The sequence below is a fragment of the Nicotiana attenuata genome, chromosome 5 (assembly GCF_001879085.1).
Source record: "Nicotiana attenuata strain UT chromosome 5, NIATTr2, whole genome shotgun sequence".
NCBI lineage: Eukaryota > Viridiplantae > Streptophyta > Magnoliopsida > Solanales > Solanaceae > Nicotiana > Nicotiana attenuata.
Genome location: NC_031993.1, coordinates 15,100,849 through 15,172,937, shown reverse-complemented (window position 1 = coordinate 15,172,937; position 72,089 = coordinate 15,100,849). Strand labels below are relative to the sequence as shown.

The window sequence follows — 72,089 nt, the reverse complement described above, 5'->3', positions numbered from 1 at the left end:
GGTTTTCCTATTACAAGCTCTAAACCCAGGGCCAAGGACTTCCAATTTGTCCTCGATAATATCATTTCAAGATTAACTACTTGGAAATCCAATTGCCTTAACATGGCAGGTAGATGTACTTTGGCCACCTCTTGTTTAAACTCCCTTCCTAATCACATAATGCAGTACACTCTTCTACCAGCTAAGATCCTTAGTAAAATAGATAAGACTCAACGGGATTTTATATGGGGTACTAACGACACCTCAAAAAAAACTTCACCTCATAAAGTGGGATATTATCACCCAAAACAAGAAGGAAGGTGGGCTAGGTTTACAAGCTGCCAAAAAGAAAAACCTAGTGAACCTTGCTAGTCTCTCTTGGAGACTCCTTAATAACACTCAATCATCTTGGGCTAAAACGATCTTAGGCCTCTATAGTTATAGGAAAGCGTCCAAAAATTCCTCCTTCATCTGGAATAGTATAGTGCTAGGCTGGGAAGCCTGTAGCAAAGGGATTATTTGGTTGCCTCACAAGTCTTCAAACTTGAGCGTGTGGAACAGTCGTTGGATCTCTCAAACTCCTCCACTTCGTCATTGTATTCATGGTCCTCTTACCCTAAAGGATGACACCCTAACCATAAAGGATATCTGGAAGAATAACACTTGGAAGTTACCAAAGCTTTCAATGGTGCTTGAACCAGGACTTATTAATAAAATAAAGGCTACAAATCCTACTACGAAAACCTATGATACACATGTTTGCTCATTAAACGCTAACGGTCTCTTCACTAGCAAATCATGTTACTCCCTCTTAGGCAACCAAACAGAGTATTACAAGGATTTTACGTGGATTTGGGAGGTGAACTGCCCTAACAAGTTAAAATTTTTATTATGAAAATGCTACCATGATAGACTTCCAACAAGAAGCTTATTACACCATATTGGCATAAACATTGATCCAATCTGTTCCTATTGCAAAACTCATAGGGAACCTATTAGGCATGTCTTTTTGGAATGCATGGCAGTAAAATAGTTGTGGTCCCTCTTAGGAATCGATGCTAACAGTTGGAATAGTGTCGATAGTTGGTTGACACATATACGTGACCATAACACTACTTTTAAAAATGGCACTATCACTTGGCAAGATTTATTTCCCTTTGTTATGTGGGCCATTTGGATTAACAGGAATAACAATTTATACAACAACTATACACACATGGCTAGCCTCAAAAGCGCTATTAATCTAATAGTAGAATATAAGCTTCTAACGGAAAAGGAAAATGTTACAAAGGTAAAAATTCCAATAAACATTAAGTGGAGTAACCTCCTAGCGGCCATATTAAGCTCAATATTGATAGTTCCTTCAAAGAAGCCCTATCTCTTTGTGGATTTGGCGGAGTCTTCAGAGATAACAAAGGCCAATGGATAGTTGGCTTCCATGGGAACCTTCCAGGAACAACACCTCTTCAGGTAGAATTAATGGCCTTGAAAACTGGCCAACAGATTGTCAAAAGACAAGGGTTCACAAAATTAGAAGTGAAAACAGACTCAACCGATGTTATTACTTGTTTGGATAATGGAATGATAATGCTAAATGACATTATTCATGAGTGCAGGTTGTTAATGAGGCAGGTGAAGGTTCAGGGAATACAGCACACCTTCAGGGAGGCCAACAAGCCGGCACACATGCTGGCTAAGGAGGCACTGAGTGGAAACAATGACAGGGATCTTAATATTATCTATTATGCTCCTCACTTTGTAACCAATGTCTTAAAAGCAGACTATGAAGGCTTGACTAATGTAGTTAAGTACGTTAACAAAGATGTTTGCTCTAGACTAGTAGCTTTTGGAAACAAAAATGTCCTCAGAGACATGTTGTTGGCCTGTAATAGCCAAGTAGGTAATGCCCTATCAGGCACTATGAACAGTGTTAACTCTACTATTATGTGATATATATAATATGATCCCTGTTAGTCAAAAAAAAAAGGAAATGGTATTCAATTGCTAAAGTTACGTGAGCTTTGTTCTAGAAAACTACTAAGTGGGTTCTTTATTACTCATTCACTCTAGATTAAATGAGAGAAATGAAGTGGAAGACTAAAAAAATGAATATTGAAAGGGATTGGAGTTATTGAGACTTTTAAAAGTATAAGTTATGAAGATAAAGAGTTGTGAGTTATGAAAATAATTTTTTTATTTTTTATTATAAAATAAATTGAAAGAATGATGAAAAATCCCCCAAAAAAGGAGAAAAAAGATAAATATTTTTTGGCCTAAGAGAGGTGCCACCTCACTTTCTTATTGCCCACTTTTATCACTTATATATATATATATATTATATACTATATATATATAATATATATATAATATATATATATATATATATATATATATATAATATATATAGTATAATATATATATATATAAAAGTGATAAAAGTGGGCAATAAGAAAGTGAGGTGGCACCTTGCATATTCTTTCACAATTTTCAGTTGTCCCTCATCTTTCTTCCTTTATATAAGAAACCTCTTAGCTTCCCCTTCTTCCCAGTATATTACCTAGCAACTAGATCATTCAACTCTTGATTTAACATCAAGCTTAGCCATAAAAAAAAGACACATAATTGTTCGCTGTTAAAGGCATTCAACAAGGCAGTGACTTCATATTTTCAGAAGCACCCTTTTGATTTTCAATGGAGAAATAAAAGAATGAAGAGACAAGAATATGCAGCAAGATGCTAGAAGATGACTGTCGGAAATAAAACAAAGATGGACGGCAGCCTTAAAAATTATAACGTCAGTTAGAATGAATTTACTATCTTTTTCTGATTTATTTTTTTATTTATTAAAAATACAAATCCTAGTAGACCTTAGTTTGTCTTAGGCAGAATGGTCTAAATGGCACCTATATTTGTGCCACTTTGTCATGCCGGTCCTTCTACTTTACTTTTTTTCATCCAGACACTTCAACTTGTTCAAAATCTATATTTTAAACCCCTCTGACCATTGACCAAGCACATGTGGCAAAATAATGGTTGAGCTGGACAAAGTGAGTGTAATTCACGCGGATAATGAGCGTGAATATGAACATTTGAACAAGAAATTATTAAAATAAGAAGAAAAGTCATTAAAATAAGTAAAAAAGAAAAGAAAAAAACAAAAGATATATGTCTCTTTTTGTTCCTCCCTCCCCCTCCCCCCTCCCCCCAACGCTTCTTCTTCTTCTTCCACACTGTACTCCCCCCCCCCTCCCAACAACACTCCCACTGTACTCCCCCCCCCCCCCAACAACACTCCCCTCCCCTTTTGTTCCCCAGTACGCTTCTTCGTCACCCCCCCCCCACCCCAACAACACCTCCTCCCTTTTCGTTCCCCCCGTACGCTTCTCCCCTCATACTTTTCATCGCTGATACGCTCNACCCCCCCCCCCACAACACTCCCCTCCCCTTTTGTTCCCCAGTACGCTTCTTCGTCACCGCCCCCCCCCCTCCCCACACACGCACACCCAACAACACCTCCTCCCTTTTCGTTCCCCCGTACGCTTCTCCCCTCCTAGTTTTCATCGTTGATATGCTCTGGAATGTATACTTGCTTCTTCTTTTTCAAAGAAGTTGCATTTGGCATAGGGATGCAACAATGGTTGCAGTGGATGATCCAGTAACTGAAGGTCCAGATCCAAAGTCCAAAGAGATTGGTAGAGCGCAAGGCATGTACATAAATTTACAGTTAGATGATAAGGGACTGCACTTGATGTTTTCTGTTATTTTCACTGATGGGGAATTCAAAGGGAGTACTTTGGAGATTCAAGGTGCTGATCTTTTTGCAATGAAGGAGAGGGAAATCTCAATTGTTTCAGGGACTGGTTTTTTTAGATTTGTTAAAGGTTATGGCATTATGACAACTCACTTTATTGATATTCCTAATCTCAGAGCCATTCTTAAGCTTCATGTTACTGTCAAGCACTATTGACGTTTACTAGTTCTATTTATTGGTAGTTTTGTGGGTCCTATCCTACGCTAAAGTTGCTTCATGATTCAATTTACAATTCGAATTGTAATGTCTAGGTTGATAGATTTCATGAAGAATTTATGATGTTGGAAGGTTTTTTTTAGGCAACTATTTTCTTAAAACTATTTGGTGATGTACGCTTCTCCCTTCCACAGCTTCTTCTTTCTCCCCTCCACCTTCTGGTTGTGAATGGAGAACGGATATGAGATGGACAAGGAAGAAGAACTCTGTGAATTTGAGGGAAGAGAGATGAGGTTGAGGTATTGATTTTCTTTTTCTTTTTCTTTAAGGAAATAGTATATAATAAGTGTTTTTAGTAGATAAAATATAAAAAATGATATGGAATATGATGTGTCATCCACGTCAAGCAAGTGAGATACACACACGGTCAGAGGGGTTTAAAATATAGATTTTGAACAAGTTGAAGTGTCTGGATAAAAAAAAGTAAAGTAGGAGGACCGGCATGACAAAGTGACACAAGTATAGGTGCCACTTAGACCATTCTGCCTTTGCCTTATGGTTAACTTAACTAAACATGTTATAAATACCCGGTGTGGGTAAGTTTTTACCGAAATAAAATGGTTATCTCAGTTCATTTAATTTGAGATTCAACTCCGTAAAAGAATTTTTCTTTCCCTAATTATATTTTTTATTTTGAACGAGTGTAAAACTTTCACCGTTGATCTAATTACCTTGAGCAGACAGCTGTAGCACAGACTTAGTTAGGGTTTATTTTTCTTTGATTACAAGAGGGGAGTCCCCTCTAACATAGGTTTAATAGGGAGTAAGGTTTAAGTCCTTTCACACTAATGTTGAAAGTTTCTATTTATTTTTTAATTAAATGCGAACTTTGAATTTTATAAATCACAACCTATATTAGCAGAAGCACTTAAGTTGTCAATTTCCATGTTGAGGCTGGCTTTCGTGCAATTTGGTTAAAACATAGTATATCAAGTATTTCTATTCACATCAAGAGTTCATCTATCCCATCTCCTTCGTCTTGTTCTATTCACAAGAAAAAAGTTTGCAGAAAGATGACAAGATGTTAATACGCTTTAAACAAATAAATTATTTTTTGTCTCAAGCACTTTTTGAGTTATAATTCTCGCTATTGAAAGACGTAATTTAGGGTTAAGAAAGTTACTTCTTTTAACTTCTGAGTAAGAATGAAAGGAAATATAGATTAGAAAGTACAAAATTATATATTTAATAAAATCTCAAAACTTAAACACTACTCTACTATATTTTACTACAAGAACAGAAGAGAAGTCATATTATTAAACTTAGAACCTAAATTAGTACATAATCAAAAGAGCCATACCCTCTGGATGAGGACCAAAACGTCAAGTCGAGCAAAAATCTTCCAAATGGCACGATAAAGGCAGTACCTTCTGCTACCTCGATCGTGACTGCTAATTTTGCCGTTAGTTTACCTCATTCCTGACGTTTTTCATTCTATGATTACCTTATTTTATTTCGGTACGAGGTAAATAACAAAATCATGGCGACGAAAATGCTTATTTAAATTACTAAACTCGTATGCTCGTGCAAAGCACGGCCCCAACACGTGACTAATTGTTCTTTTCGTATGTTTACCTCAAGACAAATTAAGATCAGGCTACTAGTTGTAGACATGTGTTTTTTACTCTCCTCGAAACTTCACCCATTTTAGCGTAAAATATTTAATTTAGGCCTAATATCGCTATTTCAGTTAATTTTAACTCTTTTTATTTAATTTTATTACAAGAAAATAAAAATACAAAAAAAATAGTTTCATTAATGTTTTGTAGTCATTTTAAATCTTGAAAAATACCAAAAATAGTTTTGTTTTAACGGTCAGTCTTATTTTAATAGTTATTTTACTTAAGTAGGATTATTAATAAATAAGATCGTATTTTATTCTCGTTCGCGGGAAGAGAATAACATTTGGGCTCAAACGACCCATTTTTTAAGCCTAATTTTTGGACCTAGCCCATAATTCCCAAACTCATCTCCCTTAACCTAGAAAAACCCTTCCTAAAAACCTAGGACCTAATACACAAAAGACCTAGGGACTAATTGACAAAATACACCGCAGAACACCTGGAGGACCCCTCTCTTCAGCATTCTAACCTAAGAATCCCAGCCCTCAGCCATGGCTTCACCATCTTCAATNTTGGTCTTCTCGACAGATACACAAGAGAATCCGCCGCTTTTGAACCAAAAAAGAGACCTTGAAGCTGTCTTCTTCTTCAAAGCAGCGCCATTACAGGAGACCCCCCCCCCCCCCNGCCCACCTGGAGAACAAAGGGAAAGCAGTTCAAGTTTTGGAAATCAGGCGCCCACCTGGAGAACAAAGGGAGAGCAGTTCAAGTTTTGGAGATTGAGAGGGAGTGACGAAAATAGAACAGGGGATTCGGGGTTGTTGGCTTTTACTTCTGATTTTCACTTTTCTGATTTCATCGTAGTTCATCAATATTAAGGAAAAGATTTCAGTTGGTCTTAACTCCAGATCTGATTTCAAACTCGAAAACATAATGAAATTCTAGATGTTCTTTGGGCCATGGCTTCCGAAATGGGTAGGATCTGAATTGGGTGTTCGATCGCAGAGTTTGTTATCCGAGAGGCGAGGCAGTCCGGTCAGGGACTCTATGAGGTTCCGTCGAGGTTCGATTTGAGATTGTTGCTCTTTGTTTCCGGTTTGAGGTTTGAGTTGCAATTTGATCAAAGGTCCGTTCCCTTTTTGTTAGTATCAGTGATGTTTATGGCCATGATTCAGTTGCATTTCTTTAAATTGTATATTTCTTGTTAGATTTGTTGAGTATGAATTTTATTGTAATACTTTGTGCCTAATTGTTTTGGAGGATTTGCTGTTGGTTTAATTTCCATTATTAATTAGTTGGATTGTTTAAAATTTTGAACTTGTAGTAATTCTGTGTGGAGATCTTGTATCTAGCTGCTATTGTGAGTTTGTGGAAGAGAAATGGACGTGAGCTCCATAGTTATTCTCCGAGGAATTCAAAGCTGCGATTGGCATTTAAAAAAATGAGTTGATTTTTTGAGCTTATTTGATCCTGTTGATGTTATTTTAGTATATCAATTTTATGGGTTCATAAAATCTCTGTTGGTATGTCTTTAATCCTATAATTTAGATATAATACTTGAATTTCGTAGTTTGCTTTACGCCCGTAATTAAACCATCGCGACTTCGGGTACGGTTCCCGTGGCGTAGTTGCGATAGTTAACTTCGGATTAGATTTAAATATGAATATCCATAGTTCATTTAGTTGAATAGTTTTGAGGTGTGCCATTCATATATTTGAATCATATAATCTATGGCCCTCATATTTTTGCAACTTACTTACTAAAATGAATCTCGTAGTTTGCTTTAGGCGCGCAATTGAATTATTACAACTACGGGTACGGTTCTCGTGATGTGGTTGTGATAAAATATACAAATCCTTTCTTTTAAAATAATTTGAGGTGCACCATACGCAAATAAAATCCATAATGTATGGCCCTCACATAAATACAAAAATTAGTATAAAAAATGCCTTGTACTTCCGTAGGTTGCTTTAGGCGCGTTAATTAAATAATTGTCATAGCTACGGGTTCAGTTCCCGTGACGTGGTTGTCACATCTAATTTCTAAAATCCGGGGGTACATTTATGTGACCCGGCCCCAATTTAATCTTTTTAAATAAAAATAAACACGGCGTGAATTGTGGGTACGATTTCCGTGACATGATTCGCAAACGTGTGATAAAGTAATTAGTTGTATAATAATTGGATTATTAAAAGCGGTTTAAAAAAGGAATAAAAATACACATAGGATTCAAAGAAGTTTTAAAATCAAATAAATAGGCCAATAATAACACTTGAGCGACCGTGCTAAAACCACGTAACCCGGGAATGCCTAACACCTTCTCCCGGGTTAACAGAATTTCTTACCCGGATTTCTGTGTTCGCGGACTGTAAAACAGAGTCAATCTTTTCCTCGATTCGTGATTCTAAACTGGTGACTTGGGACACCATAAATTATCCCAAGTGGTGACTCTGAATTTTAAATGAAATAATCTCGTTTCGATTGTCACTTGAATTGGAAAAACTCCCTTAATACCCTTTTCGGGGTGTAGGATAAAGGAGGTGTGACAGCTCTGGCGACTCTGCTGGGGATAAAAACCCAGAATCTCTGGTTCAGGGTTCAAGAATTCAAGCTTTGAATAACTGTTATATTTGGCTTTTATTTATTATCTGGTTTAATTACATGTTTGGGCCTAATGTGCTAAATGTTGCTTTTTACCGCTTTGATATTATCTGAACTGTATATAAACTGCTGCGAAACCCCTCTCTTCTCATCTTCGAGGATGTCCACGCTGGCGTGACTCCTCTTTTGTTAGTGTCATACCTTAAATTAGGAAGAGGCTCGGACAAGTTACAAAGCCGGATGGCCTTTTGGTTCCCGGTACGTAGCCCCCCCTCGGCTCGAGTTGTCCGCTCGGGTACACCAAGTCTAGAACAATACACCCATGTTTTAAAACCTAGAATAACTCAGCCTCATGCCGAATCCCTAGTAGGAACGCTTGTTTGCATCATGTGTATTTGACTTAGGGAACTCAACACACGGGTAGGGTCCGTCTAGGACAGGTGTACCCAAAAATAAAAGACCATCCTGATGCATCCTATGTGCTACATGTTGCAATCTTCAAGGGTAGAAGGGTCATTTGGCGGACCAATAATAGCTGAGGGCAAATGAAAAAAAAAAGAGGGTGAAGTGTGAAAATGAAGCAAGTGGGGCCCGGTTATAATTTCCTTTCACACTTTTTTTCATAAAAAAAAACCAAAAACATGAAAATGAAAAATCCAAAAAAAAAGGTTTCACTTTCCCCGTTATTTTTTTTAAAAAAAATTTAAAAAAAGAGAAAAAGAAAATCCAAAAAGAGTTTACATGTTTCATCATTTTTCAGAAAAGACAAAAAACATATTTTCTCTAAATTAGTTTTTTTTTTAATTCACGTCCGTATCCAATCTGCCCGAACTACGCATACCTGATTCTCGTCTCTCGGGGCGTGATACGTAGGCAACCCACATAGGGTCAGGTCTTCCTAGTAAATCTTAGGTTCTTGGCTTTGCGAGGTCTTAGCCAAATTTTGCATTTCTAGCCACCTTTTGGCTAAATAAGTCATTTTACAAAAATAGCCTCAATCATGTCTTGCATGTGTCCAACAAGAAGGGCTATTGTCTCACGTAGTGTTCTAGGTCTTTAACTTTATTTGGTCTTATTTTTTTTTTTTTCATACAGGTGTGGATCTACTTACCAGAGTTTGGGCATGACAGACGCCTTAGGACCATCCAGTCAAGATCGCTCGTTCAGGAGTTGCTTTAGGAGATTTTTTTTATTATTTATTTTTTATGTTTTGGATAGGTTTTTTTGTCGTCTTTTACTTTCTAGTTTTGTACAATAACGTCGAGTTTTTTGTTATTGTACATTCTATTTTGTATTGATGTGGTGTACCAAAACAAAAAAAAGAATTCTTTCTTTATGTACCTCTTTAAAAGTTTTCTTTTACGATATTAATTCCAAAATTCAAAAAAGATTTTCTTTTGAGGTTCTTCTTTGGGAAATTAATGAAAAATGAAAAAAAATTAAATTCTTCTTATTTTCACTAGAACTTTAGGACATTGTACATAAAAAAGAAAAAGCAACATACTTTATCTTTGGGTTATTTTCAGAGTTTCTCCCTTAGGTAATCAAACTGAAATCCAAAAACATTTTTTAGTTCGAAATCTTTCTTTCAGGATATCACACGAAAATTCAAAATAATTTTCTTTGGTTCAATCTTTAGATTTCCTTTCTAAAAAAAAACTCAAAAATATTTTTCTCTCTTAGGGGTTTTTCCTTAATAATTTCTCACAGAGTATTCTTCTCATCAGAGTAGTCATTAAGGTAAAACGAAAAAGAAAAGAAAAAGAGAACGTTAGTGGTATTAAAAGAAAAAAAGAAAAAAATAAGGAAAAAAAAGGATGAAATTATGGGATGTGAGAAATGAGAGGAAAGGAAAGAGCGATAATCAGAAAGAAAAAAAGGAAGGAAAATGAGCAAGCCAAGAAGTGCTAGAAAAGCAAAGAAAAGAGAGAATTGAAATGAACAAATTGGGATGATGCCAACTGACCTTCGTGACCCTAGAAGTCATTCTAGAACCGTTAATTGTTGCTAGGTGCATTGCACGCAATGTGATATTATTACCTGATAAATGCCCTAACGCTAACATGTTGGCTCTGTTTTGCTCCTCCTTGTTATCCTTGGTATTAATCACAGGAAGGTGGTTAGTTTGTGGTATTTGGGCGAGTCATCCATACAAGCTAGGTCAAACAGCAAGACAGCCATGACTAGTAAGGAATTGGACATAGGTGTTGTGGAATCGAAATTTGAGTTGAAAGAAGAGGCCCGAAGGTTGAAACGCCCGATAATAGAGATATACCAGGCTTGGATTAGTAGGCATCCTCTACCCTCATTCCCCACCAACTACATTGAAAATCTTGCTTCCGTGCCACTACCATCACAATCCCAGATTCCCAATGCCGCTGATCTCTCCCCACAACATGCCCCAGGCTTTACCCCTTGCCACAACTACCCTAGCACCTTATCCCAGCCTATTCATGCTCCACCCGCTAATACAGCTTCATATCGCGCGTCATTAACTACTCCCATTTGTGCAGCTCTTCCCCATGCCACCATCCCTCTATCTTCTAGTGAAACCTTGTTCAAAGTTCCTAATGCCCAATACTATGCTACAAAACCAACTTTCAAGACCTCGGATCCATACTGTTGCACTCCTCATTTCGGGCCTCCCATTGATATTGAAAAACCCATTAAAATTGTGGAGCAAGATGAGGTATCTAGAAAACGTGTGATGTTTGCAAAAGGGTCTTCGAACGGTGTCGGGGCAAGTCGGAAAAAGCCAAAGTTGGTGGCACCAGGGATGCCAAGCAAGCCTATTGTAGTTGTGAAAGGGTCTCCCATTACCCCTGTTGCTATTAAATCAGTGACTCAGTTGCCAGTGGTTGAGACAAAGGATGTCCCGTGGAACTACAAATGAGCAATAATGACACACAAGGGAAAAGAAGTGGAGAAAGAATTTGTTGAGATCGGAGGACTAACTCATTTCGGGGGATGTCTTACCTCTGAAGAATTAAGGCCAAATTCTCCAAGGATAGCCAAATGCCAGTGAAGAAACCGGTTACCGAGGAAGAGGCTGAAGAGTTCTTGAGAAAGATGAAAGTGCAAGACTATTCCATTGTTGAATAATTAAGGAAAACTCCGGCTAATATTTCTCTGTTATCTTTGTTGATACATTCAGATGAGCATCGTCGGGCCCTGATGAAAATTCTTAATGAAGCTTATGTCCCCGACAAAATTTCAGTGAACCATCTGGAGAAGATCGCCAACAAAATATTTGAGGTGAACAGGGTCACTTTCTCTGATGATGAGTTGCCTATGGAAGGTACTGAACACAACAGAGCTCTCCATCTTACGATAAAATGCGAAGATTCTGTGGTTACCAGGGTGTTAGTCGACAATGGTTCCAGTGCAAACATCTGCCCTCTTTCCACTTTGCACAAGTTGAAGATTGATACTGAAAAAGTCCATATGAACAGTATATGTGTCTGAGGTTTTGACCATGGAGGAAAAGATTCGGTTGGTGATATAGTGCTTGAACTAACAATAGGGTCGGTTGAATTCATCATGGAGTTCCAGGTATTGGATGTGTCCGTCTCGTGCAATATGTTATTGGGTAGGCCCTGGATGCATGCAGCCAAAGCAGTCCCGTCCTCTCTGCACCAGATGGTCAAGTTTGAGTGGGACATACAGGAGATTGTCGTGCACGGTGATGAAAGCTCGGCTACTTACAATGATTCCTCCGTCCCGTTTATTGAGGCCGAAGATGATCAAGGGCTTTGGGTCTACCAAGTTTCTGAAGCAGTGCCGTTTGAGAAGGTTCCAGAAGGGAAATGTATTCCAACTCCAAAGTTAGCCTCCGCATCTGTCATGGCGACAGCAGTTCCAAATCCAGGGGTTGACGTTGATGAAGAGTTATTTGAAAGGTTCCAGAGGTGGTTCGATGATGTGAACAAGGTGGAAATTGGAGAAGGTTCCAGCAAAGCGGATGTGCAGTTTGCCGGGCCGAAAGTAAAGCTTAACAATTGAAGGGCTACTCCTCTCCCTACTCGGAGGGAGTTTTGGTAGTTTGCTTTGTTTTCCTTTCTATCTGGGTCACTCCAGGGTTGTGACCCAGATTTTTACTTTCCGTTTGCTATCCTTTATTTTCAATGAAATGCAATTTCCTTTTCCATCACTCCTGATAGTTTTTATTTTGTTTTCTTTTCTTCTTTGTACAGTTCTTCTATGCTGGTTTCAATGACATGACATGCATAAGGAATCTTTGGCCAAGTTTAAAAGCCAATCTAATTCTGAAATAATAATCCAAGAAATAGAGTGTGATGATGAAGCCGAAATTGATGATGATGAGTGGTCAAAACTCGTCTGGAGCAATTGAGTTTGATTGATGAAAAAAGATTGGCAGTAGTGTGTCATGGCCAATTGTGTCAAAAGAGAATGGCAAGAGCATACAACAAGAAGGTGTGTCCCCGGAAATTTGAAACGGGTCAGTTGGTATCGAAGCGCATCCTCCCACATCAGGCGGAAGCAAAAGGCAAGTTTGCCCCAGATTGGCAGGGGCCGTTCGTGGTAACGAGAGTGTTGTCCAATGTTGCTTTGTATTTAACAGATATAGAAGGCAAGTGTGTAGACATGGCTATCAATTCCGATGCGGTCAAAAGATATTATGTATGATTTCTTTTGAAGGTTGAAATGACAAAGGCATTTTATTCTGCTATCTAAATACTTTATCCATTGTTACCCTTTTGAGCCTTATTTGTTTGCTTTCATACCCCTCTTTTGGAATCAGTAGCAAAGTTCATAAACACGGATACAAAAGGTAAATAAAGAAGGAAAAGAGGAAAAGATAAGAGAAAAGGAGAAAGAAAAGAACGAAAAAAGAAAAAAAAGAAAAAAAAAAGAGAAAAGAGAATAGTAACAACAACAAAGCAATTCCTATGTCATGAGCTACGTTCGACCTGATTCCTTTTAAGGATACGTAGGCAACCTCACGATTCGGTCCCATCAAAATAAAAATCCAAAAGTCCCCAAGCAAAGAAACTGGGACAGGAAGTTGTGGTTGTTGTAAGAAATCTGATTCCAAGAGTTGTAATTTTGAACCCATTTGAGTTGTTTTGAGCCTTTTGATATCCTTTCTTTCTAACATTATCCAAAATCCCACATTACGGTCCAAAGAAAGACCTTCCATCAGTCTTCGAGAGATGCCAAGTCAAGCAAGTAGAGGAGATTCATATCAGGGGCAACACTCCGGTTTAAGTAGGAAAAATGAAAAAATGAGAGAGTCTTATTGGTGAAAACCCTCACGGGCACCGTAAGGCGACAGAAAGCTGAGAGAAATCAAAAAATGAGAGAGTCTTATTGGTGAAAACCCTGACGGGAGCCGTAAGGCGACGGTGAGTTGAGAGATGAACAAATAAGAGAGGTCTGTCGGTGAAAACCCTTCAGGGCACCGCAGGCCGAACAAGGTCAGTGATTGGGCAAAGAAATTGGGTTATGGAGATCCTGGGGCACAAAGTATGACAGCCGAAAGGTGATTGGTTGAATAGATTGGGCTGATTAATCCGAAATACATGTCATGATCATTGGTACCAGCTGCTCCACTCAGATAAGTCTCTTTTCTTTTTTCCCTCAAACAGTCATCCAGTTTTGGATTTTCTTCTTTATTCCTAACTCTCAAAGTCATTGCATTTCATTTCTTTTGGGTTTGTTCTCTAAGTCTTGTCTAATGTCAGCTTTGTCTAAGCAAGTAAGAAGGGATTTCAAAGCTTACTACCAACTTCCCAATTGCACGAAGCAAAGTACGACTAGAATGTACCAAAGATAACATGATGTAGAGTGGGAAATAAGGTGTCAATGAAAGTTCCATTGGTTGAATGGCTTGGTTCAGATAAAAGGGTCAGGAATGTAAAAACAACGTTTTGGGTGTAGAACACTTGGGTCATTCAGGGTCCTGCGGTTGAGAGTCGGTTAGAAAGTCAAACAATTCTTGGCCAGTTCAAGGCAGCCAGTCAAAGCAAAGCACAGCAGCGGAAGGGCCACCCCCAGCAAGAATGCCGCAAGCTAACCACCACATTCTTAAACTGACAAGATTTTTCTTTGATTAAAACAGGGGCAGAAAATCTCGTTCGTTTCGGAGAAACCCTCGTAAGGAAAGCAAGTTCCAGACAGACTCGGCAGTAAGCTCCAGTACCCCCTTGGATAATAGGATTTAGTTTAGTTTTGAGGCCCTCGCAAATGACAAGGTCTGACGAGAGGTCTACTATTGAGAAATGTAATTTGGCATTTAAGTTGCCACTTTCGGAATGGGGTTTGGTTTGAAATTTTCAGGATAAAGGAATTTAATTTAGAATTTATTTTGACAACAAGAATTGATTAACACTCACAGATGTTCCCAATATCACATTGGGGTAGAAATTTCTTTGGTTTGAATCAGGCGCCTACCTGGAGAACAAAGGGAAAGCAGTTCAAGTTTTGGAAATCAGGCGCCCACCTGGAGAACAAAGGGAAAGCAGTTCAAGTTTTGGAAATCAGGCGCCCACCTGGAGAACAAAGGGAGAGCAGTGCAAATGTTGGAAATTAGGCGCCCACCTGGAGAACAAAGGGAAAGCGGCAGTGTCCAAAGGAAGACAGCAATAAGGAGCCCACCTGGAGAACAAAGGGAAGTAGTTCAAGTTTCGAGGAAAAGCAGTGCAAGTGTTGGAAATCAGGCGCCCACCTGGAGAACAAAGGGAAAGCAACAATGTTCAAAGGAAGACAGCAATCAGGAGCCCACCTGGAGAAAAAAGGGAAACAGTTCAAGTCTCAAGGAAAAACAGTGCAAATGCTGGTAATCAGGCACCCACTTGGAGAACAAAGGAATACAGTTCAAATGTTGGCAATCAGGCACCATCTGGAAAACAAGGGAATTCACTTCAGAATGCAATTCAAGTCAACAACAAAATAAGCTCGCGGCAAGAATGCGAGTCAACAGTCCGAGGTGATCAACAGAAGTTAGTCACAATCCAGGGGGAAAAAAAAGAAAGGCAAGAAGTGAATCCAAATGCAGAAGTTGATGAAAGATGTGAGCTGCTCAAGACATAATTGAAGTCACAAGCATGGTATGTCCGATTTTGATCCGAAAAGCTGAAGAAGAATGAACTAGCACCTGCAACTAGCAAGCGTCAAGGTTCAAATCCAAAGTCTGCATGAAGAACCATTCAAGACTCAAGATCAAGCTTCAGAAGACTTATAGATAGGAATCTTGTAACTCATAGTTGACAGGCTTAGTTAGTCTTTTTCATTTTTTTTATTTTGATGTAATGTTAGGACCGCGGATCGGAACCTCGACGGAACGGCACCTCGATCGACTCACTACCTCGGTATACTCCATCATCTCACTCACCTCTGAACTACACGTGGCCTGATTCCTTTATAGCCAAGGATATGTAGGCAGCTCAGATACCAAGGCTCGGTCACATTCCTCTTTCTCTTAGTTTTAGTCTCTCCAAATAAGGGTCGGGTCAAAAAACCCGTCTAGTCATTCTTTGTCTGAAGATACTTCGTATTTCCAGTCAAAGAGGGGCAACTGTAGACATGTGTTTTTGACCCTCCCCGAAATTTCACCCATTTTAGCGTAAAATATTTAATTTAGGCCTAATATCGCTATTTCAGCTAGCTTTGACTCTTTTACTTTATTTTATTACAAGAAAATGAAAATTACAAAAAAGTAGTTTCATTAGTGTTTTGTAGTCATTTTTAATCTTGAAAAATACCAAAAATAGTTTTGTTTTAACGGCCAGNAAAGAGACCTTGAAGCTGTCTTCTCTTCAAAGCAGCGCCATTACACGGAGACCCCCCCCCCCCCCCCCGGATTTTTAGTCTTCTTCAACAAAAACCAACAACCATCTCCAACCTGCTTCCGCTTCAGTCGTTTCCTTTACCACACTCCCCATCGTCGAGACACCAAAGCAACCATCCTTAATCATCAAAATCATATCTGCCGCTGCTCACTTCCGCGAGATTGGGAGGGAGTGACGAAAATAGAACAGGGGATTCGGGGTTGTTGGTTTTTACTTCTGATTTTCACTTTTCTGATTTCATCTTAGTTCATCAATATTAAGGAAAAGATTTCAGTTGGTCTTAACTCCAGATCTGATTTCAAACTCGAAAATATAATGAAATTCTAGATGTTCTTTGGGTCGTGGCTTCCGAAATGGGTAGGATCTGAATTGGGTGTTCGATCGCAGAGTTTGTTGTCCGAGAGGCGAGGCAGCCCAGTCAGGGACTCTATGAGGTTCCGTCGAGGTTCGATTTGAGATTGTTGCTCTTTGTTTCCGGTTTGAGGTTTGAGTTGTAATTTGATCAAAGGTCTGTTCCCTTTTCATTTGTATCAGTGATGTTTATGGCCATGATTCAGTTGCATTTCTTTAAATTGTATATTTCTTGTTAGATTTGCTGAGTATGAATTTTATTGTAATACTTTGTGCCTAATTGTTTTGGAGGATTTGCTGTTGGTTTAATTTCCATTATCAATTAGTTGGATTGTTTAAAATTCTGAACTTGTAGTAATTTTGTGTGGAGATCTTGTATCTAGCTGCTATTGTGAGTTTGTGGAAGAGAAATGGACGTGAGGTCCATAGTTATTCTCCGAGGAATTCAAAGCTGCGATTGGCATTTAAAAAACGAGTTGATTTTTTGAGCTTATTTGATCCTGTTGATGTTATTTTAGTATATCAATTTTATGGGTTCATAGAATCTCTGTTGGTATGTCTTTAATCCTATAATTTAGATATAATACTTGAATTTTGTAGTTTGCTATAGGCCCGTAATTAAAACATCGCGACTACGGGTACGGTTCTCGTGGCGTAGTTGCGATTAACTTCGGATTAGCTTTAAATATGAATATCCATAGTTCATTTAGTTGAATAGTTTTGAGGCGTGCCATTCATACAATTCAATCATATAATCTATGGCCCTCATATTTTTGCAACTTAGTTACTAAAATGAATCTTGTAGTTTGCTTTAGGCGCGCAATTGAATTATTACAACTACGGGTACGATTCCCGTGACGTGGTTGTGATAAAATATACAAATCTTTTCTTTTAAAATAATTTGAGGTGCGCCATACGCAAATAAAATCCATAATGTATGGCCCTCACATAAATACAAAAATTAGTATAAAAAATGCCTTGCACTTTCGTAGGTTGCTTTAGGCGCGTTAATTAAATAATTGTCATAGCTACGGGTATGGTTCCCGTGACGTGGTCGTCACATCTAATTTCTAAAATCCGGGGGTACATTTATGTGACCCGACCCCAATTTAATCTTTTTAAATAAAAATAGACACGACGTGAATTGTGGGTACGGTTCCCGTGACATGATTCGCAACCGTGTAATAAAGTAATTAGTTGTATAATAATTGGATTATTAAAAGTGGTTTAAAATAGGAATAAAAATGCACATAGGATTCAAAGTTGTTTTAAAATCAAATAAATAGGACAATAATAACAGTTGAGCGACCGTGCTAAAACCACGAAACCCGGGAATGCCTAACACCTTCTCCCGGGTTAACAGAATTCCTTACCCGGATTTCTGTGTTCGCGGACTGTAAAACAGAGTCAATCTTTCCTCGATTCGGGATTCCAAACAGGTGACTTGGGACATCATAAATTATCCCACGTGGCGACTCTGAATTTTAAATGAACTAATCTTGTTTCGATTGTCACTTGAATTGGAAAAAACTCCCTTAATACCCTTTTCGGGGTGTAGGAAAAAGTAGGTGTGACACTAGTTTCCAGACATTTTTGCCTAAAATATACAAATTTGGCTAAAAGGTTCATGTACCGTGGTTCTTTTGCAAATCGCTGTCTAAAATGGGACTTACATGTGTCCATTACTGTTAAGAGCTTGAGAGCTCTGTTAATGGCGGAAGAGAAACAGAGAGGATGAAAGAGAAGGAAGAAGATTCTGGAAAATTCTTTATTTTCCCTAACTAACTTCTCAACACATTGTACATTGTTTTATACCAAAATAATTGACTTCATAATTACTGTTGCTAGCACTAACTAACTAACTAATTGTGACAGCTCAGCATCCCTCAACACTCCCCCTCAAGCTAAGTGGTGTGAACAAGTTGAACACTCCTAGCTTGGATAACAAAAATTCATGCTGAGCTCGACCAAGACCTTTAGTCAGAATGTCTGCCAGTTGCAACTCCGACTTCACATGTGTTGTCTCTATCAATCCCTTTTGTATCTTTTCTCTAATGAAATGGCAATCGGTTTCTATATGTTTCGTTCGTTCATGATAAATTGGATTTGCTGCTATCTGAAGAGCTGCTTTACTATCGCAAAACAGCTTCACTGGTAGCTGAATCTGCAAGTACAGTTCTCCAAACAGCCCTACAAGCCAAACCACTTCTGCAATTGCTGTTCCCATGCTTCTATACTCAGCTTCTGCTGAACTTTTTGATATATTACTCTATTTTTTTGACTTCCACGAGAGTAAGGAGTCTCCAATCTTGACAACAAAACCACTGACTGATTTTCTTGTCATGGGACAAGTAGCCCAATCGGCATTACAAAAAATTATCAACTCATTAGATCTCTTAGAAGACAGTAGAATTCCTAGACCAGGTGCATTTTTTAGGTACTTGACTACCCTTAATGTTGCTTCCATATGTGACTTCTTGGGCGAGTGCATGAATTGGCTTAAGTTCTGGACTGCATAAGCTATGTCAGGCCTAGTCATAGTAAGATATAGTAGCTTTCCCACTAGTTTTTGATAGCTTGTAGCATCTTCCATTGCCTCATCTATCTCTGTATCATCAGCTGCAAGGCCTTTGTCATATGCCACACTAGTAAGTCTTTGATTGACTTCCAAGGGTGTGGTTGCAGGCTTAGAGCCTGCCAAACCTAAGTCTGAAATTAGTTCTAGGGCAAATTTTCTTTGACAAACAGAAATCCCATCTTTGCTTCTAGCTATTTCAAGTCCAACGAAATACTTCATCTCCCCCAGGTCCTTGATCTTGGAATGGTGCTGAAGTAATGTCTTAGTGGCATGAATAAGAGAAGAAGAAGAACCAGTGATCAAAAGATCATCCACATACACAAGGATGATCACAATATGACCATCAACTTTCTTAGTGAAAAGAGAGTAATCATAGTGACTCTGGGAGACTCCTGAAGTCAAAAGGGGCCTCAGATAATTTCAAGTTCAATTGTATGGATGCTTGCTTCAGTCCATATAGGGACTTTTGCAATTTGCATACCTTAGACAACTCCCCCTGGCTAGCAAAACCTGGAGGTTGTACCATGTAGACATCTTCCACCAAATCTCCTTGTAAAAATGCATTAAATACATCCATCTGATGCAAGTGCCAACCATACATAGTAGCCATTGATAGAACAACTCTAACAGTGACCATTTTGACTACAGGAGAGAAGGTCTCCTGGTAGTCCAACCCCTCCTGTTGTGTGTATCCTTTGGCCACCAAACGAGCCTTATATCTTTCTACCTCTCCCTTAGCATTATATTTCACCTTGTATACCCATTTACACCCTATGGCCCTCTTACTAGGAGGTAAGTCAACCAGAGACCAAGTATGATTATCAAGTAATGCTTGAACCTCCTGTTTCATAGCTGCAACCCAATTTTCATCTTGTAGAGCCTCTGGATAGGAATCTGGTTCCTTGATGACAGAATAATTGCAAATGGAATCAAGATAAGCAGCTGAAAGAGAGGTGTAAGACATGTAGTCAGACATAGGATAAATGCAAGAAGCTGAAGTGTGAGTACTGGGCAGTGGACCATGTACAAAATCGTTTAACCATCCAGGAGGTCTAGAAATTCTACCAGTTCTCCTAGGTTGTGGAGGAGAAGCAGTATGATACAATTCAGAACCAGTGGACTGTGTGTCATGTCCAGGTGATGCTTGTGATGGACTGCTTGTTTCAGGAGTATCTTGTATAGCAGGGAACAATTCTGGACTACGCATGGGTACTGGAGATGTTGGAGAAGGTGATTAGGATGAAGGTGAACTATTTTGGACAAATGATGACTCTGAAGGTGAATCTATATGTGGTATAGAAGCAGAATATATAGGAGTCCTGTTGGCATTTAGTGTTTGAGTTGATTTGAATGGAAATACATCCTCCTTAAAGACAACATCTCTACATATGAAGAATGTTTTGCGTGAAAGGCTATATAATTTGTATCCCTTTTGTGTGCTAGAATATCCCATATGTATTGCTGCTTCAGATCTTGGACCAAATTTATCTCCATTGGTCCCAGTGTTTGTTGCATAACATAAGCTGCCTATGACTCTCAAATGACTCAAGTTGGGTTTTCTGCCAAAAAAACTTCAAATAGTGATTTGTTCCCCAATACTGGGGATGGTAGCCTATTGTTGACATACACAACATTAACAGCACAAATACCCCAAAATCGTAAAGGCAGCCCTGCTTGAAAGGCCACTTCAAGTATATGTCTGTGTTTTCGTTCGACTACTCCATTTTGCTGCGGAGTATGAATACAAGAACTCTAGTGTATGATTTCTGCATTACTGAACAAAGCTTTGCAGAAAGAATTAAAAAACTCAGTTCCATTATCACTCCTAAAAACCTTTATTGATTCATTAAACTGAGTTTGTACAAGCAGCAGAAATTCCTTAAGAATAGTACTAACATCACTTTTCAGATGTAATAGAAAAACCCATGCCATTCTACTGCAATCATCCACCAAAGTAAGAAAGTATCTGCAACCATCAAAAGTAGGAACCCTATATAGGCCCCAAACATCTGCATGTATCAAGTCAAAAGGCTTTGCAGCTCTACTATTGCTTATGGGAAAAGGAAACCTTGTCTGCTTAGCTAGAGGACATACAGTACAAGACTTAGTGTTATTCATGATACTTCTAACTAGAGAGAGTTGTTTTAATATCCTTCCTGAGACATGCCCTAGTCTCATATGCCATAGCTTCTCTTCATCATGTACTGATAGGAACACTGACGGAACAGTTGATGATGTCCTTTTATTCTTTGAGTGCCAGTGATACAGATCCTCTTCCATTCTACCAATCCCCTTCACCTTCCCATTGTGAAGCTCCTGCATTAAACAAAAATCAGGATAGAATGCCATGAGGCATCTCAGCTCCCTTGTCAACTTTGCTATTGATAACATATTGAACTTGAATTCAGGGACACATAAAACATTGTGTATGTTTCCTTGCAACAGTTCAGAACTACCTATGTGAGTAATGGGAACTCTAGTACCATTAGGTAATAGTACCTTCTTATTCTCACGTTTAGTTACTGTAGATAACATATCACTGTCTCCCACCATATGATTTGTGGCACCACTATCTACAATCCACTTATCATTCCTATCATTAGGAGTAGAGGGAGTAACAATACCTGCTGCATTAGCTGCTGCTTCAGTCTCATTATTGTTACCCTTATTCAGCATCTTCAAGATTTGATTATACTGTTCCTGTGTGAATATCATGGGTGTTGGTATTGTATTCATGCTTGTTGCTCCTTGACCTGCAACAACATTATTCATTATTCCTTGACCCTGATCAAAACCTTGATTCACACCACTAGTGAGGTTTGAATCACGATGTTCTCCACCAGAAAAGTATCCATGTTTATTACTGTTATATCCTTGATTGTAAACTCCAGGACTGTAATTCCCAGGATAATACTGGCCAGGGATCACATTAGTGTTTTGGTCCAGTTGTCTAACAAATGACATCACATTGTTCGCAGATGGCCCATTCTTTTTTCTTCCTTTATAGTTTAGGGGGTAACCAACCAAGTGGTAACAATTCTCCTTGGTATGACCTTTTAGTTTGCAATGTTCACAGAATAAGTTGAAATTTCTATTTTGTTTCTGTTGTCCACCTTTTTCACTCCATAAAGTTGTAATCTCATTCCCTTCTACTATGGAATTAACTCCAGATGTTGGTGTCAATTGACTCTCACTCTCAATGATCATTGCATATGCTTGATTCAAGGTTGGTTCTGTTGTCTTCATGAGAATTTGACGCCTCGCCTGATCATATGAGTCGTTCAATCCACTGAGAAACTGAAGTAACCGTTGTTGTAAAAAATGCTCTACATTTTCCTTGGATTTTGGGCAACCACAGTTTGGGGAAGGTACCATTGCGTCATATTCTGCCCATAGCTCTTTCAGCCTTGTGAAATACATAGAAACAGAGTCTGTTCCTTGAGAAATTGTTGCAATTTATCGATGTAACTGAAATATACGCACTCTGTTTACCTTGTCAAAACGCTATCTCAGATCTTCCCATACAATATGCGCATCAGATGCATAAACAATTCCACTGAATAGATGCGGCGCAACTGTGTTCATTATCCGTGAAAGGACAATCGCATTGCATGTTTCCCAGTGCTCATGAGATTCAACATCAAATAATTCCTTTCTACAAGTTCCGTTGACAAAACCTAATTTCCGTTTGGCTTGAAGTGCTATACGCATCGACCTTCGCCATAGTCCTTAATTTTCAGATCCTTTGAGTTGGATCAGAATTAGAATTGAACCCGGAGTGTCCGATGGATGCACAAAAAGTGGATGCGTGTGATCGACTTTAGCTTCAATTCCTGTAGCCGCGACTCCCGTTCCATCTTCATTCACCATTTCAGCTGGATTGGGCAGAAATTACAAAACCCTAGCTTTGTGAATTGAGAGTTTGGAACGGTTTCTTCACGATTTTGTAGGAGATCGGAGATGCAATGAGCTTTGAGACTTAGATGAGTAGTGAGTAAAATCCCGATCGATTCTCACTACTCTGATACCATGTTAAGAGCTTGAGAGCTCTGTTAATGGCGGAAGAGAAACAGAGAGGATGAAAGAGAAGGAAGAAGATTCTGGAAAATTCTTTATTTTACCTAACTAACTTCTCAACACACTGTACATTGTTTTATACTAAAATAATTGACTTCTTAAGTATTGTTGCTAACACTAGCTAACTAACTAATTGTGACAGCTCAGCATCCCTCAACAATTACTAACTGAGCTAACTAAGGTATAGGAGATGTCGTTAGCACAAATCGTACAAATGAGATTTATAAATTGCATTTGAGATTAGTGTTTTGGCATAATAGCCTCTGGGCCACCTAAATTTGGATTAAATTTTAAAGCCGATATAAAAACTCTCAATTTTCTCATTTTGGCACCTCAACTCGATAACAACAACAACAACAAACCCAATTTGATCCCAACATGTGGGGTCTGTGGAGGGTAGTCTTTACGCAGACCTTACCCCTACCTAATGCAGGTAGAGAGGCTGTTTCCAATAGACCCTTGGCTCAACTCGATAAAAATACTTATGATAAACTTCTCCCTATGAGCGTGTATCTCAGTGTCCTGACATGAATACCACGTTAGATTCTCAGATCATTAATTATTTGACATTTGTAATTTGTGGGTGGTCTTTTTTCAAAACCAATTTATTAAATTTTTTACTTTTTCCACTTTTTCTTCTTTTTCCCTTCTTTTCTTCTTCACCATAGCTCTGCCAGAAGAACTTTTCCCGCCCAGTCACCATTTTCAAAGGTGAAAGTTATGATCTGATCCATTAAAAGTGGGACTTCCCAATGTCGAAAAAGTCATAATCGAAAAAACATCAAGAAGAAAGAAAAAATAATCAGAGTCCAATTCTGAAACCCAATGTCAAAATTGTATGGGTCAAAATTCGATCTAGCGTGGCGAGTGCAAATGGACGAGCTGAGGCCGAGGTCAAGATTACGTACGGTCTAGTGCCGAGGAGTCGTTCAAAGGAGAAGATCGGAGCAGAGGTCAGGTACAGAGCAACGGCTACAATTGTTAAAACGTCTTTTTGACTATGAATAGGAATATTCTGTTGAATATTCCCTCACATTGTACCTTTTTAGGATTTTCTAGGAATATCCCTTATAAATAGGAAGAGAGAGAACAAAAAAAGGGATTCGAAACTTCTGTCAAAAAAATATCTTGTAAAAGGGTTGACTATCAAGAATATACAAAAAGCTTGTCTTGTCTCTTTTGCTTGATTCCATCATACAACATTCTTCTTTAGTTCACAAGATCCGAGGGCACATTGTTCACTATCATTGCATGCTGTCACACGTTGTCTCTGAAGAAGGAATCATCCACATCATCTAACATTTGGGTGACTTATTGCTTCTTATTACATTAAATGCCATTTACCACATTTATTATATGCTTTCATTCTCGTATTTATATCTAATCATTGAGCATTAACTCGGCATTTTATTGATTAGAACACGGTTCACACCATCTAAGTTGCTAAATTTCGGATCTAGGATTTATTACTTTTAACTTGGATTCATCCCTTATCCAGTCATTAAATTTGGTTTAACTAAAAAAGGGCTTAACACTTTTTGGTCAAACAATTTGGTACTGTCTGTGGGGAGTTCCTAGTTAAAAAGTTTAGTTTCTTCAGATCTAAAAACGCAACAACAAAACCTTTCCCTTCCTTGTTTGTACAAGCTAACCATTGCGGGAAAAGGAGAGGAAAGACTGAAAGCAGTGATGGGTGTCACTACTAACCTCCTAGGCACCATCAATGAGGTGAGCGGGGAGGACGTGGAAGATGTGACGCCAAGCGCCTCACCAAGACAAAGTAATTCACCCCTTCCTCATGGTAGTGTAACCGCTTCGCATGAGAAGGGAGCCTCCACTTCCACGACAGAAGAAGCCTCGCACACAGTGAAAAAGTTACTAGAGGCGTGGTTGACAAGTACCCTAAGCAGCATACTCGACAAACCCACTCAAGGGGCGAGTAGGAACACCGCAAGAGTGAACACCACAATAGTTGTCAACAAGCAACACGCCCCTCCCCCAACAGGTAACACTCACACTGTTGTCGATACAGGTAACGATGCTCTTGTAGTTGTTCTGAAGAAAATGGAAGAAATGGAAAACGAGAATAAAGCACTCCGCGACCAAATGAGGGAGCACCAAGAAAGGGTCGACAAGATACCGGGCGCCCCGAAACTCCTGCTAAAAAGAGACGTCGGCTGGTTCGTAGAACAACCCTACAGCGAGGAGGCAGCCCTATATGCCATACCCAAAACTTTCGAAATTCCACCATATCTAAAAATATATGACGGCACAACGGATCCTGAAGACCATATCATTCATTACGTCACGGCGGTGAAAGGCAACGACCTCTCGAAAGAACAGGTACCGTCGGTGTTGCTGAAGAAGTTCGGCGAAACCCTAACAGGGGGAGCCTTGACATGGTACTCACAATTGCCAGCACGTTCCATAATGACGTTCGAAGAAATGGCCGACAAGTTCATCACCCCATGCCGGGGCCAAGAAGGCAGAAGCCAGAGTAAATGACATATTCGTTGTTAAACAATCGCCTGGTGAAGGACTCCGGGATTCCTCGCCCGGTTCAATAGGGTAAGAATAAGCCTGCCAAATGTATCAAAAGGGATAGCGGTAGCAGCCTTTCAGAATGGGCTGAACTGGGATGGGTCAAGCGCCACCAGAAAATTATTAAGCAGACTCATGAAATACCCTCCCGCCACTTGGAAAGAAATTCACAACGCTTACTGCGCCGAGGTGAGGGCAGATGAAGAGGACTTCAATGGTCCAACCCAGCGGCTAACGACAATCCCAATGGAATCAAGAAAGGATCGACGGAATGACAGCCGAAGAGATCACGCAGGCCCACGCCTCAATCGGGAAAGGCACCAACCATACAACAGAGCGACCATACCACTATCTCCCCGCCAAACCGAAAGGATGTCCCGGCCACAAGCGCGAACTCACCGAAATGAGAGAGGTATGCCTCCACTTTTATCTGCTCACAATTTCTGTGTATCTCCTTTAGAAATAGTCTATGCCCTGGAGAAGCTCGTTCCCAAGGTGAAATGACCACAAAAGATGAAGTAGGACCCAAATACCAGAAAGTCGAACGCCCTCTGCGAGTTCCATCAGGAACGAGGTCACAAAATCGAAGATTCCATAGCCCTACGGCAAGAAGTATTGAACATGCTCCACCAAGGACGTCTAAAAGAGTTGATGAGCGATCGAGGGAGAGCCAATTTCGCCCGCGGACGAGAATTGCATCAAGGCCCCCCAAAATCACCATCCCCGGCCTGCACCATCCAAATGATCATTGGCAAAGGCGTTGAAGCAACAATCAACCATGTGAAATTCACCACGGGCACAAATTAAAGCGGTCAATCACCCATGAACGGTATGATGACCTCGAAGACAATATCATCTTCGACAAGTTGGATACCCACGGTTTGACCTTTCCTCACTTCGACGCTCTTGTCATTACTTTACGAATTTCAGATACTGATGTAAAAAGAATCATGGTAAACGATGGGAGCGGTGCGTGTATCATCCATCCCAAAGTTCTCACGCAAATGAGACTCGAGGATAAGATAGTACCACGCTGCATAACACTAACAGGTTTTAACAATGCAGTTGAACGAACCTCTGGAGAGAAAACATTGCACGTACTAGCCGGGGGCGTCACCCTTGAAACAATGCTCCATATCATGAATCAAGACACCGCCTACAACGCCATTATAGGGCGACCATGGATACACGCCATGAGGTCCATCCCGTCCAGTTAATATCAGGTCATCAAGCTCCCTACCCCATGGGGAATATTCAGCATCCGTGGTGAACAGCGCATAGCTCAAGAATGCTACCGCATCGCCCCAGATTGCACATACACCCAACTGTTAAGAGAGGAAGGCTCAGGAGCATAGCAATTACCGAAGTCGGGGCCCGAGTCTGACGAACAAACAGACGTTATTAGAGACCCCGACGTCGTGGAAACCGCAGAGTCAACACTGGAAGAACTCGATCCCGTCCAGCTGGACGAAAGCGGCCACAGCAAAAAAGCCTACATCGGCCACAAACTCGCAGAGCCAGGTAAATTCCATAAATTTTAACTGATAAAGCTGTCCTATTTGCTTTCTCCCTTGCAGATATGCCAGGTATCCCGAAAGACATCGCAACACACAAGCTAAATGTCGATCCACTCTACCCGCCAGTACGACAAATTAGAAGAAAGTTTAATGCTGCAATCAATGAGGCCGTCCATGAAGAGGTAGAAAAATTGCTCGCCAACTGTTCCATTCGGGAATCAAAGTACACCCTAATGGGTCGCCAATATGGTCATGGTGAAAAAGAAAAATGGTAAGTGGCTCATGTGCGTGGACTTCACGAAATTAAACAAAGCCTATCCAAAAGACTCCTTCCTGTTTTCTCACATTGATCAGCTCATCAACAAAACAGCGGGGAACGAGTTATTTAGCTTCTTGGACGCCTACTCAGGCTACAACCAGATCCTCATGGAGGAAGAGGACCAGGAGAAGACCACCTTCATCACCCACCAAGGGACGTACTGCTACAGAGTCATGCCGTTTGGGTTGAAAAATGCAGGGGCGACCTATCAGAGGCTGGTCACCAAGATTTTCAAAGAACAACTCGGCAGAACGATAGAAGTCTATATAGAAGACATGTTGGTCAAATCAAAAAGAAAAGAGGACCATATCGACCATCTGAGAGAAGCCTTCGACATACTTATACGATACAGCATGAAGCTAAACCCCGAAAAGTTTGCTTTCGGTGTGATGTCGGGAAAGTTCCTAGGTTTTTTGGTATCACAGAGAGGCATCGAGGTCAATCCCGACCAAATCAAGGCTATAGAGGGAATACCTGAGATTCTGACCACCAAGAAACAGGTGCAGAACCTGACTGGTCGTATAGCCGCCCTGTCAAGGTTCATCTCACGATCCTTAGACAGATGCCATAAATTCTTCAGCGTACTTAAAAAGGACAACGGACTCCAGTGGAATTCTGAATGCATTACTGCCCTAAGAGAATTAAAAGCGTACTTGTCCTCGCCCTCATTACTCGCTAAGGCAGAACCTAGCGAACGTCTCTTATCTACTTGGTCGTTTCCGACGTGGCAGTAAGCGCAGTCTTGGTACGCGAAAACAAAGGTACACAATCTCCAATTTATTACATTAGCAAAACCCTAGTCGATGCCTAGACAAGGTACCCCCACCTCACAAAACTGGCTCTGGCATTAGTCGTAGCTTCACGAAAGTTGAGACCTTATTTTCAATACCATTACCACCCCATCTCGGTAGTCACGACTTTCCCCTTAAGAAACATCCTACATAAACCTGAGCTATCGGGTAGATTAGCCAAGTGGGCCATCGAATTAAGCGAGCACGATATAACATATCAGCCGCGAACGGCGATAAAGTCGCAGGTACTCGCCGACTTCGACGCCGACTTCAACACCAAAATACTGCCTGAGGTCGAGCAAGAAGTCGCCCGTACTTCCACCAAGTTATCGGGCCTATAGGTCCTATACACCGATGGTGCCTCCAACGCGTCAGGATCTGGACTGGGACTCGTGCTCGAAGTCCCAACATGCGAAGTCATTCGCTAGTCCATACGGTGTCCCGACATGACTAACAACGAGGCCGAGTATGAGGCCGTAATTGCAGGACTGAAACTAGCTCTCAAGTATGGTGCACGACGAGTCATCCTCCTATGTGACTCGCAACTCGTCATCAACCAAGTCACAGGGACTTTCCAAATCAAAGAACAAAGGCTACAAAAATATCAGGCAGAAATTCATAAGCTACTGCCCGAGTTCGACGAGTGCCAACTCGACCAAATACCCCGAGTACAAAACACCAAAACAGATGGCCTCGCCAAATTAGCAGCAGCCACTAAGAACATAGACGCAAAAGAAAACGTAGTCACCCTCCTCCATTCATCCATAGATCAAATCGAGGTACGCACTATAAACTTATCCTGGGACTGGCGCAATCGTATTATGTCATATTTGCAGGACGGATTGCTCCCACCCGACAAAAAGAAGCCAAGAAGTTTCGAATGCAGGTGTCCAGATACAGCGTCATCAACCATGACCTATACAAAAGAACGTTTGGTGGTCCCTTGGCGAAATGCCTAGGACCGAATCAGACTAGGCGTGTCCTCGAAGAAGTGCATGAAGGCCTTGGAGCCCATACTGGTAATCAATCCCTCGTTAGATGCCTCATACGGGCAGGCTACTACTGGCGCACCATGAAAAAGGAAGCCGCCGACTTCGTTAGGAAGTGTGAACAATGCCAAAAATATGCTCCAATGATCCACTAGGAGGGCGAACATCTCCACTCAGTCATATCACCTTGGTCGTTCATCAAATGGGGGATGGACATAGTCGGACCCTTCCCAGCAGGGCGAGGTAATATACGATTTCTTTTGGTTTTAACTGAATATTTTTCCAAGTGGGTAGAAGCAGGTGCATTTGCCTAAATACGCGAACAGGGAGTTAAGTCATTCATATGGAGGAACATCATATGCCGCTTCGACATCCCCAAAGAAATCGGTTGTGACAACGGACCCCAATTCACCAGGAAAAAGACAGCCGAATTCTTCGAGAAATGGCACATCAAGCAAATAGTCTCCACGCCATATCACCCCGCAGGCAACGGTCTGGCGGAGTCCTCCAACAAAACAATATTGAACATCATGAAGAAAAAGCTTGAGGATGCCAAGGGACTGCGTCCAGAATTGCTACCGGAAGTGCTATGGGCATACCGCACCACGCCAAAAACCAGCACAGGAGAAACTCCATATTCACTAGTCTATGGGACTGATGCCGTGATACCAGTCGAAGTAGGAGAACCAATTCTAAGATACTCCAACGAGAGCAGATCATGTAACGACGAAAGCAGATAGCAAGACCTCGACGAAACAGATGAGCGAAGAGACTTGGCCTATGTAAGAATGATAGCTCAAAAACAGCAAGCAGAACGGTACTACAACAAAAAGCCAAAGTCAGACCACTCAAGGTAGGGGACTATGTACTCAAAGCCAAAACGCAAGCGAGCAAAGACTCGCGGGAAGGAAAACTGGGAACCAATTGGAACGGACCATACAAAATCACGGAAACAGCAAACAAAGGATCATTCCGGCAAGAAACAATGGAGGGAAAATTACTACCAAACAATTGGAACGTCGCCCATCTAAAATACTTCAACTTCTGAAGAGGGATGTCCTCCAAGTCGTACTCTTTTTCCCTCACCCGAATTTTGTCCCAATCGGGTTTTCTCGGGAAGGTTTTTAATGATGCGACATAGGAGGTGTCTCGGAGTTTAAGTATTAAGTTCATCGCCCCCGCCTATTGACTACTTCTCTAGGCCAAGCGATGAAGGGACTAGAGAGACTGGGACTCCTCAAATATATGTACGGACCGAAAAGAAATGTAATATTCTCCAATGAATAAACAAAGCAATGACATTCTTACACACATCCACCAAATTTGCACATCACGCCAATGCAAAAGAAGCTTACATTCAACCTCTCTCGAATTAGCTTACATTCGACCTCGCTCAAATTAGCTTACATTCGACCTCGCTCGAACTAGCATACATTCGACCTTGCTCGAATTAAGCCTACATTCGACCTGCTCGAATTAGCCTACGTTCGACCTCGCTCGAATTAGCCTACGTTCAACCTCGCTCGAATTAAGCTTGCGTTCGACCTCGCTCGAATTAATCTTGCATTCGACCTCGCTCGAATTAAGCTTGCATTCGACCTCGCTCGAATTAAGCTTGCATTCGACCTCGCTCGAATTAAGCTTACATTCGACCTCACTTGAATTAGCCTACATTCGACCTCGCTCGAATTAGCCTACATTCGACCTCGCTCGAATTAGCTTATACTCGACCTCGCTCGAATTAGCTTACATTCGACCTCGCTCGAATTAGCTTACATTCTACCTCGCTCGAATTAAGCTTAAATTCAACCTCGCTCGAATTAGCTTACATTCGACCTCGCTCGAATTAGCTTACATTCGACCTCGCTAGCTTACCTTCGACCTCGCTCGAATTAAGCTTACATTCGACCTCGCTCGAATTAGCCTACATTCGACCTCGCTCGAATTAGCTTACATTCGACCTCGCTCAAATTAACTTACCTTCGGCGTCGTTCTAGTCGACAACCTCGTCCGAAGTGAACCGAAAGTCGGGGACTTTATCGCAAAAAAACTCACAACAAAAAAAGAGAAGAGAAAAAGAGAAAGAAGAGTCAGAAATACACAACAAAATACAACTGTTTCATTTCAATCGCTCCATTCCAATACATTTTTTACAAAGGGCTAGAAAGATGCCCCCACAAAAATAGCAAAACAAAAAAAAGTAGGCAAGCAAAAACCAAGTACAAAAACTTCATGCTGCATCATCCCCCCCATCACCAACATACTCATCATCGTACCAAGGGTCAGAGGCAAGCCTATCTAAGGCTTCTTCATCACTTATCCTCCGGGCGTACCGAGATCATAACCACAGGCATCACGAGCTGCACGCGCCTTAACATGAAATCCTCAAATTCATCTCGGAAATCTTCCCAGCCGCCTTCAGAGACCTATATATGTCAAGTTGAGCCTCAACATGAACCCACATTTCATACAACTCCCGTGACACGCCGGAAGCAATAGAAGTATGAGAAGTGGACGGTCAAGCCTGCACCTCCGCCTTCTCGGCCCTTAGGGCGACAACCTGCTCATTCAGCCGAGACATCTCCACCTCCAAATCCCCAATCCTCTCCTCAAATCTTGCTTCCCTAAGCGCCGCAATTTCTGCCTCTGTAGCTCGCTCGGACCTGCAAACATGAAGGGTCTCCCCTAGGGCTGCCGCCTCCGCTACAGCAATAGTTCTTGATTTCTCAGCTCGACCTAACTCTTCAACCGTGGTGCTCAACTCATCCTACAGGTTGACGACCCTTGTTTCACTCTGCTCGAGCTCGACCTTTAAAGACACCACCTGCGCCTGAAGGTCAATATTTTCGACCGTTATTCCCCTTGCTCACCTCGATCTCATCCTCCTTAGCCTTCAACGCCTCCTCAAGCACACTACATCTGCCAATGGCCCTCATAAGCTCTTCGTCTTTCTTCCTCAAATCCTCATCTTTCTGGTTGAGCCCATCACGGAGCGTCTGGAATTGGATGTCCTGGTTAAGAAAGTCAACAATCGTTCAATGATTAGAACAATACTCTCTGTACTTGGACATCATCTTCTTGAAAATGGCCGTCCTTCGCTCTTCCCGTCGGTCACGCTCAATCTCCATGATGAGAGTCTGACATGAAAAAGAAGATGGGTCATCCGAAACAAGTTACACATACGAAAGATTTTAACCTAAGATGGGAAAAACAAACTCACTCGCAGGGCCATGCCAGATATACCCAACGACACATACGCATCCCTCAGCGTCTGTAGCGTCCTATTCTCAAAATCCGCACATAGAGGAGTGAAGGCCGGTACCACCCGTTCCGAGTTTGCCAAGAGATCGTAATCTACAAGAATGACTATGTGCCGATCAGGTCCCTCCGTCCTCATCTCCACTCGTGTGTACCTCTCCTCAAAGGCCTGCACCTCCACAGGGTCGATATCGGAGCCCGACCCATCATCCTCCATGAGGACAGTTCTATCCCTTTCGTCCGCGGATGAAGAGCAGACCCTGGCTATTCGTTCAGGGTCTCCTCTGACATAGGTCCCCTCGACCCCTGACGGCCCTCCTTCTGTAACGATAGCCGGCGTAGGAGCAGCCTCAATGCCCAGTAAAGGTGCCGCCTCCACGCCCAAATCAATGGGCCTTTCCGACTCGGTATCAGCAACATCAACCCTTCCAATATCCACCCGCCGCTTTTTCCTTGGTACCGTCTCCCCTTCGTCATGGGACGATTCGTCAATTAAGTGCAGGACGCGGTGACCAAAAGTCTCAGACGACGTGACGGCTACATGTGGGGCAGAATCACCTAACGACGGAGTTAGAGTTTGATTATCTCGTGCAGACTCAGCTAGCACAAATTGCATTCCAGCCGATGCAATCACTTGACGAAACGCGGGCACCGGAGCCTTCGTGTTCTTGGAAGCCCGCCGACCTAACACGAAAAGAAAATTGCGTCTAACATAAATGCCAACGAGACAACAATAAGCTACAATAAAAACAAAAGGGTCGTAAAAAATAACATCACTCACTAGTCAAAGATTTGGGGTCGAACTGCCTGTTAAATGACAACAAATTGTGGATCCCCACAATATGAGGTAAGACGCGAGCCACCCAGTCTTCGATATCACGAACCGGGGGAGGTAGACGTTTATCAGCTGAAAGTAGAAATGCACGAGCAAGTCAGAAACAAAAGAGGAATGATAAACAAAAAACATGACGAACATTAAGAGGCCCTTACGATTAAAGTTCCACCGCTCAGGGAACCCGACTGGGTCCGCCACTAGATGATCGATTTTGATGAAGAAGTAGTAGCATCAGAACCGGCGGTTCGCCTTATCATCCAAACCCGTCACAAATCCTTTGGTCCCACAATAGCAGAGATGAATCAGCATGACTCTATAAAAACTAGGCGTGAAGAGGTGCAGCAGATGACGAATGGTGATGTCGCAACCGGCCAATTCTGCAAACTTCGCCAGCATCACAAAGGCTTTATACAGGTATGGGGAAAGTTGTGCTGGGCAGACGCCATAAAAGCGACAGAATTCCTCAGCAAGTGGGGGAAGAGGAAGAGAGTAGCCCACCAAGAATGGGTATTGGTAAAAAGCACAATACCCAGGTCGGTGGACTTGTATTGAATCGTTCCCCGTCGGAACAATGTCAACATGGGCAGGAATGCGAAATTTAGACCGAAGGTCAGATATTTCCTTCAACCCCATGACTGATAGCACCTGCTCAGGAGCTGGGGCAGGTTCTCTTTGGAAGTCATTTCCGACCGACGGGTTCCGAGGGATTATCTCCTCCACTTTAGGAAAACTTTCATCTTCCGCAACCGTAGGTTCGTTGCTACCGGAAGGCATAGCTACCGATAAAGGGGTGACATTGGAAGCTATATCAGAAGTGTGATGGGGGTTTGTTATTTCTGCATTAAATGCGTGTACAGTAGAACCGGCGGAAGGGAATCAACGGGAAATATATGGTTAACGGGAAAGCTAGAGCTGAGAAGTAGAAGGAAATTGGAAGCAAGGTCAGAGAAGAAATAGAAGAACAAGCAAAGTACCAATAAGTATGAAATTCAAAAACCTCATCTTTGAACGTCCCTTCCCCTATTTATAAGGTATTATGGCGCCAATATCGATGAAAGAAACTATTACTAACACTAAGATCGAAGCAACAGAGGCACTGGAAATGATGCATTGCAACGGGAAGATGGGTAATGATGACGTGCGTGATCATGACGTCATCCTATGTTAGCCACGCCAACCATAACCTTTGAGCCGAACCCGTCACGAACGCGACCTCGACTAATTCAGCTCGTCCTCCATGGAGGAACATTTTTGCGATTAGATACAGAAAAAAACCTCATCAAGGACTCCCAAGAGGACGACCTTAATAAGCGGAGGGACTAACTGTATGGGTCAAAATTCGATCTAGCGTGGCGAGTGCAAATGGACGACTGAGGCCGAGGCCGAGACTCGAGATTACGTACAGTCTAGTGCCGAGGAGTCGTTCAAAGGAGAATATCAGAGTCGAGGTCGGGTATAGAGCAACGGCTACAATTGTTAAAACGTCCTTTTAACTATGAATAGTAATATTCTGTTGAATATTCCCTCACATTGTACCTTTCTAGGGTTTTCTAGGAATATCCCTTATAAATAGGAAGAGAGAGAGAACAAAAAAAGAGATTCGAAACTTCTGTAAAAAAAATATCTTGTAAAAGGGTTGACTATCAAGAATATACAAAAAGCTTGTCTTGTCTCTTTTTCTTGATTCCATCATACAACATTCTTCTTTAGTTCACAAGATCCGAGGGCACATTGTTCACTATCATTGCATGCTGTCACACGTTGTCTCTGAAGAAGGAATCATCCACCCCATCCAATATTTGGGTGACTTATTGCTTCTTATTACATTAAATGCCATTTACCACATTTATTTTATGCATTTATTCTCGTATTTATATCTAATCATTGAGCATTAACTCGGCATTTTATTGATTAGAACACGGTTCACACCATCTAAGTTGCTAAATTTCGGATCTATGATTTATTACTTTTAACTTGAATTCACCCCTTATCCACTCATTAAAATTGATTTAACTAAAAAGGGGCTTAACACTTTTTGGTCAAACAAAAATAAAAGAAAAATCACTACAAATTCAAGTGAAATTACTCTTCTCCTCTTCAAAGCATTGCAAGCCTTTTGTAAAACCAGAAATAATGGGTACGATTGGACCCCATGAATGCAATGAAACTCGCTGTCCCTTTTACCCTTTTGTTTTGTTTTTCTGGCGAAAGTTATGCCCAAATTCACATTTAGATGTGATATATTTTGAGTTCGATTGTTGACAATTTTATTCTCTCTGTTAAAATTAGATGGAGCATACACAAGAAAAAAAATGCTTGACTTCATTAATGGAGTAGAATAGAGGAGGGGGCAAGGGGGAAAGGAACAGTAAAATGGGAATAAAACAAATTAGGAAGAAGAAGTAAAGGAAAAATTGGATGGACAGGAACAATGGGAAAAGAAAGGGGGAAGGGGAACGGGAACAGGGGAATGGGAAGAACGACAAGGGGGGGGGGGGGGTAGGTTGAAAGTGATAAGCTTCTTTTTCTTTTTCTTATTTGCTTTTCCTTGTAGTTTCTATTTTATTCTTTTTTAACAATTTTTTTAGTGAAAATAAATAGACTAACGCGTCATATGAATGTGACTTGCACACACTTTGTCCACGTAAGATAAGTGTCAATTTCGTCAATATTGACGTGATGAGCTCTCAAATATAGCACAAGGAGATGAAAAGAGAGAAAGAAGGTTGCTAGAAAGGACTTTTTCCAACGAGGTCCTTGGTGGATTTTTACAGTTAATTTGTTTGGGATGAGGGGCGAGAAGAAGTCCTGTTTTTAGGAAGAAGGGATGGGGAAAAGAGAATTGGGGGTCTTTATTTATTATTTGCAGAAGAAGGAAAAAAGAAAGGAGAAAGGAAATGAAAAAGAATATTGGGGGGCGGGGGGTTGGGGGCGGGGGGTTGGGGGGAGGGGAGCAAGTTCATTAGTACGCCTGGTTCAAGAGGTTCTACCACCACTGGAGGGCCCAATCATAATAAAAAAGAAAGAGTTCTCTCTCTTATTCTCCCATGCTGTCTGTCTGATCGAAATCATCGAAAATCTATAAGTCGGAGTGCGCGTAATAGACTAAGGCTAGAGCAATAATTTTTATTTTATTTATTTATTTATTTTTGCTTTAAATGTGTTTTATTTAATTACATTTGTCAATTTTTTATTACAATTTATAGGTGTCATTTTTAAATTGGTTAATTTGATAAGTCATTGGCGAGTGTAACTCACGCATATTGGTTCATTGGACTCGGGTGTTCACGGGGCTTATTTTTTATGGACTATAAGTGTCATAATGGTAAAAGGGTTAGTTGAGGTGTTTGTCTGATCGGTTGAGGACAACGTAAAGGAGCCGATTATGTACTCGCCATACTAACACAACAAGTAAATTACGCTAAAATTAATTTATGAAAAGTTTATTCACTTTGACTTTTATGATTTCCTTTGAAAATAATATACGCCTTTATAGAATTATTTTCTTATATTCAAATTCTCAACAAAGAAATTGGCATCCAAATTGTGTCCAAGGCATAACATCATTTCATCTCCATAGTTCATCACATATGTGATATCATATGTTTATGTGGCTCTATCCGACTTCACTCCCCCTCTTAGAGGTTCCGTTTCAGTGTTCACACACTTCAGTTCTCAAGCCATTCAACTTCCAGCTATATACAGTTTTAACAATTACTACTACTACTAAAGCTCTTCTTGCACTTCGCCGCTTTATGATAATATGTTCTCATCAAGATCACTTTCTTCTCCTAATTTTACCCAAAACCTTCTTATAAACCAGGTTTTAGCTGCAATTATCCGAAATCGGCCGTTTGAAACAAATGTCGCAGCCTCAATTCCCAACCAACCCATTTGGACTGTAGAAGCAGTTTCTCAAGTCCTAAGATCAATCCCCATATACCTCTTCCAATCTCCAAGATCCATTGGCCGCCAAAGTGGGTTTCGCCACCGTACCCCATTAAAGCAAAGAAACCTAAGAGAAGAATTCCATAAGGCCCGAAAACGGGTACTCATTCTTGGCCCAGCTGCTCATAGAGATCCTCAAAATGTACAGCTAGGCGTGGACAAAGCTCTAGAATTTTTCCATTGGGTTGAGACCCATGGTGGGTTTACTCACAATGAGCTCACGTGCAAGGAGATGTCTCTTGTTCTTGCTAAAGGGGGTTGTAAATTGAAACTCATTTGGGAATTTCTCAAAAAAATGTCAAGAAAAGGGCTCGTTACGACACCGACCGTTACATGTTTGATAAAATGCCTAGGAGAAGAAGGGTTAGTGGAAGAAGCATTGGCTACCTTTTATAGAATGAAACAGTTTCACTGTAAGCCTGATGTGTATGCTTACAACACTCTAATATTAGCTCTTTGTAGAGTTGGGAATTTCAAGAAAGCCAAGTTTCTGTTGGAGCAAATGGAGTTGCCGGGGTTTAGGTGCCCACCTGATGTGTTCACTTACACAATCTTGATTAGCTCTTATTGTAGGTATGGTTTAGAAACTGGCTGTAGAAAAGCTATTAGGAGGAGAATATGGGAGGCGAATCACTTGTTTCGCCTTATGCTGTTCAAAGGATTTGTTCCTGATGTTGTAACTTATAATAGTTTGATCAATGGATGCTGCAAAACGAATAGGATAGAGAGGGCATTGGAGTTGTTGGATGAAATGGTGAAAAGGGGTATTGCACCTAATCGAATTACGTATAATTCTTTCATTAGGTACTACAGTGCTACTAATGAGATTGATAAGGCTATTGAGATGCTGAGAAGAATGCAAGGAATGGATGATGGAGTAGTAGCATGTAACAGTTCATATACACCGATAATTCATGCCCTGTGTGAAGCTGGTAGGGTGGTGGAGGCGAGAGATTTTCTTGTGGAATTGGCTGAACATGGTTCAATTCCTAGAGAATATACTTATAAACTAGTTCGTGAATCTGCTGGGAAGATTGATTTACTTGATGCAGAATTTTGTAGGCGATTAGAAGATGGTATTAAAGGTAGGATTAGACAAGTGATGAAAATGAAACCTTTGTTGCAGCATGAAAGTATTTCTTAGCATTGAATATTAAGCTTTTTATGGATTCTGATCTTATAAAAGATATAGGATTTAACTTATATGCACTGTTAGGGTAGTGTATTTTTTCGGTATGTATTTTAATTTATTATAGCAGGTTGCCCGTCTCATTTTCTAGGTTATAAATTCCAGTTATAAAGAACATAAATCAAATGGAATTTTTTAGGCACTAAAGCACAGCGCTTTTTCGAGTTCAAGAAGGTTATACGTTCTATTCCTATGTGCTCCAACCTGTGACCCCTTCTGGTAACTCAACCCCTTTAATCCTCGTGTAGAACTCTTCTATGCATGTTTTGTCTGGAGACCCATAGCTCAAAAACTGAGGGCGACGACACAGGTGCTCGATCATCCACATTTGTAACAATAAATTGCACCCTTCGAAGAAAGATTCCCCGGCCTTGCAAGCTGTAAGAGCACGGAAGATGTCAGCCAATATCATAGGTGCCAGTGTACTTTTGGCTTGAGTAATTAATGTGCTGACGACCCCAGCTATTTTTATGTCAATATTCCCATCCTTCCTTGGAAATACCAGAAGCCCCAGGAAAGCTACCATAAAGGCGAAACGTCGATGCTCTTCCCACTTTTGGCGGTTTCCTTTGCTACATATCTTACTTTCTGGGTTGTTGAACCCCCCAATATGGCCGTATCGCTGATATATGAAGCTTAGAGTACAAAAGCCATTTGCTAAATCTGTGTTATGGACGGCTCTGACTATCTTCAACGAGTCTAGAAATCTGTGCACAGCTACAACTCTGGGGGCGACCAAATATTTGTGCCTTAATGGAACCTCATCCTTTCCAATGTAGCCAGCTATTTCCTCTAATGTCGGGGTAAGCTCGAAGTCCGAAAAATGGAACACATTATGTGCTGGGTCCCAACATGTAACCAGTGCTCTAATAATATCTCCCCGAGGCACAATATCGAGCAAACCTGTAAGCCCTTTCAGATGTTTCTTGACTGCATCTTGCCCTTCTCCGCCTAAATCGTTCCACCACAGACGTAACTCCAAAGGGATTTTATGCATGATTGCAAATAATTCATTTCGAGTCGTGCTCATCCTGCACATTTGTTAAGGTGATTTTAATCACTTATTTTGACCTAAAAGAGAAAAATGGCACAATCTCTGTTCAAATTCCAATTTAAACAAACAGCCGGTATTGCGGATACGGCCCTTCAGCACTTCATAAGGAAGATTTTAAGGTTGTGCCTGCTAACCGTATAGAAGATGACTCAGGGTGGCTGTTCTTGCAAAAACAGCCTTCCGGCGCCCTTTTGGGGACATTCGGCTTAGTTTAAACAAGAATGGCGGCACCCGACTTATTTATGACGAAATTAAAAAAAAATTGGCATTTTTGGCTATTTTTGAAAAGGGAAGGTTGGACCCGATGAGGGTTGCCTACGTATCTCGCGTCCGATGAGAATCAAACCAGCGTAGTTCGGGCGAATAAACCAGGGTGGCAAATACACTATTTCTGAAAGCAAGATTCTTTTTTATATTTTCTTTTCAGTGGTAAATAAAATAAACTAATATGAAAAATAAAACTCTTTTTGTTTTTCTTTTCCATTTTTCTCTTTTTCTCAAAAATTCGGCAGCATTTCGGCACTACTTGGACATTGGGTTTTTCTAATATAGGAAATTAACTCTCTACACTGCTATTTTCACTTTTCCCTTTTTTTTTCAATTTTCCAGATATTCAAAGTCGGTCAGCATGCGAGTCCAAAACAGATAAATGCACAAGTAGGATGCATCAGGACGGTCCATTATTCCGGGTACACCTGTCCTAGACGGACCCAACCCCTGTGTTGAGTCCCCTAAGTCAAAATGCACGTGATGCAGATAAACGTCCTACTAGGGATCCGGCATGAAGTCAAGTTCTTCTAGGTTCAAAACCTGGGTATATGTTCTAGACTGTGTACCCGAGCGGACAACTCGAGTCGAGGAGGGGGCTACGTACCGGGAACCAAAAGGCCATCCGGCGTAGTAACTTGTCCGGCCTCTTTCTTATTTCAGGGTATTGACACTAACAGAATAGGGAGTCTCAACCAGTAAGCACATCCCCGGAGGTGAGGAGAGAAGGGTTTCGGCACAGTTTATATGCAATTCCAGATAATATCAAAGCGGTAAGAAGCAACATCTTGCACATTTAGCATGAAACATGTAGGAAAATCAGATAAAGCCAAATACAACAATATATCTAAGCTCGAATTCTGAACCCTGAACCAGAGATTCTGGGTTCTTTTCCCCAGCAGAGTCGCCAGCAGAGTTATAGGCTCCTGTATAATCTACTTTTTATATTGTTTATCCCTTTATTATCTAAAGTAGCACATTTAACCGTTAATTTATCAAAAGTTGCAAATTTAACCCAACAAGAAAGCAAGCTAGCTAATCTTGAGAATTTGGATAAAGAACTAACTGCATGCCCCCCCCCCCCCTCCCCGGGTCAGACGAGTTTCGTCATCAACTTTTTTAGCCGAAATAATTTATTTTGTAAAGGGCATACACACATCAAATAAACATACTATTTGTCTAAAAGAAATATATATGGGTAAAATCGAGCCCACTGCGTGACTCGACTTCTTGGTGAGCCAAACGGAGGAGGAACGTGAACATCATGTATCAGAGCCAAAGCGAAGAGCCCCTCGTATCGGGACTCGGGCAAAACACCTGCCCTTGGGGATATCGGGGCCATATCCTCCAGGTCCAAGTTGAGGATCGAGGCTTCGGAGAGCATTATCAAACAGTTGCGCACGACTCACAAAAGGTCGTGATGTCCGTGCTTGACTGGATATCACGGCGTGAATCTTGGCCCGTATCGGCAGAAAATCAGTGATTAGCAAAACAGAAGATTTTACCTTTTCTGGAATTATACTTAGGGTAAAACTCCCGTACTGTATAAAGGGAAAAGCTTATTATTCATAAAACATTGCAACACGCATATCAAGGCAATATACTATTATTTTTCTCTGTTCTTACTTCTGTTCATCAGTTCTCCAGTATTGTAAACCCGGGATTCAAGGCAGGCATTTCATTAAGCTATTACTGAGTTCGGGATCACTCTCACTATTGGTTTGGTAATTCATTACGTCTTTTACCTGTTTAATCTAAAGTTATTAATCATTTGTATTGAATTAGTCCGCATATCCTTAAAATCGCATATAAATTCATTTGTTATTCATTTATTAGGGTAAACAAGAAAAGAGTTTGTATACGGTTAAAACCGGGCTTACCCGATTTTGCTATTCGATCGAGACCACGGGATTGGGTCGAGGGTCTGTCTCGTAATGGATCATACCAGAGCACGAAGACAAGGTAGCTAATTCGAGGATCTAGGTGCCTGTCGAGATCGAGGCCAACAACGATCGAGATTGAATATGACAGGCTTCGGGCAAAGCGCAGTAACGAAAAAGCGAAACATCCGTAACCGGTAGAAAATCACAGCAGAGACCCCGGAACCGATCAGATCAAGGGCGGTTTTTTAGGCTAATCATAGGATTTACTTCTGCAATTAGAGTTATACCATAATTAGGATTCCTCGACTATATAAAGAGGAGTCCACATCATTTGTAGACACCTTACATCCACGAATATCAAAGCAATATAATACTTCTCAGCTAACTTTCACTAATAGAAATTCGGCAAAAACCGACCAAGGTCAACCGACCAATTTTGGTCGGTCAAAAAATCGGCCAAAAAACCGACCAAAGTTGGTCGATTTTTAAAATATTTTATTTTTTAATTTTTTTTACGAAACCGACCAAAGTTGGTCGGTTTTCTTTGGCGCAAAAATGCAGGAAACTATTTTTGAGTCCCGTAAAATTTATTATTCAAGAAACCAACCAACTTTGGTTTTTCATTTAAAATAAATTAAAATTAATCTTAAAAAGCCGACCGAAATCGGTCTGCTAATTCGGCCGGTGATTTTAAAAACCGACCAACTTTGGTCGGTTATTTTCGTGCAAAAATACAATTAAAGAGTATAAATGAAATAAAAGACAGTCTTAAAACAAAATGCACCAATAGTCTAGTAGTAGAATAGTATTTTGTCACAGTACAGACCCCGGTTCGATTCCCAGATGGTGCATTTTTTAATTACATAATTAAAATACCGATCAACTTTGGTCGGTTTTTCGTCAATATTTTTTTTTTTTTTTTTGAATTTAATTGAACGACCAAAGTTGGTCGGTATACCCCTCCGGCCTTCAAAATACCGTCCACACGTAAATGGTCGCGTTTTGGACGGTTATTGGCCATTACCAACCAACTTTGGTCGGTTTTTTTACGGTTTTGTCCGGATTTCTGGTAGTGTTTCTTCTTCATCAGCTTATTGTGCCTTTAACTATTCTTGCATAACTAGCTCAAGGGTGTCCGAGCTCGAGGACTCTGTCCAAATGTTGGTTTGCTTTATATTATTGTCAATTTGCATCACTTATCTTCACGTTTATCAATTGGTATTACGTGAAATCATATATCCTTAAAACGACAGTATAGATTCATTGTTATCCAAATTTTAGGGTAAACAGAGTTCTATAAGATAAATATAGACTTCTAGATAAGGCAAATGCCGAGACCCGAGTTGTGGGTAAACGGAGGTGTTAGCAAAGCACTAGCAATTAGCAAATTTAAGTTACTTGTCTAAAGTCATATAAGGAACCAAGAGAGAAAATATTAGCACTCTGTATAAGAAGTTGGAATAACCCAATTCCAATTTTCAAATATTCGTTACAAAAAGACGGGGGTTTGGGCGGGGGATTCTCAGTCCGTATGCATAATGACCAAATATTGTGCGGTTGCGGATTTGCTCCATTGTTAATTGCTCCGGTAATATTTAATAGTGGGCTTGATGTTTGCCATGTGTGCAGAAAAGATTAAAGGGACTAGATCTTTAATTTTGCTTCTATTTTAAAAAGATAAAATAAATAAAATGAAACAATCAAGCGAGAACAAATTTTACAGAGTCATAAAACATAAAATAAGCCGACGGAAAAGCTTTGGTATTAAAATAATAGTTAAGAAAACAAATAGAGAAAATCCAACAGAAACGATTTGACAGAACATTTATTCCTTAAGTGTTTTCATTTACATACAAAAGGTAAATAAATTAAACTAACGGGAATAATTTTGAAAGAGTTGATCTTTATTTGATCAAAAAAAATTTAATTTTACAGAAATAGGGTAAAATAAAAAAAAAAACAAATAAGTGGCAATGATTTGATGGGAATGTTATTCTTTAATCGTGAATTTCATTTTATACAAAAAGAAGGTAAATGAAAATAAAAATAGGGCTCCATTTTATTTATTTTACCTTTTTAATAGAAATAAATATAATGATCTAAAGAATAATGAATTTAGTCCCTATAATCTTTTCTAGACACATGGCAAACATCAAGTCCACTATTGAACATTACCTGAGCAATTTTCACTGGAGCAAATCCGCTCCCATATTGTGCTATGCACTCCTAAAAAGTTTGACTACTTGTAAAAATTTAAGTCACTTTGCATTAATAATGTTAGTAATACAATTGCTTGGACACGCCATTAAAGCTCGCCAAATCATTAGGAATTAGAACACCTCTAATTGCGGAGGAAAGAGACAAATTTATTCACAGCCACCAATTTTAAAATTTTATACTATTCCAAATTTTTATAATATTTTTTTTCTCTTTTTCTCCTTTTTTTTTTTGTGTGTGTGGTGGGGGGGGGGGGGGTAGGGTACTACGCGACCACGAGACGAGGAAGGGACGGTAGTAATNCTTAAAAGTGAAGGGCGAGGGGGGGGGGGGGGGGGGGGGGGGGGGGAATACCTAGGCACCCAGAGACGAGGAAGGGCGTAGTAATCGACAAAATTCTTCGGGGAATTGAAAATAAGCATAGATCGGAGATTCCCGAATAGGGCAACCTTTCGAACTGCTGCTGANTTTTTCCGATTCGGCGGTTCGATCTATGATTTATCATTCATGGACGTTGATAAGATCCATCCATTTAGCAGCACCTTAGGATGGCATAGCCTTAAAAGTGAAGGGCGAGGTTCAAACGAGGAAAGGCTTACGGTGGATACCTAGGCACCCAGAGACGAGGAAGGGCGTAGTAATCGACGAAATGCTTCGGGGAGTTGAAAATAAGCATAGATCCGGAGATTCCCGAATAGGGCAACCTTTCGAACTGCTGCTGAATCCATGAGCAGGCAAGAGACAACCTGGCGAACTGAAACATCTTAGTAGCCAGAGGAAAAGAAAGCAAAAGCGATTCCCGTAGTAGCGGCGAGCGAAATGGGAGCAGCCTAAACCGTGAAAACGGGGTTGTGGGAGAGCAATACAAGCGTCGTGCTGCTAGGCGAAGCATCCCGAATGCTGCACCCTAGATGGCGAAAGTCCAGTAGCTGAAAGCATCACTAGCTTATGCTCTGACCCGAGTAGCATGGGGCACGTGAAATCCCGTGTGAATCAGCAAGGACCACCTTGCAAGGCTAAATACTCCTGGGTGACCGATAGCGAAGTAGTACCGTGAGGGAAGGGTGAAAAGAACCCTCATCGGTGAGTGAAATAGAACATGAAACCGTAAGCTCCCAAGCAGTGGGTGCTTGGGAGGAGCCAGGGCTCTGACCGCGTGTCTGTTGAAGAATGAGCCGGCGACTCATAGACAGTGGCTTGGTTAAGGGAACCCACCGGAGCCATAGCGAAAGCGAGTCTTCATAGGGCAATTGTAGCATAATAATACTCCCTACATATGTTTTAAATGTCCAGATGACACTCTTTTCTTTATAAAAAGTTTGACATTTCTTCTATATTTAAATTTTAACCATACTGTAATTTCATATATCCTTAATGACATCGTACTAAGTAGAAACAACATAGCACGTTAAAAACAAGAAGATCTTAAAGGTAATTTTTGTATATTATATAGTATTATGAACTTAAGTATGAAAAACTTTTCTCAAACTCTCTTAACTTATTCTCCACGTCTATTGGATCATAGTCGATCGATTGCATCACAGTGTACAATATAGTACGTAGTACAGTAGTAATATTGAAGGAAATATAGACACAAAATTAAAGATAGAAAAAAGAACCTTTTGTATGAAAGATAGTGTAATTAATTGTGGTTTTCTAAAAGAGAGCAAAGCCAGGCCAATCAGCATCATTCACAGGTCGTCGGGGCGATGACTCGTGTGATGAAAATGAAGAGGAAAGTGAGTCATGAAAAGGAGACACTGACTTTCTACTTGACACCGACCACCGTGAAACTCTCTCCAGATCCGACATGTAATCGGGTTCCGACCCACTCTTCTGGTTCTTCTTCTTCTTCTCCGTTACTCGCATCAGCAAGGGGGGAGATGGGAAGCACCCATCTGAAACAACTCCCATAGAGGGTCGGGTCATCAGATTCTGCACATCAAACCGGTGCCTCTCGGAGCGTGCCCGTGGAGCTGAACGGAAGGATCGGGTTCGGGGCTCCGCAACTGGTGAGTGGAAATTGAACCCAGCTGCTGGTGGAGGTTTCAGCTTACGCGGGGTTTCTGGAAATGAACGGCTCTGATTTTTTGCTACTTCCTCTTGTTTGGCTAGTGAACGGTGGTGATCTGTTGTTATTGGTTCGTGTGAATGTGGGAGCTTGGGTACTCCGGGTCGGATTTCCCATTTAAATGGAATTGCTCCGGGCTGCGTAAATGAATCATTCATTTTTATTCCTTTTCAAAAATAGACTCAAACTTGAGCGTGTATATATGTAGGTGGAGAAGAAGACTTTTAATCAAAAAGACTAAAAATCATGATCAAAGGCGTAAAGAGTGGGGCTTGGTGGACTTTGTGGATATTTCAAATAATTGCATGTCATGTATTAAGAAAATGGAGATTGATAAATTTTGACACTATTGATATAATTGTACATAATGAGTTAAGTTCTTATTTTTTCAGGTGATTAAAGAAATTTTATCATATAATTACTTTGGTAAATGATTTGATGGTATAAATATTTTTGGTAAATATAAACGTCAACCATTCACTTATTTATTTGGTATAAATACCAGGTGTAATAGTAATACTTTATCATGCTTCTTTTCAACCTTCTCTTAGGAGCTCTCTCTACTTTTGTTCATTTGGTGACTCGAACCAACAATCATAATGTCATGGGCGGCTTTCCAGCCATGCCCCATGACCCCTTGGGCGCGCCCCGTGGCGTCCTAGCGAACCTCCCAATGCCTAGCGCCACGGACGGCCCCGTGGTCTTGGCCGCGCCAAGTGACAAGCGCGCAGGTGCCTCTGTCGCCCCACCGATATCCCTCGCGAGCGCCAAGCCGCAGGCAGAAGCCAACAGCGCCGCGCGCGCAGACCGTGATGCCAAAGACACTGCTGCTGACAACGGACCTGCTGCTACCTTATAGAAAACTAAGTCATTTTCATTGTAAATATAGAGTAGTTTATTTCATGCACTTCCATTATGTTTCTCTAGCTTAATTAGGTCTACTCCTGTAACTTTGAATTATTTTTTTTAAGTACTATTAGGGGGGATCAAGCAATCAAAACTTTCTAGCAAGCAAGCAATTCTCTGTACTGGTGTCTCTCCCCCTCGACACCGCGTTGCTTTTCTGTAATAGCTTTCATTAATGCAATCAAGCTTTCTTTCATTCTGAATTCTCATTTCTGTTCTCTCAATTGCTCTTGATATTGGTTTTCCCGTACGGCACTGACAATCTCGTCTAGCGTACGGAGGGGACCTCAGTTGGCGGACAGTAACTGCACTGACATCAGTTGCCTAGCCGTACGTCGCCCTTCCAAGGAATCTCAGGAAGGCGTCGCGTATCAGTTGGTATCAGAGCCCAGGCTCGACATCGGACGAGGGAACGTATTGACATACCACCATTTCTGACCATGGTGAATCATGGGGACCGCATTGCGGCCCTCGAAGGGACGGTTGAGGTATGGCGGCCTATCATGGATACGGTGCCTGAACTAAGAACCAGTCTACTGCAAAGGTTGGACGACCTGGACCGCAGAGTGCTTCGGGTCGAAGTTGACGTTGAAAACATCAGTCGCGACTCCGAGGGAGACCGGCAGCCACAGAGGCAGCCGAAATCTTTGACAAATTCGAGGGGCTCCAGCAGGAGCGCACCGAGGATTTAGCCCACAGGCACAAGAGGCAGAAAAGGTGACTGCCATGCAACAAACCATTGACAAATTGACAGACCAACTCAATGTTGTCAACTCTGCTTTACAGGGCCTACTCCGAGGAGGTGGAAACCAAATCGGAGGTGCTGTGAACTCCGCTTCCGTGACAAAGAAGCTGAAAATTCTTGAGCCAAAGCCATACAGTGGAGCTAGGAATGCCAAGGAAGTGGAAAACTTCATCTTTGACGTCGAACAGTATTTCGATGCTGTTGGGGATCTGGAGGAAGCTAAGAAGGTAGCAACTGCTGCCATGTATCTTCAGGGTGATGCTAAACTCTGGTGGCGTGTGAAGTACGAAACCATCAAGGCCGGTGAAGATACTCTCGACACATNACTCACCGAGCTTCGGAGACAATTGACGGAAATGCTTGATGCAGGGATCATTTGACCCTCCAAGTCCCCATATGGGTCCCCTGTTCTATTCCAAAAGAAACATGATGGCAGCCTGCGACTCTGTGTGGATTATCGAGCTCTAAACAAGATCACCGTGAAGAACAAGTACCCCATTCCCCTAATGGCGGACTTGTTTGATAGACTGGGTGCTGCTACGGTGTTCACCAAGATAGATCTGAAGACAGGTTATTGGCAAGTTCGGATTGCAGAGGGTGATGAACACAAGACGACTTGTGTGACAAGATATGGGTCGTACGACTTCCTGGTCATGCCATTCGGCTTGACCAACGCCCCTGCTACGTTTTGCACTCTTATGAACCAAGTCTTCCGAGAGTACATCGACGAATTTGTGGTGGTCTACTTAGATGACATTGTGGTATATAGCCAGACATTGGAAGAACACCTGGTACACCTGCGGAAGGTCCTAGTACGGTTGCGAGAACATGAACTATATGTAAAGCTATCCAAGTGCTCTTGCTCAGAAGCAAATTGATTTCCTCAGACATGTCATCGAGGAAGGACGCATCAAGATGGACCAGCAGAAAATCTAGGCCATTACAGATTGGCCGACACCTAAGGATGTCCACGCCTTGAGGGCGTTCCTTGGCCTATGCAACTTCTACAGGCGGTTTGTGAAGAACTACTCGCTTATCGCAGTGCCATTGACAGAACTCCTCAAAAAGGTCACACCTTGGGATTAGGGACCAAGGAGAGCAGAGGCCTTCAACGCATTAAAAGCGGCTATGTCTAGTAGTCCCGTCTTTGCCCTTCCTGATTTGGCCAAGCCGTTCGAGGTACAAACAGATGCTTCCGACTATGCACTCGGTGGAGTCCTGCTACAAGAAGGGCACCCTGTAGCGTACGAGAGTCGGAAGCTGAAGGATGCAGAGCGGCGCTATGCCGCCCATGAGAACGAATTATTGGCTGTCGTCCACTGCTTGCGCCTCTGGAGGCACTATCTGCTGGGAACCCCGTTCGTGGTCAAGACAGACAACACAGCTGTTAGCCATTTCATGACCCAGCCGAAGCTGAACGGTCGACAGGCCAGGTGGCAGGAACTCCTAGCTGAATTCCACTTCAACTTGGAGTATCGCAGTGGAAAGACCAATCATGTTGCTGATGCGCTCAGTCGGAGAGCTGACCTAGCATCGATGTGCCTACTCGCCACCCTAAGGGGGAACGAGGTAGCCACATCCATCAAGGACCAAATACGGGATCTACTCATCAAGGATCCTGCTGCTCAGTATTTGGCTGATTTGGTAGGACAGGGCAAGACTCGCCAGTTCTACATGGAAGATGGGTTTCTAAAAGTAAAAGGGAACCGACTTTATGTTCCTAAAGGAGGAGATTTGCGGAGGACTCTTCTAACGGAATGTCATGATACTCTGTGGGCCGGCCATCCTGGTGAAGAACGCACCATGGCGTTACTTCGTCGTGCCTATTATTGGGCTCAAATGGCCGATGATGTCGCTCAGTATGTGAAGACTTGTCTAGTATGCCAGAAGAACAAGTCGGACCGCTTGACACAAGCGGGACTCTTGGAACCACTTGCTGTCCCAAAGAGACCTTGGGAAAGCGTTTCCCTGGATTTCATCACCGGATTGCCCAAGGTCGGAGATCTCACAACCATCTTGGTTGTGGTGGACCGGTTTTCTAAGTATGCCACCTTTATTGCAGCCCCACAATATATATCAGCAGAAGATACAGCTCGACTCTTCTTCTCTCATGTCGTCAAATATTGGGGCCTGCCCAAAGACATTATTAGTGACCGCGACTCACGCTTTACTAGCAACTTTTAGACCTAACTCTTCAAGTGCCTTGGGTCAAAATTGAGTCACAGCTCAAGTTTTCATCCGCAATCTGATGGCCAGACGGAGCGGTTCAATGGTATGTTGGAGGAATACCTCCGCCACTTTGTAACCGGATCGCAGAAGAATTGGGTGAAGCTTCTGGATGCTGCTCAACTGTGTTTCAATTCACAAAAGAGCTCTAGTACCAACAAAAGCGCTTTTGAAATTGTTACCGGACAGCAACCGCTACTCCCACACACTGTGAATGCACCAAACATGGCTAAGTCTCCTCGAGCTGCCAGCTTCTCAAAAGAGTGGAGGCGGAATTTGGAGATAGTGCGGAGCTATCTTGTCAAAGCCCAAAAGCGGATGAAGAGGCATGCTGATCAGAATCGTCGCTTTGTTGAATATCAAGTAGGAGACAAAGTGATGGTCAAAATTCCAAAGCGGTACTTATTTGCAGGGGTCCATGACCCTCGCCTATTGCAAAAATACATTGGACCCTTGTCCATTGAAAAGCGTATTGGGAAGGTTGCACACCGGGTGGATACCCCAGCTTGGTGGAAAATTCATCCTATCTTCCATGTCAGTCTCCTGAAACCTTTTCGGGAAGACATGGAGGATCCTTCAAGGAGCCAGCTCACAATACCCAGTATTCGAGGTCCCAATTCAACCGGGAAAAGGCGTGTTGAAGCTATCCTTGATGACAGAGTGATTCATGCCTCAAGGAAAGATCACCAAGAATTTTTGGTGAAATGGCAGGACTGTGATGCAGAAGAGAATACTTGGGAGAGGGGAACAAACCTCAAAGCCTACAAGAGCCTCATTGAAGATTATTTTGCAAGGAAGGCGCCGAGGACGTCGCCAACTCAGGTGGGGGAGAATGTCATGGGCGGCTTTCCAGCCATGCCCCATGACCCCTTGGGCGCGCCCCGTGGCGTCCTAGCGAACCTCCCAATGCCTAGCGCCACGGACGGCCCCGTGGTCTTGGCCGCGCCAAGTGACAAGCGCGCAGGTGCCTCTGTCGCCCCACCAATATCCCTCGCGAGCGCCAAGCCGCAGGCAGAAGCCAACAGCGCCGCGCGCGCAGACCGTGATGCCAAAGACACTGCTGCTGACAACGGACCTGCTGCTGCCTTATAGAAAACTAAGTCATTTTCATTGTAAATATAGAGTAGTTTATTCATGCACTTCCATTATGTTTCTCTAGCTTAATTAGGTCTACTCCTGTAACTTTGGATTATTTTTTTTAAGTACTATTAGGGGGGATCAAGCAATCAAAACTTTCTAGCAAGCAAGCAACTCTCTGTACTGGTGTCTCTCCCCCTCGACACCGCGTTGCTTTTCTGTAATAGCTTTCATTAATGCAATCAAGCTTTCTTTCATTCTGAATTCTCATTTCTGTTCTCTCAATTGCTCTTGATATTGGTTTTCCCGTACGGCACTGACAATCTCGTCTAGCGTACGGAGGGGACCTCAGTTGGCGGACAGCAACTGCACTGACATCAGTTGCCTAGCCGTACGTCGCCCTTCCAAGGAATCTCAGGAAGGCGCCGCGTATCAGGTTGGAGGTGGATGATACTTTACCGCTTGAGCAATTCTCTCTTGTCCACATGATCATGTTCAATTTCACCAAAATCCAGAGGATCATATCAATCTTATATTAGCTAAAGCTGTGAGTTAAACGTATATAATAATATCTTCTCTGTTTTCATTGCTTGTTCACTTTTGATTTGATAGGGTTTTTAAGAAAGGTGTTGAATTTATGAATTGTTTGTTGCAAAGCATATGGGTCATGTGTTGAATTTTATGTACTTAAAGGTGTTGAATACCAAGCAAAGTGTTACGAAATTTAAACTTGGGTCTTTTAAAGATTTGGTGACATTTAGAATGTATTAGAACTTTCACTAAAGAAAATTGAAAAACATATATTTTAAGTGAATTGACGGTGTAGGAGTAAAGAAAATCCAAGATATTTAATTGGGGATAATGATGAGAAACATTTTCTATGATTTTATATGCAATACCCGATTTGAGATTTGAAATTAGGGAAAATGGCTACATCGACGTGTTGTCTCAATAATTTTGTGTAGGACTTGTGGAAAAGCAGTATGATTTGAGGGCATTATATGTATGGATTTGAATAAAAGTAATGAATAGCCAAAACGAAGATTTTGTCAAGACTTTAGGTTCGCATGACAACGACAATAAACAGGGCCATTCAAATCCGCCGTGAGGATTGGGAGTATTCACAAACATCACTTAGTTAATAGAACTCAAAGTGGAGCTCTCTTAAAGCGGAAAAAGAAAATGACATTGTATAGCCGCTGTAAAAATAATAGCCGAAAAAATATATAAAATTTATATATTTTTTGTGTATTTTTAAATTAATGTATGTTATATACAAAAATTATACAAATTTTATACTATTTGCTATCAGATTTAAATAGTTTTTGGCGCAGGCTAAAAGTGATAATACACCAAAAACAAAATCAAATTGACTTCCACACTATTGATTGAGAGTGAATTATGCCAACTATTTTGATACCAAAACTCATCTAAACAGACTTATCGATTCATAATTGTTTGACAGCCAATATGTTGAAGTTATGAGAAACAGATGAAAGGAAGTCTATTTTAACGAAAGATAAATACCTTTCGAACGGAGAGTTCTAATTGCTCCAAAGAATTTTAATTTGCTCGAGTTGACATGAATATCGAAACTATATTCAACATGTAAGTAAATTAATTTCTTTTTTTTTTTTGGGAGAAGATGCGGAATTACATATTCACTAATGTTTTCTGGAAAATGGAATCGTGAATAAGATATACAAAAAAAAAATGGAAAATGTCACATAAAACGTTTCTTTTTGTATAAATTGAATGGAGATCTTCTAAATAAAATAGACACCATTTTAGGACCAACATCCAACTGGTATATGGCTTCTGCATTCACCAACAAGGCTGCACTTGAAATGACGCTGGACAAGTTAACTTAGATCATCTAATCAGTTACTGCCTGTTCATTTTTATATGGCACATTTACTGTTCTATATTTGAAAACTCTTTAATTATAACTTTTCATTTTACCCTAAATGGCAAGCTCTTACATCCATAAAATGTCATGGCATGTATAAGACAAGTTCTAAAGATACTTTGATATGATATATGCCAAAAGTATTTCTTTCTTATGTTAAGTTCTGTGTCCAATCAAATACTACCACATAAAATGAAATGAAAAGAATAAGAACTTGACACCATATGCTGCCACATAATTTTACTAAGTAATACTTTAATCTAACTATAGGTCAATGTGATGCATATATAAGCCGTTACTAAGTTGAAAATTTTAGGAGGCAAGGATTATAACAAAGAATATAAAGCAAACCATATTAAAAGATTTCCAATAAACCAAATGACCTGTCGAGGAAAGTGACTTTACAAGAGTTGATAAGGGAATACAAACTCAACATAATCCACGTAGCCATCTAACTTTCACATGCCATGTCCTGTGGCATGTTGGTAAGTGCTTGCATTGTGGTGCTTGCAACATCCAGAAGTTGCAAATACTCATCTGCTCCATCAACAAGACACTGCAAAACAAGGGAAATCATAAGCACATATTTGTAATTCTTTAGCTAACGTTGTCAACTACAGTCAATATATGATCTGAGACATTATTACTGCACTAACAGAAAAGGCAAAGGTGAACTCTAATCTAAGGGAGAACTTGAGATGACACTATCATAAATACAGAATCTGTAGCGCACAGCTAAACATTCATGAGTAGTCAGTTCTCCGAAATAACAAAAACTAACCAGGAATAATACTCCCTCTTGTCTCGTTCTACAAGACACTATTACCATTTAGAGTCAAAACAATTTCTACTTTGACTACTACTTTTTAAACACTTTTCTAAACATTTATAATAATAAAAAATAATTCGTAGGATGATTTACATACTTTGCAGGGACTTCCAAATTCCGTAGAGTAGAATTTATTTCGAAACATCTAAGGAATTTATGAATGTGCTGAGAATTAAATATTTGACCCTTGTAGCTGTAGCCCCATCATACTCTTAAGATGGGGAGAATATATATATAGACACGTGTACAAAAGAGTAGAAACTATAATAATCACTCTAATAATAATAGAATAAGATGAAGAACAATAACCTTGTCTGCTTCAGCAAATTTCTTGCATATTCTTGCTTTCTGCTCATCAGAAATGTCGTCCGCATCAATTACTATATCATACAACTGAAGAAGCGGCATATTAGTACCAAACGTTGGCATAATTGAATGTAAAATGAGAAACACAGATATTGGGACCTGAGACAGCATCTGAGAAACAGGATATCCTTCTGCAATGACATCGTCCACTTCTTTGTTTGCCAAGTCAAAATTGCCACTTCTGCAAGCTGAGAATATGGCCCGGGTAACATCATTTGGGATGACCTGATCATTGCAATTACTTGTCAGTGCCTAAAGCAAGTGTAGGACCCTAGTATTTAAGTGGGATCATGGGTGAAGGGGCAGGCTTATACTCTCCCGAGTTTTGAATAAGTGGACAAACTGGAATTGGGCCAGCTAAATCACAGATATTTCTTGGTTATAAAACAAAAGTAGAATGCTGAGCCATGGATTTAGATGTGAGCTTATATGGTTAAACAACTGCGGCAACAGTTGAAAAATGAAAGAAATGAATAGATGAAACTGATCAGTGAAATCAAGCTACACTACATATGGCTTAAATTTAGAACACATAAAAATAGATTGTCACTTTATCAAACATAAGATTGAATAGGATATATTGCTACAAGTTTTGCCAAATCAAGTGATACAGATGTTTGCAAGATCACTGCCGGACTCCAAGAGTGATTATATTTGTAGTAACAAATAACGGATATCAGTATGTATGCTCTAGTTTGAAGAGCATTGTTAAGAAAGTGTCAGGGTTCTGTACAGAATCTGTATTTTCAGTAAAGAGTCCGTAATTATTGACACCAATCAAAAGGATTTTATGCTGGCTTTCTTATCTTACAATATATATAGACATTACCCAATCCTCGGAGTTTAAAGGAATAATCAAGCAAAACCTTCCAAAATCTCCTCTTCTTTTTCTTCAGTTTTAGCTACTACTACTCTTGTACTTGGAAAATTAAACTTTCTCAGATTGAAAGCACACCAGCATTGCTACTAGTCAAAAGTTCAGATGTCAAAGAAGATGCATTCATAATAGCCTTTAGTGGAAAAGAAGAAATATTAGAACCACTCATAAAAACGACATTATTGATAAGGAGAATGTCCTAATACATCTATACTGCTACATTATATATCATATACATCAAGGTATAGCAAAGTCCCAACAGCATAAATCAGAAAAGTGCCATCCCAAAGATATTGATAGATGAACGCATTGATCTTGTGGAAATTTATAGATGAACCACTGGTTGATGTAAAGACTACAGTAAACTAAAACTACAGAAACAAATACGAACTTACCCCCGACACACTAATTAGGTCCCTTGCCGATATGGAAGATCCAAATAACCGAGCAGCACTCTGCAGCAATTCAAAATATTACCAATCAATTTTTCACGGTTGATAGTCTTGCCAGAAGTAAACAAATGGTAAGAAAACACAGCTTGTCATTGGATATAATTTGTTCCTTCCACAGAACAATAGAGAAATTTTCATTTGCATTATGAAATGAGCCAAAATCGCAACATCCTCCTCTGGTAGCTGAACAAGTGTCACTACGATATCGATTATGGTACTGAGCCAACCAGTAATTCTTTTAGCTTCTTTTCCTTTTATTCAAAAAATGTAGAAAGCAGAAAATTCATCTTACTTGTAAGTATGTTATAGCCCTTCGTAGATCACCTTGAGAAATGGAACTGAGAGTCGAAAGAGCCTGCAATCAGGTGAGACACTCCTATAGATAGCTTAATTGCGAAGTGAAAATCGAACCATCATTTAAATGAAAGAAAGCAAACAGCTTTTACAACAAGGAATCAAGTTACTACATCCAAACCTCTGAATCTAGACTAAGACCTTCCTCTCTACAAATATGCAATATTCGGCTGCCCATTATTTCTTCTGTAAGCGGCTTGAATCTAAACTTCGCACATCTGGAAGCGAGTGGCTCTATGATCCTATACCAAAGAAGATTATTCAATTTATTACTGCTCTACATATAATGCACTCAGATCAACAACTTACCATCAAAACAAATGGCAAACCTATCAAAAGCAAAACAAGTTAACATCAAACCACTCAGGAAGTCTTTTTGGCACGGGAAAACAAATTCTCCATGAAACCACCCATTATTTCATGTAGATGAACAAATGGTTAAGTAAAACCTATTTGTGTGTTCATAGGTTCTTGTCAACTATGTACTGGTAAATAAGTTTTAAAAACTTCTTTCTTCTTTTAAAAAGATAAGGTTGTCTTAAATAGCATAGTGTTAGAAATTGATGACTTAAGCATTAAAGGTGAAAGAGGAAAAAACCTCATTTCTCAGTAAGGGACATGACAAGACCAGAAGGTCAGAAGCCAGCAAAGAGCATACAATACAATTGCTCTACATGATATATTATGAGTGTCTTCTCTACTCCTCCCAAAGCTAAAGGACATTCAACAGAAAGCTTAAAAGATCTCTCGAGTTTACCATGATGGACCACGTAATGTGCACAAATGTCAATCCTTGAAAACTAGAAATATTTTTTCTTCAGCAAAAATGACTTAGGCACTCATCTCAAACTTTGCATTTATCCCAAACAAATATACACGGTAATAGATAATAAGTCAAACCACAGATGCACCTCTTTACCATCTAACAAATCCCAAAAGTTATGGCAAAAGATTCCACTCATGACAGCAGAGGCATCTTGTAACAGCTTGAGAAACCTAGTCTCTCAAGCCCAAAAGCCATCATTGGTTGCACTAGTTATGGTTAATGTGTTCAATTTTCCTACACATATTGGTGCTCTATAATACCATAGAATAGAAAACAATGTCCTAACTAGCCGATCATATCATCATGATAAAGTTATGCCATCTTTAGGGTGAAACACTGTTATCAAAGGCTCAGTAGAAACGTTTAAGCCCTGAAGCTCATAAAAGCTCAGGGAAGGCACTGCACCTTCTTAAGTTGGGCTTCAATGTAGGCAAGGCACTAGGCGTGCGCCTCATTGCCCATGAGTTCGATCTTGAATCAAGCGGTACTAAAAAATAAATATAATCGGCAAAGAGATATATTAATTGTGCGGGAATGAGTCTGTTACTTTTTTCTTACATTACAGATTTTTTTTCTTCATTGTTCCTTCTTTTACTAAAGCTCACACTTTAATTGCGCTTTGCGCTTAAATCCCAAATAGACCTGGAGCATTTCTTAAAGCTTTTCGCCTTTGACAACACTGGAGTGTAACATTTCCAAACGGTCTTAATTCAAACCATTCAAACTATCCAGCTTAAAGAAGATCAAACTGAATAAGCAAGCCGATGCACAAATATGTAAAACCAAGAAGAGATCGGAACCTATTGCACTTACATACTGGCACTAGCTGCCAATGTTCACATTGCAGTTAAACTATTCTGTCTCAAGTAATCCCCACACCATAATGCCATAAACAACTAAACAAAAAAGCATTAGCACTAGTTTTGTTTGCGAAATAATTTCATCAAATGCTGCAACTAGAGAAAATGCATTTCATGTGAAAAGAGGAGGTTGATTCACAGAGAGATAAGAAATACTACTTCCACTTAGCCACATTATCAACTTTCATCACTGAGCTTATTTCAGTTTTCTTATACCTAGGAGAGAAAAGGAAATATATTGCTAAAAGAGCAAACACAATTGAGTTTCACCACACTATTGAAGGATCAATAAAAGATAGCAATCTACTTGTTTATATGGAACTCATGAAAGGCTTTGATACCAGCTTCCAAAAGTTCTTTAATTATTTGAAATTTTGGCAATATGACACCAATTTAGTTTTCTAATTATTTGTCTTGATATTCCGTCTTTCTGAGCCGAGGGTGTATCGGAAACAGCCACTCTGCCCTATCGAGGTAGGGGTAAGGTCTGCGTACACATTACCCTCCCCACACCCATTTTGTGGGATTTTACTGGGTAGTTGTTGTTGTTGTCGTCTTGCTATTACTTGCTATCAGTGCTTCTTTCACCTTCTTTAACCGAGGGTCTATCGGAAACAGTCTCTCTGCCCTTCCAGGGTAGGGGTAAAGGATGCGTATATCCTACCCTCCCCAGACCCCACTTGTGGGATTATACTGGGTGGTTGTTGTTGTTGTTGTTTGGCAATATGACACCAATTTTACAGTTTCAATAGTAGAATATACACCCCTTCTTTAAGATATTGTAATTTAATATATATATTGATCCAACAGATCTATAAGAAAGCAAGGGAAGCTGCAAAGATTTGCATCCAAAAAAAAAAGGAAGCTGGAAAGATATAGAAGCTAAAAAATATCAGCAAGACCAAAAAAACTGCAGAATGATACCAAACCTGCTGATGTAATTGCAAATGAAGAAGAATCTTGTAACTTTTGAATATGTCTCCATAGTGCGTCGCAAGGCATTCTGCGAAAAAGCAATGTTAGGTCACATTAAATTATGTTGCTTATTAGCAAAAGTAAACAGCAACTCACTTGAGCATCTTCAGTCATTGAATCCGCTTCATCAAGGATTATGATCTTAAAAGGTGGACAGGGATAACCACTGAAATGAGTAAGGAAGATATATGCTGTTAAAGAACGAAGTAAAAGAGGCTAAAAATGTGTTAACAACTGAAGTAGACAAGACGAAAGTTTACCCTTGCCGACTAGAACCTACAGCAACAGCAGCAAAGTTCTTAATTTTTGTGCGGACTACATTGATACCACGGTCATCACTGGCATTTAGCTCCAATACCCTCGACTTATACATCTCGGGTCTGTCGAAGAAAAATTCATTGTAAGATGATATATACACAGTAGAAAGAAAATAATGTCCCAAAGGTCCGTTCTTACTATATATCGTTCTTTGGAAACATAAGGACTTAAGGAGAGTATAGTTGCTCAAAAGTACTGGAATTTTTTAAATTCCTTCCATTTTCTTCTTTTCACTTGAATTTCGTATCACATTTCAGCAGAAGAACAAAATTACTTTATTTACTAAGCTAGAAATAGTATAAGATAGAAATTGATTTTCAGGAATCAGATCTATAAAAAACTTATCCATAACGAACTCCGCCAGAACTACAATTTTTGCCGTATTGACATCAACTAGAGCAAAATCCACATCAAAGGTAAACATACCCGAAAAGCTGATGGGCAATGGCGAGAGCAGTTGTCGTTTTCCCAGTTCCAGGAGGGCCATAAAACAACATATGCGGGCACTACAAGAAAAACAAACGAGGGTAATGTATTGTTAATGCAAAAATTTAAGGAAAAAAAAGGGAAAAGGAAACCCTAAGCAGTATTTAATGTGCATAGAATAAACCAATAAAAATGGAAGACAGAAATTGAAGTTACATTAGAGGTCTCGAGAGTGTTGGTGAGGACTCGAACGACCTCATCCTGGTGTGCTACGTCCTTCACTTGCCTCGGTCGACTGCAAAATGAAGAATATCAAAAAGTTAAAATATCTAAAAAGAAAATGTCCAAAAATATGAGTTTTTATTTGATTCGAAAGAAAGAATGTTACTATTTCTCGACCCATGGCTGAGAGCTTTGCACAACTGGCGCCATAGCAATTTCTCTCAACAGAGTATCTCTTACTTTCCTGAAAGTGCCCTTTCCCGCTCTGAGGGCGGGAGAGGAAGAAGAAAGTCTTTTTATATGTGATTATGTAATTATAATTTAGGCCGCAAAAAGCTTAAAAATTAGACTTTAGACCACAAAACGCTTACAAATTAGAATTTAGGTCATAAAACGATTACAAGTAGGGTATCAATTTGAGCCCAAATCCATTTTACCCGTCCGACCCGCCTATGGTTGTCTAACGGGACGGGACGGGACGGGACGGGACGAAATTAACGGGACGGGACGACATTTAAGCGGGACGGTGGCGGGACGGGACGAAACGGGACGGGACAAACGGGACGAAACGGTCGTCCCATCCCGTCCCGCTAACAAACGGGATGGGACGGGATGGGACGGGACGGAACGGGACGGGACGGGACGGGTTCGTGGGCCTTAAGTGTATTTTTTTTAATAAAAAAACGTCTAGTTTTTTGAAAATTACTATGTTTTTAAAGTTTGCAACGGCTAGATTTTTGACTTATTTAATAAACTTAAATGTTACTATGTTAGTATGTTAAAACGAAAATTAGAAAACTAAGTAAAGAATTGTAAAATATTAAAACAAAAGACTTGTAATGAAATAATCTAGTAAATATAAATTTATAATAGAGTTATAATTTATTTAATATAATTTCAAAGTATTAACTATTAAGTAACTAAGACAATTCATAAAAATAATTCATCGCTTAGAGCCTTTTGTTTTATTAATAGAACTTTCAAATCTCAAATACAAATATAATTCTTTTGAAGAGCACCTATTCTACGCAGCCACCTTCTAGGAAGGGTTCTGTATGAACTAGGCCTCTTAATAGCCAATTACAAATTATCATACTAATATTTGTAAGCTCCTATATAGCTTCTTTGTAACTTATCAATAATATCTCTTGGACATTCTACTGGAATTGGCAATGTTGATTGATGTTCCATGAGCTCCATGCCGTCATCGCTCCCAGTGGTAAGTATCTCATTGTATTCTTCTTCTTCCCTAGTGGTTAGTTTTTCAAAACCAAGATTTCTTCTTTCTGAATTAATCCAATCTCTGAATAAGACGGAAATCTCTAGACTGTCCTCCGCTAATGAATGTCTATGATCTCCAATTTGAAATCTTGTCGCGCTAAAAGCACTCTCCGATGCTACTGATGATGCTTGAATAGCCAGGATATCTCGGGCCATAATTGAAAGTGTTGGAAAAGTCTTGCCACGCTTCCTCCACCATGACAAAAGTTGTTCCTTGCCTTCTTCGTCTTTAATATTTTCCAATCCTTGATTAAGATAAGAATCAAGTTCATCATCAATAGAGGAATCAAAGCCTGTTATATCATCCATATCTTCCCATAAAACTTCTGCTCCAGACTTAGAAGTAGAAGGAGCAGTTTCAGTACTAGTTGTATCCATAGATTTATATTTATCAAACATTGATCTAGCATAGAGATGGTTGTTCATTTTCTTGAATTTCTAAATTCTCATAAATTTTACGAACAAGTCCCTTTGCACCTCTTAGTTTTAAAGATGGGTTAAGTAGTGTAGAAATTAAATAAACTTCGGGAATAGGGAAAAAATACTTTTAAAATTTTAAAATATAATTCTTTAATGCTGGTGCATAAGTTGGATTTTTTTTAAACTTACCAAATACAACAGAAATTCCACAAATATACCATAATATTTGTGTAATAGTAGGATAATATATACCAGAAAATTGTTTTGTAGCATAATAAAATTTTTCTAAAAATTTAGTAAGCTCTCTGATCTCATCCCAATCAGAATCAACAATTTGATCAACAGGGTAAGCATTATGCATATTAAATACCTTTTAGATGGGCACCCGATAGTCATAAGCAATTGTAAGCATTTCATAAGTAGAATTCCACCTAGTACAAACATCTTTTGGAACTTTTCTAAATGGAAGGCCAGCACTAGCACATTGTTGAGCAAATTCACGAATTCTACTTTGTTTATGAGCACGAAAAATATAGCCACAAGCATGTTGTATTTTACTACAAGCATCAGAAAATAAATTAAGACCATCTTTTACAACCAGTTAAAAATATGACATGCACATCTAACATGAAAAATTATTGGATTAATTGGACAAAGTCTAGATTTTAAGTTATTTGCCGCGGTTGTGTTAGCAGACGCATTATCTAAGGTGATAGTTAGAACTTTATTAACAAGTCCATAAAAATCAAGTATTTGTAGAACAATAGTTGCAATATATGCTCCAGTGTGTTTTGAATCAACAAATTTATAACCAATAATACGTTTTTGCAAGTTCCAGTGATGATCAACCCAATGACATGTAACAGTTAAATAATCACAACCATTAGGACTACGACCTATATCAGATGTGATAGACACTTTACAATCTAAGTGAAAAAATACACAACGAATATACTGAAGATATTCAGTTTGAAATGTAAAAACATCATTTCTAACCGTGGTCTTAGGAAAACTTTGAAAAGCAGGGTTATAAGTTTCTTGTATATAATGCACAAAAGCAGGGTGAGAAGGAAAAGTAAAAGGTAAGCCACAGAAAGCCACCATTTTTGCTAAGTTCTCACGATCTCTATCTTTGTTATATTTTCGTAAAACATGACCAGAAGCAGGGTCAAGTTGTTGTTGAATTTGATTAGAACCAGATCCACTAGGAGTTCCAGAACTGATGGTAGGATCTATAATTTTTCCGGCTTCTATGTTAGCTTGTATCCATAAATCTTTGTGAGCACTTCTTAAGTGTCTAGTTAAACCCCCCTTCCCACCACTTACTGAGTGTGCAAATTGTTGCTTACATTTTTCACAGATAGCACGATGATTGACTTTATCATGTTTAAAAAATTTCCATACAAGTGATGTTTTGGGACGTTCAACCTTAGGCTTACCCCTTACAGGGGGTACAGGGGGTAGGGGCTGTTTGGACCATTGGCAACGGCTATTTTTNAAAAAAAATATCATTGCCAAATTAGTCTTTGTAAAGTTTCATGATCTAATTGTTCTCCGACATGAACATCATAAAATGTGGGGGTTTGAGTAAATGAAGTTTCATCAACATGAGTCATTTCATCAATATGCTTTCTAACTCTAGGGGGTCTAGGAGAAGGGTTAGGATTAGGATTACTACTACTTTCACCTTTACTACTTTTTTTACTTCTTTTTTTAAAAATACCAAATACATTTTTAGGTGCCATAATTTAAATACGAAACTAAATTAAAAAAGCTAACACAAATATTAAACACACAAATAAAATACGAAAATATAACACGTAAAGTAAACACAAAAATTAAGCACTAAAATGATACGCAAAAATTATATATTAAAATTAGGAGATGGAACGAGTGCACCGTGATTAAATATTGAAACTTGAAGAAATTGCCCGAAATATTGCTCCAAATACTTGACAAACTAATTTGAAGCTTGAAAGTTGCTCCAAAAAATTTGCCCAAATACTTGAAAGATATCACTTGACACTTGATAGTTGATACTTGATACTTGATAGTAACAAAAATGAGAGAATAATATAGAATATAGATAGAATATTAGAATGTAAGAGATTTGAGAGAGAAGATTGATTTTTTGTGGGAAAAAATGAAGAAGAATGGGGGGTATTTATAGTAGAAAATAGGGCCAAAGTATAATTTAATAAACTTAGGGGTTATATTAAAAGTTTGGGGGAGGGGGGGGAGGTAGGGGGTGTTTTGGGGGTGTAGGGGCTGTTTGGACCGTTGGCAACGGCTATTTTTGCCATTTAAGCCATTGCCCAACGGTTAGTTTTAAAAAAAAAAAAACTGGCGGGACGCGGGACGGGACAGGACGGGACAAACGGGACGAAATGGCCTTCCCGTCCCATCCCGTGTCCCGCCAGACATTGGCCCATCCCATTTAACTTGAAGCGGGACGGGACGGGACGGGACCGGGACGGGACGCGGGACGGGACGCGGGACGGGACGGGTCGGCCCGTCCCGTTGGACAGCCATAGACCCGCCCAAGATTCGACTGGTTATTGACCCGCTCATTTATTGAACTAAACTCGTCTTGACCCAATTCATTTCAACCCATCAAAAGTTGGATTGATTTTCAGTTCGAATTGATCCATGAGTAACTTTGCTAAAATATCTCAAAAATAATAATTTTTTGTTTTGATATGTTATATATGACCATAATAGAAAAAAAAATCTTATTTGATAATTAAACAAGGGAAAAGGACTTATATCCCTATATTATTGAAAATAGTCTACATTTATTCTCTGTTATACTTTCCGTCTAAATTTATCCCTACCGTTAGCATAGTAAACAAATTTACCCTTAACCCACAAATGGCAGCATTCTCATCAATTAAAATGCCAACGTGGATTCCATGTCATAAATTTTGTACAGTATTTTCTTTAAATAACTAAACCCACTTAAATATAAGTCTTCTTCTCCAAAGCTCCAGCTGCCGTGACAGATCCCACAGACACACAATCCAGGAGGAGGAAGCACCATCGGCCGCAAATAAAATAAGCTCAGTAAAGAAACTTCAATGTGCCTACCTAAAGTCACAAACAAGTAATTTGTTATTTAGAGAAAGTTTAGTCCCTTTCTGATTTATCTTTTTCTCTTCGCTGCATTTTTTCAAACAGATTTAACTTCATTCACTAGTTTTAAAGCTGCGCATGCATGTCTCAAATGGATTCATATCCATTTACTATCTCAATTTTGACTGTTCAATTCATCGAGAGATTCGAAGCTCGACGAATCCAAAGAATTGCTAATCAATCAAGAAATATACAATCGTACAATTCAAAGGCCACAAAATCTGACGAGAATTTGACTAAATCGAATGAGTTGAGTGATTAAGATCTCAAGGCGAATGAGATTCGAACAATCTGGATATATACAATTGAATGCAGAGGCATCGAAATTGATCACATCGAAAGATTCAGATCGGAAGGTGGATGAGCCGAAGCATGATGATAATATTCAATTAGAGAAAAAAATGAAATTTAAGTGGGTTATTAGATTTAAGTTCGTTTGGTTATTTAATGTAAAAAAATTATGACATGGAATCCACCTTGGCATTTTAATTAATGAGATTGCTGCCATTGTGGACCACCGTTAGGGTTAGGGGTAAATTTATTTCTTATGCTAACGGCGGGGGTAAATGTAGATGGAAAGTATAACGGAGGGTAAATGTAGACTATTTTCAATAGTGCGGGGATATAAGTGACCATTTTCCCATTAAACAATTCATAAAAAATATAATACACATTAATTAAAGCTTGGTAAGAGTTTGGCGGGTTGATCTATGACCCAAATTATAACCAAACTTCTTCCAGCTCATTTCAATCTAAGTTACTTTTGAGCGAGTTATTAACCCGCCCATATATTGACTCAATCCATTTTAACCCTTCAAAATCAGTCCAAACCGCCCATTTGACACTCCTAATTACAAGTTTAGTTTTTACCCCTTCTGTTTCTTTTTTCCTTTTCCAACTTCATTTCTTAGGGCTTCCATCCTACGAATCCGATCCAAAATGAAATAAATTTCAAGAATTGGTTGGATTTACAGTTTGCTACATCGGATAACTTTGAACTTTTTCTTCGACATACCATTAATAGTTTGTTTGGATGGTTGTTATGTATCGCTCCATAATGTATCGTATAGTATAGTATATGATTTTGCCCCGAGGATTAGGCTAAGTCGAACCTTGTTAAATTTTCGTGTCGATTTTTCTTCTCTATTTGTTTTGTGTGTGATTGTGTGCTAGTTAACCCACGATATTCCCGCAACAATTGGTATCAGAGCAATGTTTAGTTTCTACATATAATTTAGGGTTAAGATGTCTTCATCATCTTCAACAAAATACGAAGTAGAGAAATTTGATAGGGGTTCTAGTTTCAGTCTATAGAAGATTAGGGTGAAATTGTCCCTGGTGTTACAAGGGTTATGGAAGGCAATTGATGAGGATTTTCTTGAAGAGATGAAAGAGACAGAGAAGGCAGACCTGAGGGAGAGGGCTTTGAGTGCGATCTTCATGAGCGTTACAGATAACATTCTTCGGGAAATTGCTGAAGAAACTTCTGTAGCAACGACATTGGAAGAAGCTGGAAGATCTGTATTCTAAGAAATGGCTAACAAACCGCCTCTATGTGAAAAAGAAGTTATACAATCTCCGTATGAATGAAGGTACACCTGTTAAAACTCACATTGATGAGTTTAATTCAATTATAACGGACCTGAAGAGTGTGGATATCAAATTGAGAGTGAGGATCAGGCCTTCATTGTGTTATGTTCTTTACCACCGTCTTATGATACTTTTGCCGATACGCTGCTATATGGGAAAGACAACATTTCACTAGAAGATGTTACTAATGCACTAAAATCTAAAGAATTGAAAAAGAGCTTTCCAGACAGCAGAATTGAGGGCGAGGGTCTTGTGATTAGAGGAAGAACACAACAAAAGGACTTTAATAGAAAAAAGTCAACCGCTAGATCAAAGTCTAGAGCAAGGAAGCAACACCGTTATGAGTACGGGGAGCAAGGTCACTACACGAGAGACTGTCATAAGCTGAAGGAGAAAAGAGGGTAGCAAAAAATAGATAATTCGGCAAATATTGTTGACGCTGGCTATAATTCTGATGATAATGACTATGTAGGGGAAGTCTGTACTGTGAGTTCTAGTCATGTGCAGAATTCTTGGGTTCTTGATTCTGATGCTACTTTTCACATGTGTCCACACAAGAGTTGGTTTGCAATTTACAAGAAAATGAGTGGGACTGTCTATATGGGAGATGATAATCTATTACCAGTAGAGGGGGTTGGTAACATCAAATTGAGAATGCTCGGCGAAATTATCAGAAATATTGAGTGTTGGCATGTTACTCGGATAAAGAGAAATTTGATTTCTCTTTCGACTTTGGATGATCAAGGGTATAAATTTCACTCTGAGAATGGAATACTTAAAGTGTATAATAGCTCTATGGTACTCATGAAGGGTAAACTACGTTCTAAATTATATCATCTTCAGGCCGGTGTAGTTGAAGGGGAAGCTGTTGTAGCTTCTGGGAAAAGTGATCTGAATCAGTCACAGTTGTGGCACTTGCGACTTGGCCATATGAGTGATAATGGATTGTCTTTGTCGAGTAAGTAGTATTTGTTGAATGGGTAAAAAGTTTAAGTTTTGAATTTTTGTGAGCATTGTGTGTTTGGTAAACAGACAAGGGTAAAGTTCGGCAAGAAGGCCAAGCATAAGACTAGAGACAAGTTAGATTATATACACTCTAACTTGTAGGGTCCAGACAGAGTTCCATCCAAGAGTGGTGCCGGGTATTTTATGACTTTGATTGATGATTACTCAAGGATGGTGTCGGCGTATTTTCTAAAAATAAAAGATGAGGCATTTTCGATATTTGTTAAATGGAAGACGATGGTTAAGAGGCAGGCGGAAAGAAAAGTTAAGCGTCTTTGAACTGGCAATGGGTTGGAATTTGCAATTTTGAGTTCGACAATTTCTGTCGCATAGAGGTCATAATGAGACACCGCACTTGTGTCGGAACACCACAACAAAATGGTATTGTAGAATGTATGAATAGAACGCTTTGTGATAGGGCACGAAGCATGCTTTCACACTCATGTGTAGTAAAGATTTTTGGGCTGAAGCAATCAATACAGCTTGTTATTTGGTCAACAGATCTCTATCCATAGCTATTGAGTTCAAAACTCCTTTTGAGGTATGGTCCGGTTCGTCTGCTGATTATTCAAATTTAAGGATATTTGGTTGTCCTGCTTATGGTCATGTGAGGGATGGAAAACTTGAGCCGAGGGCAAAGAAGTGCATATTTCCAGGGTATGCAACTGGAGTGAATGGTTATAGGTTGTGGTGCACAAATCAAAAGACTCCGGGGCTAATTATCAGTAGGGATGTAACATTCAATGAATTTGCCTCACTGGACAGTTAGAGGGGGAAGGCAATAGCAGAAACAGATCGTGGTGTCAGTGACCGCATAAAGCTTGAAATTGAATCTCCACTAGCTCAGCCCAGTAGTTCTAAAGTAGAGGAAGTGGAGGAGGTGCAAAATATTTATCAAGATGATAATATTGTTGCACATGCGCAACAACAACCATATAGCATTGCAACAGGCAGAGAGAAGAAAGCGATCAACCGACCACAAAGGTTTGCAAACATAGTTGATGAAAATCTTCTTGGATATGCAAATCTTATGGGATTTACTTTGGCAGTTGCAGAGACCGTTGATGCGTTTGAGTGTTATAGCTATCCAGAAGCTATTCAGAGTACAAAATCAAATCGACGGATTAGTGCTATGGCTAAAGAGATTGAGTCTCTTAACAAGTTTAGGCGTTGCCTAGACTTGGATGGTATGTGCGAAGATGGATAGAGCCATTGCGAGGGCTGAGGGCAAGGTAGAGAGACGTTCCTATTGATGAAGAGAATTCAAGCCAAGGGGAAGATTTATTATTTGTGGCTTGAATCATTTTCTTGTATTTTTAGGAAACCCATAATCCCTATAGGTTTAGGAAAACCCATTGTCCTAATAGATTTGGGAAAGGAAAACCTATAGTCCTTGTCAAATTGGAAAACCTTTCTCTTATAGGTTTGGGACCTTTTGGTATCTATATATGGGGGTTGTAGTTGGGATTCTAGAGATTTTATTGGGCTTTTCTTCTCATTCATAGTGGAAAACTCTTTGTGCTTTTGCCCCGAGGATTAGGCTTAGCCGAACCTCGTTAAATCCTTGTGTTGATTTTTCTTCTCTATTTGTTTTGTGTGTGATTGTGTGCTAGTTAACCCACGATATTCCGCAATAAAAATAAATATTATATTTAATGTAACAATACAATGCAATACAACACGTAACAACCATCCAAGTTGTAAAAGATTATTAAAGCTAATGGATGCGGCTTACATTCTTGTAACCTGCGTAACTATATTATGCATGTCGCATGAATTTTCTATGACATCCTTCAATTTTCAAAAGTTCAAAGTTTTGTAACGGTTAGTCAAGGCTAGGTAGGGGTGTCCATAAAAACCCAAAAAATTGAACTAAACCGAAAACCAAACCAAACCGACAAAAAAACCGTTACTTTTTGGTTTGGTTTGGTTTGGTTTTGAATTTTAAAAATCGATCAAATTTGGTTTGATTTTGGTTTTAATAAAAAAAATAACCGAAAAAATCGAACCAAACCTACTATAGAAGTACTTATTCAAATTTATTATTACGCATATATATATATATATATGTATATTTTTGTACAAAGTTTCTAAAATTTTATGGTAAATGTTATTCGTTTGCACTTTTAGTGCAGTTCTTTTCCTTTACATTCTAGTTTGATTGGTAGTTTTCTTTTGTTAAGGGTAAGAATCCATTTCATGTTAAAAATAATTTGATTTTAAGTGAGTCCTTAAATTATTCATCACTATTTGATTCAATTATCATCAATATATCTTGGTAATTGATAGATTTCTCAAAGCGCAATTGATTTGATAGTGTAATGTCAAAATAATGTCACTTGTTTTAGAAATAAATTCTGTGTTTCGAGACCTTAAAACCTCTTTTTATCTCACTTCGATTTGCGTGCGCAGTCCGGACGTGTATCCGGAAAGTCAGTATGTGAAAATATATGAAAAATGATAAAAGTTGCTTTTCAAATGAGTTTAAGTTGACTTCGGTCAACATTTTGGGTAAACGGAGCCGGACCCGTAATTTGACGGTCCCGGAGGTTCCGTAAGAAAATATGGGACTTGGGCGTATGCCCGGAATCGAATTCCGAGGTCCCAAGTCCGAGAAATGAATTTTTAAAGAAAATTGTTTTCTGGAATATATATGAGTTTTTGGAAATGAAATGTGTTTGAAATTTGATGGTATCGGGCCCGTATTTTGGTTCCGGAGCCCGGTACAGGTCTTATATGTGATTTAAGTTGAGCCTGTAAAGTTTGGTAAGAAACGGAGGTCATATGACGTGATTCGGAACCTTAGTTGTAAAATTTGAAACTTTGAAAGTTCTTGAGATTTTGATGCTAAATTCATAGTTGTTGATGTTATTTTGATGATTTGATTGCACGAGCAAGTCCGTATGATATTTTTAGGTAGTGTGCATGCTTGGTTTGGAGCCCCGAGATCTCGGGTGAGTTTTGGATAGGCCACGGAGTGAAATTTGGACTTAGGAATTGCTGGTATGTTGCAGGTCTGTAGGCTTCGCAAATGCGAAGCCTGGCTCGCAAATGCGAGCCCGCAAATGCGAAGCTTTATCGCAAATACGAAGATGACCTGGGCTGCCTTGGGTCACAAAGCGATAGTTGAGGCTTGAATTGTGTTCGTGGCATCGAGGTAAGTGTTTGGTCTAACCTTAGCTTGAGGGATTAGGAGTTGTGTCGTATTTGATATGTGTTAATTGTGGAGTACGACGTATAGGCATGGTGACGAGTATCTATACGTCAGCGTCAATGCCTGTGAGTCTAGTATTGTAATTGTTGTGACTCTGTTGTGATTTATCCATGTCTAATATGATGATTATCATTGTTGGTTCCCTTGCCGGGATGTTATTATTTATGATATTGTCTCCCTTGCCGGGATGTTATTGTTATACTCTTTTTCCCTTGTCGGGATGTTGTTGTTATATTATTGTTCCCTTGTCGGGATGTTGTTGTTGTATTATTGTTCCCTTGCCGGGATTCTTCTATGATTGGTATTGGTATATGAAATGGGAGCGGGTTGCACGCCCGCAATGGTAATATATGAAATGGGAGCGGGTTGCACGCCTGCAACGGTAATATATGAAATGGGAGCGGGTTGCACGCCTGCAACGGTAATATATGAAATGGGAGCGGATTGCACGTCTGCAACGAGATATATGAAATGGGAGCGGGTTGCACGCCTGCAACGAGAAAGAAATGAAAGTGAATACTATGTTTGTTTTCCTCATTATTATTGGCAACTAAATTATGGTTTCTTTACATTCCTCTTTAATATTTTATTGTTATCTGATACTCCGCGTAGCATGCCTTTCCCTCCACATCTTTAACTATGAATATCTGCTTTTATTTTCCGCTGTATATGATTTAACTGCACAAGTTTATTTGGTAGTCTGGTCCTAGACTCGTCACTACTTCGCCGAGGTTAGGCTAGGCACTTACCAGCACATGGGGTCGGTTGTGCTGATACTACATTCTGCACTGTGTGTAGATACTGATACCAGAGCGTTTGGACCGCAGTGAGGGTTCTGAATTCAGTCCATTCAGGCGACCCGAGGTAGTCCTGCAGGCATCCGCAGGCCTTGGCGTCTCCTTCTATCCTTTCATCTTGTTTCATTTATGTATTTCCGAGACAGTATTGTACTTATTTTCGGACCCTTTATTTGTAGTACTCTTAGACAGTCTGTGAAATTGTGACACCAAATTCTGGGTAGTATAATACTTCAGATTATGTAGCAATGTTTGGTTAAACTATTAAGTTTTCATCTTCCGCATTTCTGGTTATTTAATGTATTCCGCTATTTAATCACTTATTACTTTGAATTGTTAACATGCTTAATAAAAAGGGTAATAAATTTATAATACTCGGCTTGCCTAGCTTTCACGAGTAGGTGCCATCACGACTCCCGAGGGTGGGAAATCTGGGTCGTGACAAGTTTGTATCAGAGCTGTAGGTTACTTAGGTCTCACAATTCACGGCCAAGCTTAGTAGAGTCTGAGGGATCGGTACGGAGACGTCTGTATTTATCCCCAGAGGCTACAAAGTTAGGAAAAACTTCACATCTATTCTTTCCTGTCGTGCGGTTTGGTTTCTCAATGCTAATCGAATTTCTACTCTGTTCTTTCGCAGATGCCGAGAACACGCGCTTCCTCATCCACTGATCAGTAGCCCTAGCCCCCAGCAGCAGCTCCCACGAGGGGCAGAGGGCGAGGCCGAGGCCTTGCTAGAGGCCGAGGCAGGGGCAGAGCTCAGCCCAGAGCAGCAGCACCAGTGGCGGAGCCTCAGGTTGAGTTTGACGAGGAGGTTCCGGCCTAGGCAGTTCCAGCAGGACCAGCTCAGGTCCTAGAGGGGTTCATTGCTACCCAGTACTCCAGGATGCTCTGGTCCGTCTAGTGGGCCTTATGGAGAGTGTCACCCGGGCAGGCTTGCTTCCCGTAGCACCGGCCGTCTCTTAGGCTGGAGGAGGTGCCCATACTCCTGCTACCCGCACTCCGGAGCAGATGGCTCCCCAGTTTCAGACTCCAGCAACTCAGCCAGTTGGAGCAGTTCAGCCGGGTGTGTAGCTCAGACCGGCGATGGAGCAGCTATGTCTGCTGATGCCTTGTGGAGATTGGATAGGTTCACCAAGCTCTTCACTACCACTTTCAGCGGTGCATCTTCTGTAGCACCGGCCATCTCTTAGGCTGGAGGAGGTGCCCATACTCCTGCTACCCGCACTCCGGAGCAGATGGCTCCCCAGTTTCAGACTCCAGCAGCTCAGCCAGTTGGAGCAGTTCGGCCGGGTGTGGTAGCTCAGACCGGCGGTGGAGCAGCTATGTCTGCTGATGCCTTGTGGAGATTGGACAGGTTCACCAAGCTCTTCACTACCACTTTCAGCGGTGCATCTTCTGAGGATCCCCAAGATT

The 72,089-nt window shown here is 40.3% G+C and overlaps 5 protein-coding genes across 5 annotated transcripts; 2 read left to right on the top strand and 3 right to left on the bottom strand.

Annotated features, from left to right (window-relative positions):
* On the top strand, window positions 3,614-3,946 carry LOC109226004 (dirigent protein 1-like). Its single transcript, XM_019390807.1, has one exon. It carries the CDS (start codon window positions 3,614-3,616, stop codon window positions 3,944-3,946), a length of 333 nt encoding a protein of 110 aa, XP_019246352.1.
* Window positions 18,602-19,129, bottom strand: LOC109226003 (uncharacterized mitochondrial protein AtMg00810-like). Its single transcript, XM_019390806.1, has one exon. The coding sequence runs from the start codon at window positions 19,127-19,129 to the stop codon at window positions 18,602-18,604; it is 528 nt and encodes a 175-aa protein (XP_019246351.1).
* Window positions 36,769-38,388, top strand: LOC109225376 (pentatricopeptide repeat-containing protein At1g77405). Its single transcript, XM_019390013.1, has one exon. It carries the CDS (start codon window positions 37,001-37,003, stop codon window positions 38,327-38,329), a length of 1,329 nt encoding a protein of 442 aa, XP_019245558.1. The 5' UTR covers window positions 36,769-37,000; the 3' UTR covers window positions 38,330-38,388.
* LOC109226292 lies at window positions 45,285-46,147 on the bottom strand. The gene has a single exon (XM_019391079.1). It carries the CDS (start codon window positions 46,022-46,024, stop codon window positions 45,452-45,454), a length of 573 nt encoding a protein of 190 aa, XP_019246624.1. The 5' UTR covers window positions 46,025-46,147; the 3' UTR covers window positions 45,285-45,451.
* LOC109225375 (replication factor C subunit 2) lies at window positions 53,059-59,527 on the bottom strand. Its single transcript, XM_019390012.1, has 12 exons — window positions 59,401-59,527; window positions 59,229-59,307; window positions 59,013-59,092; window positions 58,529-58,648; window positions 58,365-58,434; window positions 58,223-58,296; window positions 55,729-55,849; window positions 55,546-55,608; window positions 55,197-55,256; window positions 54,024-54,149; window positions 53,868-53,951; window positions 53,059-53,285 (listed from the first exon to the last, which is right to left on the bottom strand). Exons 1-12 carry the CDS (start codon window positions 59,442-59,444, stop codon window positions 53,181-53,183), a joined length of 1,026 nt encoding a protein of 341 aa, XP_019245557.1. The 5' UTR covers window positions 59,445-59,527; the 3' UTR covers window positions 53,059-53,180.

Bases quoted from the DNA above. Each gene is read 5' to 3' on its own strand.
- LOC109226292 (XM_019391079.1), bottom strand. From the start codon at position 46,024: ATGAATGATTCATTTACGCAGCCCGGAGCAATTCCATTTAAATGGGAA.
- LOC109226003 (XM_019390806.1), bottom strand. From the start codon at position 19,129: ATGAAGTATTTCGTTGGACTTGAAATAGCTAGAAGCAAAGATGGGATT.
- LOC109225375 (XM_019390012.1), bottom strand. From the start codon at position 59,444: ATGGCGCCAGTTGTGCAAAGCTCTCAGCCATGGGTCGAGAAATA. The intron at 58,297-58,364 runs GTGAGTTGCTGT...GCTTTTTCGCAG, and splicing joins CAATGACTGAAGATGCTCAA to AATGCCTTGCGACGCACTAT. The intron at 55,609-55,728 runs GTTTGGATGTAG...ACCTGATTGCAG, and splicing joins GTCTTAGTCTAGATTCAGAG to GCTCTTTCGACTCTCAGTTC.
- LOC109226004 (XM_019390807.1), top strand. From the start codon at position 3,614: ATGGTTGCAGTGGATGATCCAGTAACTGAAGGTCCAGATCCAAAGTCC.
- LOC109225376 (XM_019390013.1), top strand. From the start codon at position 37,001: ATGTTCTCATCAAGATCACTTTCTTCTCCTAATTTTACCCAAAACCTT.